We start from the raw sequence: 72,089 nt of genomic DNA on the forward strand, positions 1-72,089 counted from the left end.
CTCAGTGGTGAACTGGATTCCAATTTAGATCCAGAGCGGAGTGTGCAAATTAGCCATGTTTTTTAATTAAGCGCATCTCTCGGCATTAGCACGAGCGCCATTGTTCGGCGTAGTGCAGGTGTAAATTTATTCTCTCTGGAAGCCCGGCGATGTCCATCCTGCGGACGCAGCCTAATCAGAGCCCAGCGGGGGGACGACACACCGCCAGCCTCTGCTGAGAAATGATTCCTCATTTGAGGATCTGCTTTATAACAGTTCCATTAAAAGTTGCCACCGTGCAGATGAAGATGAGGAGCGATCGCACCCGCTGGACGGCTGACAGACAGACGCTCCACTCCAGTATCTGTTAGTTGGCAGATGAGTCCTCCAGGTGAGCCGCTGTTTGTGTGTTTGGTGTGTGTGACCGCACTCTGAGGCCATGCACACACTAATAATCCCATGTCTCTGTGTTGATATTGCTAAATAATACAGTGAGGATCCAAATACGTCTCGAGTCCAAAGTGCAACACTCGAAACAAGGAGCACAGACACCCCAGATAGCATACGAATTTGGGCCACCTTAGGTAGTTATGCGGCACTAGTGGTCTTCCTTCAGCCCGGACAAAATTAATGTGAGCCTGAAGTGGCCCGCCTGTACAATGCCAAAAGGGGGCCAAAATTTAAGGCAAAGATATTAGTAAGATTTGGCACTTATGGCAAAATGTAATCTGAATGTGGCCCAGATTTAAAAATGTGATAAGTGGGCCATGTGAGTTTGGCCAGTCTTGACCCACATTTAAAATACACTAAAGTCATTTTTGAGTAAAGAAAAAAAATTCTACCAATCAGGTCACTTTGAGAAAAAGCGTGCCCATAGTGTGCATAAAGCGCATCACTCCATGGGTTTATCAATTTCATTGCAATCGTGACACACCAACCTATCTGGCCCAGTTCAGGCCCAGTTATGAGTTATTAACTTGGCTGAGACTTGGCTCAGATATGCTCTGTGTTTGGCCCTTGTCTGGAAGCCAGATTTGGTCCAGTCATGTACCGTAATTCACTGCGGCATGTGGGCCAAGCAAAACCTGATTGTGTGGGCCAGAGCTGGGCCAGAGAAATTTTGCTATGTGGGTAGTGTTGTTAATTTTTACTGTCACAAAGTGGGACATTTTATAGAACAGTTCAGTAAAAAAGCAGTGAAAGCGATGATGAAGTTAGTGACTGCCTGTATTTTCTCAAACATCACACTGCAATCTACATGAATATAACCAACCGTCTTAAAAAATTGTGCTTTACAAAAACAAAGCACACACACACGCATTGCATATTTGTCAACCACCCATATATTTTCCATTGCACACCCAGAAAAAAAAGCATTTCCATTTCATGCTCCACCAAAAAAAGCAATGATGAACACGTGCGTGTTTGTGTGGGATCGCATTATTGGGTCTTCAACCACACCATCAGGTCTCAGAGATACGGTCAGCTCGGCTCTAAACTCTCCCATAATGCCTGCGCGCCGTCAGAGAGCTCAACCATCTCCTGTGATCATTTGCATCTGAAGAAATTCACATACGTGTCGATCAGCGCATTGGCCGTGTAATCTATAACCGGCATGCGAGCGGCTTAACAATGCGCCGTATGTTCTACACAGGCCTATATTTTATCCTGAAACCCATTTACATCCTGTTAACCATTTCTCAGGGCAGATTAGCGGCTGGTAGAAGGCAGAGCGTTTCCCCAGAGAGAGAGGCTTTGCTGCTGATAAGGCCGGTTATAGGAAAGCGGGATTAGTACATCTGACCAGGGCAAAACCGCCTCTGATTATTCCTGAAAAACGGCTCTATCCTGTCAGAAGCCGCTTGATTAAACACACGGCGAGGACAGTGAGGCACCGCCACGGGAGATAACTGCCATTATTTATGCGGGAGGATGGGATTGGGAGGGTACAGTAGCGGCGGAACCCAGGGGGTTCGATTCCGATCACATGGACGGATGCTTTATCTCCACGTTTCGCCGAGCTCTATCTCTGCGTTTCACCGCCGATGTGGAAACCGATGGATGCACGGATACGAGTGTTATCTTCCGCTGGAACATCTGATGGTTGTGCAGACATGAAGACGACACAATCCCCAGCTCACTGATGCCATGAACACAAATTTAAATGCAAACGCATCCAAAAAAAAAAACATGGTGCAAATGATTGGTTCTCCATGCGCAGACAATTAAAGTTTGTCTGAGGCACGGGAGGATCTAATCAGCAAACATTTACTCATTATAGATTGAAATCCTTTTTATATTCAGGAGCCGGTTAATTAATTAGTTGCGCTAATGACCCGTTAATGGCTGCGGATGAGGGATTCTAACGAGGCACCTCAATTAAATATTATCTAACTGGCTAATCGATGTTTTTAATTAATTATTCACATGATATTTTGCCGGGGAATCACTTCCCCCCCCACCGTGCAGCCAAATAAAGGGCGGGATGTGTCTGCACGTGTTCATTGAATTCAGTGACGTGCCTTTTTGTGTGGTTTGTGCCGCTCATTTAGAGTATTGCTCACAATAGCCCTAACTGAGAATAGCTGATCTTAACATAGCTGCGGTCTGTCATGTTCCTGCTGGGAAACTGGAAGACCTCCATCATCAGGCCACTTTATGCTGCCGGATGGAGAACCCCCACGGGGCTGAGGTGTGTGTCTGTGGCAGATGGTGGTAATGTGGAAGGCCAGGCCAAGCCCTTCATGTCTTAACACCTCCATCCCTCAGAGAGGGCACATCCTCTATTGGACTCTACTTGAGCTCCCTGTCAATGACTGATCTCTATTAGAACAATTCCTGAAATACTCCTAACCAAAATGATTTCTTCTTGTCAACATGTAGTCATTCATGTTTTTTTATTAATACAAAAACATATTAAATTGATTTAGGAATTATCAGACACACAGAACATCTGAGCAACTGCATGACGTTCTGATACTGCTTAACACTCCTTAGCGTCCCCCTAGAACACGCTATCGACCACTTTGCAAAACTATTAACTGGCTAAAACATGTCATGTCATGCTGACCACCATTCATAAACAAAACACTACTCCAGAATTCAATCAGAACAGCCACTTGCTACACCCACAACAGCTTAACAATCACTTAACAACATCTTATGCACACGCAAATCACATTGACAGCACTTAGCTACACATTATATACAGCTTAACAGCCGTTTTACTACATTCTAGCTACACCCAAAACACCCTAACAACAATACAAATGCCTTCTAGCTACACCTAGAACACCCTAACACATAAACACAGCCACCTAACTAACCATAAGTACACCCAAAACACCGTAACAGCCAACAATTACATCCCACCTACACCCAGAACACCCTAAGAGCCACATGCCAACACACAGAACACAACAATGCCCCAGCTAGAACACCCTAACAGCCACTGATTACATCCTCACTACACCCAAAACACACCCTAGCAGCCACCGATTACATCTTTGCTACACCCAAAACACCCTTACAGCTACTGACTATATCCTCACTACACCAAAACACACCCTAAACAGCCACTGACTACATGCTCGCTACACCCAAAACACCCTAAAAGCCACTGACTACATCCTGGCTACGCCCATAACACCTAATGGCCACTGATTATACCCTTGCTACACCCAAAACACCCTTGCAGCCACTGACAACAACTTTGCTACACCCAAAACACACCCTAACAGCCACTGACTTCATCCTCACTACACCCAAAACACACCCTAGCAGCCACCGATTACATCCTTGCTACACCCAAAACACCCTTACAGCTACAGACTACATCCTTCCTACACCCAAAACACCCTAACAGCCACTGACTACATCCTCACTACACCCAAAACACCCTTACAGCTACAGACTACATGCTCGCTACACCCAAAACACCCTAACAGCCACTGACTACATCCTCACTACATTAAAACACACCCTAAACAGACACTGACTACATGCGCGCTACACCCAAAACACACCCTAACGGCCACTGACTACATGCTTGCTACACCCAAAACACTCTTACAGCTACTGACTATATCCTCACTACACCAAAACACACCCTAACAGCCACTGACTACATGCTCGCTACACCCAAAACACCCTTACAGCTACAGACTACATGCTCGCTACACCCAAAACACCCTAACGGCCACTGACTACATCATTGCTACACCCAAAACACCCGTACAGCTACTGACTACATGATCGCTACACCCAAAACACCCTAACAGCCACTGACTACATCCTCACTACATAAAAACACACCCTAAACAGACACTGACTACATACTCGCTACACCCAAAACACACCCTAACGGCCACTGACTACATCATCACTACACCCAAAACACCCTAACAGCCACTGACTACATGCTCGCTACACCCAAAACACACCCTAACGGCCACTGAATACATCCTTGCTACAGCCAAAACACCCTTACAGCTACTGACTACATGCTCGCTACACCCAAAACACCCTAACGGCCACTGACTATGTCCTTGCTACACCCAAAACACCCGTACAGCTACTGACTACATGCTCACTACACCCAAAACACACCCTAGCAGCCACCGATTACATCCTCGCTACACCCAAAACACCCTAACAGCCACTGACTACATCCTCACTACATTAAAACACACCCTAAACAGACATTGACTACATGCTCACTACACCCAAAACACACCCTAGCAGCCACCGATTACATCCTCGCTACACCCAAAACACCCTAACAGCCACTGACTACATGCTCGCTACACCCAAAACACACCCTAACGCCACTGAATACATCCTTGCTACAGCCAAAACACCCTTACAGCTACTGACTACATGCTCGCTACGCCCAAAACACCCTAACGGCCACTGACTACATCCTGGCTACGCCCATAACACCTAATGGCCACTGATTATACCCTTGCTACACCCAAAATACCCTTGCAGCCACTGACAACAACTTTGCTACACCCAAAACACACCCTAACAGCCACTGACTTCATCCTCACTACACCCAAAACACACCCTAGCAGCCACCGATTACATCCTTGCTACACCCAAAACACCCTTACAGCTACTGACTATATCCTCACTACACCAAAACACACCCTAACAGCCACTGACTACATCCTCACTACACCCAAAACACACCCTAGCAGCCACTGACTACATCATTGCTACACCCAAAACACCCTAACAGCCACTGACTACATCCTCACTACATTAAAACACACCCTAAACAGACACTGACTTAAATGCTCGCTACACCCAAAACACACCCTAACGGCCACTGACTACATCCTCACTACACCCAAAACACCCTAAACAGCCACTGACTACATCCTCACTACACCCAAAACACCCTAACTGCCACTGACTACATCCTCACTACATTAAAACACACCCTAAACAGACACTGACTACATCCTCACTACACCCAAAACACCCTAACTGCCACTGACTACATCCTCACTACATTAAAACACACCCTAAACAGCCACTGACTACATGCTCGCTACACCCAAAACACCCTAACGGCCACTGACTATATCCTTGCTACACCCAAAACACCCGTACAGCTACTGACTACATGCTCACTACACCCAAAACACACCCTAGCAGCCACCGATTACATCCTCGCTACACCCATAACACCCTAAGAGCCACTGACTACATCCTCACTACACCAAAACACACCCTAAACAGCCACTGACTACATGCTCGCTACACCCAAAACACACCCTTAACGGCCACTGACTACATCATTGCTACACCCAAAACACCCGTACAGCTACTGACTACATGCTCGCTTAACCCAAATCTCCCAGTGTCACCAGAATCCTACAACCAACACCTGATGTACACTTTAGAATAAACGTCTCTTTACAACACTTTAGATATACCCAGAACACCCCAAATGCTTAATAACCAATCCCTACATCCTATCTACACCCAAAACACCCTAAAAGACTGAGCTTCTTTCAGAACACTGTAAGAGCCACTGGCTTCAGCTATGAAGTACATCCTATCTGTACCCAAAGGTCCCTAACAACCACTTATAACAGACAGAACACACACTAACCTGCACACAGGCCAGGAAGCAGAACTCCTACATTAAAGACAGTTTTTGTAGTCGTGATTGTGATCAGCACTGACTAATGAAAGCATCTGTGATTGACATTGTTAATGATTACGAGAGCCAGATGAAAACATTCTCAGAGAGATCACATTATTCCCAGCGCTCAGCAAAGTGCATGCTGGGAAGTCGAGGAGCGCTCCGGGATCATGATTTCAGCACTTGTTGTCCCGCACAGGCGAATCCACAGGCTTCATGTGAATGAAGCAAGGGCAAGGGGGGGAAGTTCTCCGAATCAGCAAAGCAGGGTTATTCCAGATGACTTTTTTGTTCATAAATCCATTTTAAACAGTTACACCCCCCCACAAGCTAATAGGATCATGCTGGAGGTAATCTCTGCAAATCTGACAGAAGAAAAGAAGTGCTGGCCTTCATCTCCTTCCCCACGATAAGTGAACAAAATCATGAGTTTTTTCTGTGGGAGAGAAGAGGACGAGGAACATGCAGACAAACACTGGAGATAATCAAACAGTGAGTCTTGGCGTAATCTCTCGTGTTTCACATCCACAAACACGCATTAATAAAACACATGCCAGAAAAAAAGGGCTTATTAAAACAGTCATTTTGTGAGAATGCCGCACGTCTCCTGTGTTTGCGGCGCTCTGTGACCTGTGCTGTGGTTTGGGATTCACTGTTTATTGAAGCGCATGAATAAAGCACTTTTGTCTAAAGTGAAATATGGCTAAATTGCGGCATGTTTGGAGTGAGGCGCGGTACCGGCGGCTGTCATTCACGCGCAGTGTTCGCCTCAGTGGGAGCCAAGCGGCCGGCAAACCCCTCATTGTCAAATCACCGCTTGACAGCGTGTTCAGAGTGAAATGACCGCTGTTTATCCACCCAAACAAACAAATAGCCTATATTTCTTCACACTCATCAAATGGAGGGTGAACGATTGAACCTCCTGATAATGGAAAGAAGGGACGCTAGTCAAGAAATGTAAGGGGAATTTTCACAAAAGGCTGATCCAGACTGCCCAGGAGAGAAACACAAGTAATGGTCTACTCTCAGAACAAACAAACAGATCAAATGGAAGCATATTTAGGACATGGAATAAAAACGACACATCACAAGTCAGACTCCTTTCCTCACAAATTCACATTCACAAACTAGGAATTCTCCCAATTGCGACCTATTCGGACAGTATTTGGACCAGCGATCTAGGGCTTGTATATCACTGTAAAATCATGCATCACCCAAACCACAATACTGTCACTACAACTCCCATCATCACCTGCACTCACACACCAGACCCAGATCCCCCTTGACTGCCAACACAACTAAAGCATTTGAGGATTATTACCCAGACTATAACCACAGCACACACACATATGTTGGCTTGTAAGCTGTAAGTTAGCAATTTTTAGAGTTATCCTTGCCTTGTCTAGCCATATTTTGACCTTTTTTTTGGTCATGTTGTTTTGCAGGCTGTCTTGACCATTCACCTGTTATTTTGACCATTCTTTGGATCACCTATATTTCAAGAGTTCACCCTTAGCTGATGATTGATTATAAATTATGTGTGGCATGCTGTTCCAGGAGAGAGCCCTGAGCTCATATGATCCTCGAGCCTGGGGCTCCCTCCCGTTTGCTAGGCAAGAGGGGAGTCTGAGGAGGAAAGGAGGAGGAGTAGGGGGGAAGGGGATTCTTCAAAACCAAGATGGCTGTTATATGGAACTGAGGGTATTTATTGTGGCTTAGGAATCGTCTGATAAATGCATCATAATTGAACAATGTGGGATCGGCAGCAAGCAATCATAAGCGCGTGATCCTCTCGAAAGTATTTCTAAAACAATTATAGTCTCGTGACCTGGATGTTTCGAAACACTTTAGTCACGTGACCTGGGTGGTTTGAAACACTTTAGTCACGTGACCTGGGTGGTTTGAAACACTTTAGTCACGTGACCTGGATGTTTCGAAACACTTTAGTCACGTGACCTGGGTGGTTTGAAACACTTTAGTCACGTGACCTGGGTGGTTTGAAACACTTTAGTCACGTGACCTGGGTGGTTTGAAACACTTTAGTCACGTGACCTGGGTGGTTTGAAACACTTTAGTCACGTGACCTGGGTGGTTTGAAACACTTTAGTCACGTGACCTGGGTGGTTTGAAACACTTTAGTCACGTGACCTGGGTGGTTTGAAACACTTTAGTCACGTGACCTGGGTGGTTTGAAACACTTTAGTCACGTGACCTGGGTGGTTTGAAACACTTTAGTCACGTGACCTGGGTGGTTTGAAACACTTTAGTCACGTGACCTGGGTGGTTTGAAACACTTTAGTCACGTGACCTGGATGTTTCGAAACACTTTAGTCACGTGACCTGGGTGGTTTGAAACACTTTAGTCACGTGACCTGGGTGGTTTGAAACACTTTAGTCACGTGACCTGGGTGGTTTGAAACACTTTAGTCACGTGACCTGGGTGGTTTGAAACACTTTAGTCACGTGACCTGGGTGGTTTGAAACACTTTAGTCACGTGACCTGGGTGGTTTGAAACACTTTAGTCACGTGACCTGGGTGGTTTGAAACACTTTAGTCACGTGACCTGGGTGGTTTGAAACACTTTAGTCACGTGACCTGGGTGGTTTGAAACACTTTAGTCACGTGACCTGGGTGGTTTGAAACACTTTAGTCACGTGACCTGGGTGGTTTGAAACACTTTAGTCACGTGACCTGGGTGGTTTGAAACACTTTAGTCACGTGACCTGGGTGGTTTGAAACACTTTAGTCACGTGACCTGGGTGGTTTGAAACACTTTAGTCACGTGACCTGGGTGGTTTGAAACACTTTAGTGACGTGACCTGGGTGGTTTGAAACACTTTAGTCACGTGACCTGGGTGGTTTGAAACACTTTAGTCACGTGACCTGGGTGGTTTGAAACACTTTAGTGACGTGACCTGGGTGGTTTGAAACACTTTAGTCACGTGACCTGGGTGGTTTGAAACACTTTAGTCATGTGACCTGGATGTTTCGAAACACTTTAGTCACGTGACCTGGGTGGTTTGAAACACTTTAGTCACGTGACCTGGGTGGTTTGAAACACTTTAGTCACATGACCTGTGTGTTTTGAAACACTTTAGTCACATGACCTGGGTGTTTTGAAACACTTTAGTCACGTGACCTGGATATTTCGAAACACTTTAGTCACGTGACCTGGATATTTTGAAAAAACTTTTGTCACATGACCTGGGTGGTTTGAAACACTTTAGTCACGTGACCTGGGTGGTTTGAAACACTTTAGTCACGTGACCTGGGTGGTTTGAAACACTTTAGTCACGTGACCTGGGTGGTTTGAAACACTTTAGTCACGTGACCTGGGTGGTTTGAAACACTTTAGTCACGTGACCTGGGTGGTTTGAAACACTTTAGTCACGTGACCTGGGTGGTTTGAAACACTTTAGTCATGTGACCTGGATGTTTCGAAACACTTTAGTCACGTGACCTGGGTGGTTTGAAACACTTTAGTCACGTGACCTGGGTGGTTTGAAACACTTTAGTCACATGACCTGTGTGTTTTGAAACACTTTAGTCACATGACCTGGGTGTTTTGAAACACTTTAGTCACGTGACCTGGATATTTCGAAACACTTTAGTCACGTGACCTGGATATTTTGAAAAAACTTTTGTCACATGACCTGGGTGGTTTGAAACACTTTAGTCATGTGACCTGGGTGGTTTGAAACACTTTAGTCACATGACCTGGGTGGTTTGAAACACTTTAGTCACATGACCTGTTGTTTCGAAACACTTTAGTCACATGACCTGTTGTTTCGAAACACTTTAGTCTTGAGACCTGGATGTTTCTAAACACTTTAGTCACGTGACTTGTATGTTTTAAATCATCTTTGTCATGTGACCTGTGTGCTTTAAATCACCTTAGTCACTTAACCTGGTGTTGTGAAACACTTTAGTCACATGACCTGTGTGCTTCGAAACACTTTAGTCACGTGACCTGTGTGCTTCAAATCACCTTAATCATGTAACCTGGTGTTTCAAAACACTTTAGTCATGTGACCTGGGTGTTTCAGATCATGCTTCGGTGCAGTTTTTTAAAACACTTGCTCTTCGGGATCATGACACTGTGTCGAAACGTCAGTTTCATGTCAGCCATTCCTACCTATATGCTCCAGTCTGTCGCTGTTTGACCTTTGCCAGCCTGATGATTGTTAATAAACTGCACTTGGATCCTCAACCCCGCTGTCCCCAACTCATTACTTTTTCAGAAGCACGTAACAGATTTTTAAAATAATTTACAGATGGGATTGAGTTTATAACCATTCAAATCCATAATGTCTCATTTTTTAATATTCAACACATGAATTGCCATCTGAAAGTTTATGTTCATGTACTCTGTTTATCATTGACTAGCCGAAATCGCATATTTCCATACTATATATTACGTTAAAGACAGTATACAAACCGAGTATATGTTTAAATTCAGAGTATTCGAAAAACAGTAGGTGAGAAGTACCTGGATGACCTACTACTTCCGGCAAGATACTGTAGTGTGCATCTAATGGATGCTACGCTATCCCATAATGCTCCATGAGAGAATTCATAAATGGAGTGAAGTGACACAAATGACATAGTAGGTCCAGGGCCAGCAAGCTGAACTGCCGCTCTAGGCAAAGGATGGTCACGCCGCCCTCAACCCTAAAGTGAAAGCGGGGTGGGGGCGCCTAGACGTGGATATATTTGAGGGTGCGGGTGGTGAGGTTAATGTCGCGGACGCTGCCCACTCTTTTCTGACGCCCTAGACGCGGATATATTTGAGGGTGCGGGTGGTGAGGGTATAGTGTCGGGGACGCCGCCCTCTCTTTTCTGACGCCCTAGACGCGGATATATTTGAGGGCGCGGGTGGTGAGGGTATAGTGTCGGGGACGCCGCCCTCTCTTTTCTGACGCCCTAGACGCGAATATATTTGAGGGTGCGGGTGGTGAGGGTATAGTGTAGGGGACGCCGCCCTCTCTTTTCTGACGCCCTAGACGCGGATATATTTGAGGGTGCGGGTGGTGAGGGTATAGTGTCGGGGACGCCGCCCTCTCTTTTCTGACGCCCTAGACGCGGATATATTTGAGGGTGCGGGTGGTGAGGGTATAGTGTCGGGGACGCCGCCCTCTCTTTTCTGACGCCCTAGACGCGGATATATTTGAGGGTGCGGGTGGTGAGGGTATAGTGTCGGGGACGCCGCCCTCTCTTTTCTGACGCCCTAGACGCGGATATATTTGAGTTCCATTCATACTACACACATTCATACTATATAGAACACACTTTTCGGTCATGTAGTAAACTAATATTTAAATGTAGTACATACCAGAGTAGTAGGTAATTCGGGACTCAGGCTAGCTGTCAAAAAGATGCCTTTTTTGTGTTGCGTTGTGGTTCGATGTAGCTGTCTGTTGTCAACATGACAACCACAACAGAGCTTGATCATTGTTGGAGCTAAATTTTGCAGAAAAGTGGATCTTGTAAACCAAATATGAGGATCCCACTCTTAGATATTATGATCTGATTGAGCATGTGAATGATCATGTGAGACATGCACTTCCAGTTTCATAGTACTGCAGTCTCAGATGCAAATTAATCTTCATCCCAAAGCACGTGTTGACTCACTGAGGATCTGTGGAGATTTTACATGGAAAACAATGACGTTTTTTTCAGTTGATACAATTTCTGAGTGTACACTATAGATATTTTTTCACCACAGTGTGAAAATATGGTGATTATTAACTTGAGTTAGTGCTGAAAACAGTCTGAACTGAGAGATAAAATGTTGTAATCACTTTTATCCGTGGCAGAAACCAGCCCTCATTGAAAATACATTTGGTCCTGATAATGTCAGACTGCCTTTAGGTTATTCACATCACTGCTGTAAACGATTTCACGAGGAGATTCTCAACTGCAGCTCATCAAACATCCATCTGATCTTCTCTGAAACTAAGCGCAGTTCTGTGTTCTCTTTTCGACACATTTCTTCTGAGCTTAAGGAAAAAATAAGCTTCATTTTCTGCGGTCGTGGTTTCACCTGCAGCAGGTACAGACTGTCAGGATGGATCAGACGCTCGGGCTCTTCTGAGACATCCATCCTGCAGTATCGGTACAGTGACGGCTTACATTTCCAGAGCAGACGACACTCCAGTCACTTCAAGACCTTCTTTCAAGAGCTCCTGGAGCGGCTGACAGCAGCGCCGCCGCAGCCATAACAAACAGCATCAGACAGCTCTGGGTATTCCTGCCTTTGAATGCAAAATTCAAATGCATGGTGCACATCTGAAGCTGCGGACACTCGCATTTCTCCTTTGTGTTTGTTTTGCTTTTTAGTGAAGGAAAGTAGGTCTGTGTTTCAAACCGCTTCCGCGTCAGCTTTTGTTTGTCTACCAAAATAGTTTGTTTTGGAAAACGTTTTCAAAAGATAATGTCGATAGATCGGATGTGTTTCTATCAACTGACTCTTTCCTCAGCTTGTGTGTCGCATTTAATATGATTAAACTCAAATAAAATGGGAAAACCAGCAACTATCAAGAATGCATGATTATAAACTGCCATATCTGTGCAATCAAAACATTGCCATTATAATGGAAGTCAATAAGGCAAAAGCAGCTACCATTAAAACGAAAGGGTTGTAAATTTTGTGTAGAATTTTTAAAAAACTTTTAAAAACCAAAAATTATTCCATCTGCTGGAACACAGAGAAATTTGCGGACAAATTAAGACTTAAAATCACCCCAGAGTGGAACCATCCCCAACAGCTCTCGAGTGTTAAATCACTTTTGAAGAAAATAAGATTGATTGGAGCTCCCCATTCACACGCGGCTTCAGCGTCAACGCTTGACAAAGGGCGTGTCTGAAGTTGGGGCTGACGTGATCATCATAGCAGCGTCAGCCAATGAAATTAGTCAGCAATCGGCTAGTGTCTGAGCTGGTGTATTTGCATACAGCGATCTGATAGGCTGATGCTTCCGTCGTTGCTTGAAAAGTTGAGAAAGTCCAAACTTCTGCAACAAGCAATGCCTCTGAAGCGGCGCTGACGGATCCACGATGCAGTTCGTCAACACCTGACGCCATCCATTCAAAGTGAACTGGAAGCGTTGAAGCTGACACCCCGTGTGAATGGGGCGTAAGACAATTAAAATATAAGTAATTATACGAAATGTGATTCATGTTGTCATATGAGTGAAAAATGCCCTATATTGCGTTTTACAATGCAATTTGTGAATAATTGTTATAGTATGTGCACTAACATAAAAACGTTTACTGCAGTAAACAGATTTGGTTAGAAAGTTTACAACCATTTTGAAATGACTCAATATACAGTGAAAATTAAAGGTTTGTTTTGTTTAAACTGGCCCAGCCAGGATTCAAACCAGTGATCTTCTTGCTGTGAGGCAGTCGTGCTACCCACTACGCAACCCTTGTTCCTTTTCATATTGAGGATATTAACAGGCACATATCCGCTTAAGTCGTGACGTGCTGGTGACATATGTAACATTGTTTCCAGGCCGCTACTCATTTGAATTGAGAAAATATTAGTTTATGGCCACTTTTTAGTCATATCACACAGTAAAGTAATCTATATATAAAATTGTGGTGTACACATCGGTTTCTGGACTTGCTGCATCACAAATATCAACATTTTTACTTTTTATAAAAAATGTATCACTTTCTGGCCATCGGATATTAGGCATGGACATATATATATATATATATATATATATATATATATATATATATATATATATTGCGATTGTGATTTTCGAAAGTATTATAATGGCTTTGTAAATATTTATTATTACTATTTGATGAGTCTCCCCATACAGTTTGACATGGCGCTTGGACCCGAAAGCTGCTTCTGGTGATGTCACATTTAACAAGCGGATAATAGAAGAGTGAAAGATTATTGTCACACACTTCATACCACAACACCAAATAAATTCTAGAAACAGCTTAACTTTGTCTATTATTTGTAAATGCATCTGACCAGTGAATCCAGCTCGTGTAATCTATTGTGTAATCTCGCAGTCAGTAAAACAACACTAATTATTTCCCCCAGCCTTCGATAGTAAAACTATACCTGAAGCACTTTTATTTTTAAACATCAATTTGATAGCCTGTCTTGCATTACTTCCATGTAAAGTTTAACCAAACTGTACAGTACTTTAGAATACTACAAGTCCCAATGAAACTGTATATCTAGCACGTTTCAGTTGTGTAGCAAGCAGAACCTGTCAAGCTAGGATGCCTCACTCGCTCACACTTTGTCCTAAAGCCAACACAATCTCACAACAGTTTGTAACTTTTTGATTTAGTGGCTAATTCGTATGAATTCGTACAATCTAATTCGTACAATTTGGTACGATTTGCTCATCCCCAATGATGGTTGGGGTTAGAGGTGGGGTTGGGTGCCACGCCTCCTTTTTAAAATCGTACAATTTTGTACGACTCGAACTTGATTTTGATTGGCTGTCAGTCTTAGCTATAATAACCCATTCTGAAAGGGATCACAACGATATCGTTTCTCTACATCTTTATAGTTGCGCTCTGAACTCTACTGTTGATTTACATTAATTATAACAATGTCCTCATCGTTATTGTGCTTACTGTCAACGTCCTTTAAAAGCTGATCATCACTGTATGTAATAATACAGTTCACCCGCATCAAATACAAGACGATTTACTTCAAGTATTTAGAATTAAAATGGATTTCATCCACGACTTCCACTCACTCTTGATCTGGATATGCAGCGAATCAGTGATTTACTCATCTGGCAGTTTAAGTCCCCTGCGAAGGCCACTTGACTTGTCATTCAGGCCTCTTTACGGACTCGTCTTGTGTTTTGCTGGTCTCTTGACATGGCATCTGACGACTCTTATTTGAGGCGATGCACCCACTGCTTCTCGGCTAGAAGCAGACACTTATGTTGACATCTAATTTGGCGGAGGTGCTTGTGAAACCCCTGGAAGCCTGACCCGTGGTTTGTGTTGCGCTCCGAGGGCAGGGTTCATGAGCGAGGGGGTTTGTTTGTGTGCTTACTTAAAGCCTCTTCATAAGAGACTCCAGCTTCAGACAATAAAAAAACCAGCCGGAGGAGAAAGAGGAGGGGGAGACCAGGAGAAAACGCCAACCTCAGGGTGATTACTGGATCAGCGTGCTTTTGTACAATTACCATCACTTTGAATTTTAAATGGCGGCTTAAAGGCCAGTCGAGCAGCTTGGAAAATTAGGCTGGAGTCTAATTAGTGCACTCCAAGATGACGAGCGCTGCGCTTTCAGCCGAGCCAAGCTGCAGTCAAGCAGGAGAGAGCCTTCCCTTGGATTTCAGCTGTCAGCGGATATTTCTATATATAATAAAGGAGATATATCCAACTGCAGACCCAAACGCGTTTAAAGTACACATGAAATTAACACTAACCTCGTTATTGTGTTAGATCACATTGCTAGTTTTGTGCTGAACAATTCATCTGTGCATGTCATTAAGAACAAAATCCCTTTAGTTTTAATTGAGATCTGAAAATAAAATTCCAGTTCAGTTCTCAGATTAGGTCTGTCTGAGGTATTGGGCGTGGCTAAAATACTTAACCACGCCTCATCAACTGCCAATGCTATGGTGGCATAAATGGTGAGGAGGAGGAGGAGTCTGTTTTAATAACCCTCCCCAACAAGGCCGGAGCAAGCTGAACTGCCGTTCTAGGCAGAGGACGATCACGCCGGCCTCAACCCCAATGTGAAAACGAAAGTGACCGGTAATGAAAATGAAGTCAGGTTTTGCGGACCTCTATTCTGCCGCCCTATGTGCGGATATAACTGAGGATGCGCGGGTGCTAAAGGACGGAGGGAGGTGTCGCAGACACCGCGCTCTCTATTCTGCCGCCCTATGCGCGTATAACTGAGGACACGCGGGTGCTGATGGAGGTGTCGCTGACGCCGCCCTCTCTATTCTTGCTTCTATGCGCGAATATATCTGAGGACGTGGATGGTGAGGGAGGTGCCACGGACATAAATGAAGACGCGGGTGGTAAGGGAGGTGTCGCGGATGCTGCCCTCTCTATACTGCCGCCCTAGGCGGCTGCCTAGGTAGCCTGTATGGATGCGCCGGCCCTGCTCCCCAAAACCTTTCCTCATCTTTCTGAATGAATTTCTTAACTTACTACGTCCAATCAGCTCGCAGTGGAAAAACAAGCCACGCCCACTGTTTTCTCATTTAATATTCCATTGCTCTAGGTCCTGCGTCACTGTACTGCATGTGTTTGGACTGTGGGGGAAACCGGAGCACCCGGAGGAAACCCACGCCAACGCAGGGAGAACATGCAAACTCCACACAGAAATGGCATTGGGTTCAGACGTCAACCTGATTCTCATTTCTGAACTACTTTGGGATACAACGTCAATATGACGTCATGTTGACGTCGTGTGCCTGCAGGGAAGGGACTAAGCTGAAAGATTATAAATGAATAAGCACCACATTCTCACTAGTGAAGGGCGAAACGAGGCTTCACAAAACACTAAAACAGTCGAAGCAAACTTCGAAACGTTTGGACTCTACAGTGACATCTAGTGGTCATATTTTAAGTGCTGCTCTTAAACAACTTCAACCATGAAACAGTTACGCAAATTGAGGACTTTTCGCCATGTTGATTTGACAAGACAAGTGATTTAGTGGAGTGGTTAGTGTTCTTGACTGGTATGCAGATGTATTGGGTTCGAATCTGCAACTATTATTATTAGTCATTTAACATTTGTTCATTTATGGCTTCGTGTTGTGTGTTTTGCTTTAAAAAGTCTGAGATCCAAATTAACTCTTTGTTTCCAACCTTGTGAGCCAAACGCAGATTCGATAGGTCTCAGAACTTGTGTAGTTGCTCATCGAATTAATTTAGTCAGTGACCTGGGTGTTTCGAAACATCTGCGATTTCAAGAGTTCACACTTAGCTGACAATCTATCAAAAGTTTGTTTGGCATGCCGTCCCGGGAGAGAGCCCCGAGCTCAAGGGATCCTCGAGCCTGGGACTTCCACCCGTTCGCAGAGCGAGAGGGCAGCTTGAGCTCGGTGGATCTTGGTGGATCTCGGCTGCGGTAGCTAAGGGAACATGTGAGAAAAGAGGCTAGACAAGTGCTTGATCGCTATGTTCTTTGGATGGTGGGAGGAAACCAGAAAACCCAGAGAAAACCCAAGCGGACACGGGCAGAATATACAAACTCCTCACAGAAACGCCTACCGGCCTGGCGGGACCAGGGCCGGGAGTGTTCTTGCTGTGGGGCTCACAGTGCTAACCACTGGGCCGCCAGGCCGCCCGATCAATGGTAAAGGAGGGGAATTGGGGAGGAAGGGAAGGTTTCTTCCAAATGAAGATAAAGTGAACTGAAAACTGTGGTTATTTATAGTAGCTTAGGGCTCGTATGATTGGAAGATAATGATTAGCTAATACGAGACCGGCCGTGATTAATCATAAGCACGCAGGATCTCAACTCTGTTTTGCTTCAGCAGTTCCTAATTCTCACTATTTGGACTCAGTGTTGTATCCCTGTGAAATGTGCAACCCCTAGCATCCCCTTGCTCCTGCTCTTGCCCTTGGTGTTTTGATTACTGAACTGTGTTCTGTAGGTTTTTTTAGTGTTTGCTGCCTGCTGTGACTTTTGCCTGTTCTTTGGATTACATTTGAGGATTACGCCGTTTTGCTCCTGTTTGTATTTTGGAATAACGCTGCTCGTGGAACTTTTATCAGCGTGTACGCACCGCTCATTACAGCGGGCCTGCAGCTGGATATTATTGCCTGAAAGAGCACTCAGAGCCCCGCATGCAGGCCCGCTCTCCGGCAGCGCATGATTTAATTCAATTTCAGCTCGGCAACAATCAGCCGGGCTTTAATGAAGCTGAATGATCTGTTTGCAGCGGCTGACGCTCCATTGTTCTGAGCGCTTCAGTCGATCGCTGCTGCACCATGAGCTGTCAATGAAGCGCTCGGGAACCTGTTTATAATTGCCTGGAAACTGTCAGGACGGAGACGGTTCTGATCTACACTCGCTCGCAGCACCAGATTATGAAAATCTGGGGTATGTAGGTTCAAAAGCATGATTTACTTTCCAATTGTCAAACTGTTTTATTATTATACTATATTTTAAGACCTGGTAATGATTAAATTTAGTTTAAACAATTAGCATCTGTATGTCATTATTTTTTCCCATATTGATGAGAGGGGAAGTAGAGGAGAAGTCCTGCATGTAAATGTATATAACACAACAAGCTCAAAATCTAATAATCAAACATTCAATAATACCTAAATGTCCTGTGCTATCTCATGCCAATTTGTAATGGATGCCTTAATGATGAATGCATGACAGCATACACTTGAGAGGTCATGTAAGACAGTTTGTATACATCATCTTTAATTCTGTTGCTCTTTTACAATGTAGATTGTGTGTCAGCAAGTTCTAGTAAACTGAAGCTGTGTGAGTCCAGTGCTCAGAGCTGAAGTTCAGTTCAGTTCAGTTCAGTGTGGTTTAATCTTCACTGCTGAGAGTCCAAACACTGAAGAGCAAATCCATCCATGAGCAGCTCCACAAGACCCAAACCAAGCCAGCCAGTGGCGACAGTGGAGGAGCAAACTTCACCAACTGACCTGAAGGAAAAAAAAACCTGGATAGAAACCAGGCTCTGTTGGGCTCCACCATTTCTCCTCTGGCCAAACTTCATGTGCAGAGCTGCAGTCTAAGTGCCGGAGGGTGGAGAACGCTGGACGTCCATCATGAAGAAGCTGCAGGTGTGAGTGGGTCATCGGCTGATGTTCAGGCTGGTTCAATGCTGAGAATTGTCTGTCACTGGGGTCTTTCAGGAATCAGTCTCATGCTCTCTGCTCCTCCATGACCACAGCATTTTCTCAGGATACGGCCTGGTCCAGGATTATGGAGACCTCTAGAAGTGCTCTATGGTTGGAATCATTTCTTTACAGGTCTTGGATTAATGGCGCTACAGTTTGTGTGTGTGTGTGTGTGTGTGTGTGTGTGCGCGCACATATATATATATATATATATATATATATATATATATATATATATATATATATATATATATATATATATAGTTTTTTTTTAATAAATTGTGTATTTTTTTGTCATTTAATTTAAGTGTGTATTTCTGTTTTGTTTCTTTTTTTAATTATTTAATTCATGAATTCATTAAAAAGGGTAATAAAGTCTACAATAAAGTACATTTGAATGATTGAATTCTACTTATCCTGCACTTAAAAGGGTTACAGATGTAAACTGCCTATATAATTCATCACATAATATCATAACTTCATCTTCTTACAATTCAAGTATGGCTTTAACGACTACTCAGTACTCATCGATCTACTATGATTTTCAAGTGTTACTTAAAGCTTCTGTGAGATGCTTTGAAATGTGCATTTTTTTTAGTTCAGTGTTTTACTTAATCTCAAAAGAAAAAAATAAGAGGGGCATTATTTAGCTCCTCCCCTCTCAAAAAATAGCCAATAGCGTTTTGTTTTGATTACAACTCTGCCAGTAAGAGTGGTTGAGCCTAAACACATCAAATGATATGCAAAGGGGGCGGGGCGGGGAATGCCAGACACTAGTGAGCATTTGATTGGTTGGTTATTGGATAAGTTTTGGTTGATTATTAGTTTAGTTTTGGTCAGCCATCGGCCTAGTTTTGGTTTGTTATTGGTCTAGTTTTGGTTGTCCATTGGGTTATTTGGCTAGTTTTGGTTGGTTGTTGGTTTAATTTTGGGCTAGTTTTGATTGGCCAGTAGGTTAGTTTTTGGTTGGTTATTGGGCTAGTTTTGGTTGGTTGTTGGTTTAGTTTTGGGCTAGTTTTGGTTGGTTGTTGGTTTAGTTTTGGGCTAGTTTTGGTTGGCCAGTAGGTTAGTTTTTGGTTGGTTATTGGGCTAGTTTTGGTGGCCATTGGGTTAGTTTTGGTTTGTTATTGGGCTAGTTTTGGTTGTCCATTGGGTTATTGGGCTAGTTTTGGTTGGTTGTTGGTTTAGTTTTGGGCTAGTTTTGGTTGGTTGTTGATTTAGTTTTGGGCTAGTTTTGATTGGCCAGTAGGTTAGTTTTTGGTTGGTTATTGGGCTAGTTTTGGTGGCCATTGGGTTAGTTTTGGTTTGTTATTGGGCTAGTTTTCATTGGCTATTGGTTTAGCTTTAGGCTAGTTTTGGTTTTCCATTGGGCTAGTTTTGGTTGGTTGTTGGTTTAGTTTTGGGCTTGTTTTGGTTGGTCATTGGGCTAGTTTTTTTTTTTTTGGTTATTTGACTAGTTATGGTTGGCCATTGGGTTATTGAGCTAGTTTTGGTTAGTTATCGGGCTAGATTTAATTGGTCATTGGGCTGGATTTGGTTGGTTGCTGGTTTAGTTTTGGGCTAGTTTTGATTGGACATTGGACTAGTTTTGGTTTGTTTTTTGACTAGTTATGGTTGGCAATTGAGTTAGTTTTGGACGGTTATTGTGCTAGTTTTGCTTGGTCACTGGACTAGGTTAGATTGGTCATTTGGGTTATGGGTTTAGCTTTGGGCTAGTTTTGGTTGGTTATTGGTCTAGGTTAGATTGATCATCTGGCTAGATTTGGTTGGTTATTTGTTTAGTTTTGGTCAGCTGTACAGTACGTGCTCACAGGGTGTGTGTTTGTGTCTGTGCACATGAGTGGGTTAAAAGCTGAGGACCAATATCGAGAGGGGTTGAGCTCAAACACATCAAATGAAAAGTGAAGGGGGCGGGGCATGTCAGACATTAGAGAGCATTTGATTGGTCAGAAGATTTGATGAGAAACTGAAGTATGCGATGACAGCAAAAAATACAAATAAATTTAGGCGAATCTGATGAACTGCAAACCATGGATGTTCATATCAAGTTTATATCTTCTAAATGTGAATTTTGTTAATGTTTTGGAGCACACTAGCTTATAGATATCCTCATTACTAACTCATTTCAATCACATCATCTTCCTGCATTGAATAAACGACCTGCTTTTTTATGACTTTGTGTTTCTGTGCCGTGTTTTCCTTTAGAGGATAATTCAGAGGAGCTGCCATTGTTCTTTCTATCTTTGTTCTGCTGCACTTGAACAGTGGCAGCGTTCAGCCGAGACCCTCAGCTCTCAATTATGCGGCTGTTCGACATGAAACTCCAAACTCAGTCAAGCGGAAAACACAAAGATGAAGATGAGCCGCATTAATTCAGCCTCTCCTTCAGTTTAATTGACAAGCTCTCGGCGTCTCAGGTCCGATCGGCCATCACGCGCTCATCTCGTCATGTGCTCATCTGCATGCTTTAATAAGCCAACCGGAGCGGCTCACAGATTATCACAAATTCAATAAACGTGGTTGAAATAAATGTATGAGCGTCTGGAGCACACTCGGGTTATCAGCGTCCTCCTCTCGTCGTCTCACTGTCAGCCGAATGCGAGTTTCCACAATCAAGAGACATTTTCTGAGTATGCCAAAAGTAGAAATTCACAATCACAGCCAATCAGAGTTCAGAACAGGTCACCTGTTTAATACACAGTAATGTAGAGCGGGGTTTTGGACCAATCCGGTTTCATGATGTTTGTGCAGAAACACATATCTCCATACACTACTACTATCTTTTCAATGAAGGAGCCACATATGGTGCATACAGTGATGTCATTTAGGAGTTTTTCAAATGAATGGTGACGTTTTCATTTTTGATATTATTGGGCTCGGTGGGGTTGGTTATTGGGCTACTTTGATTGGCCAATAGGCTAGCGTTGGTGGGTCATTGGGTTAGTTTAGGTTGGTTATTGGTATTGTTTTGGGCCAGTTTGGATTGCCCATTGGGTTAGTTTTGGTTGGTTATTGGCTAGTTTTGGTTAATTGTTGGTTTTGTTTTGGGGTAGTTTTAGTTACGCATTTGGGCTAGTTCTGGTTGTTTAGTGGTTTACTTTTGGGCTAGTTTTGATTGGTTATTGGGTTAGTTTTGGTTAATTAAATTTTTTTTGGACTAGTTTTGGTTGGTTATTGGCTTACTTTTGGGCTAATTTTAATTGGTCATTGGGCAAGTTTTGGTTGGTTATTGGTTTAGTTTTGGTTGGCCAATGGACTAGTGTTAGTGGGTCTTTGGGTGAGTTTAGGTTGGTTATTGGTATTGTTTTGGGCCAGTTTGGATTGCCCATTGGGCTAGTTTTGGTTAATTTTTGGTTTTGTTTTTGTCTAGTTTTGGTTGAGCATTTGGGCTAGTTTTTGTTGTTTATTAGTTTACTTTTGGGCTAGTTTTGATTGGTTATTGGGTTAGTTTTGCTTGGTTATTAGTTTAGGTTTGGTTGGCCATTGGGCTAATTTCGGTTAGTAATGGGTTTAGTTTTGAGATAGTTTTGATTGGACATCGAGCTAGTTTTAGGTTTGTTATTAGTTTAGTTTAGATTTTTTATTAGGCTAGTTTTGGTTGGTTAATGGTTTAGTTTTGATTGGTCATTGGGCTAGTTTTGGTTGATTATTAGGCTAGTTTTGGTTGGTTATTGGTTTAGTTTTGGTCAGCCATTGGGTTAGTGTAACTGACTGATAATCAGTTTGTTTCTAATTTAATGATTTCACACACTTCATTAAAAAACTTTTAATTTAAAATGACAAAGTACAGTTGTATGGGGTTGAAACTTTTATTATGAAAACCATACAGAGTAACCAGGAAGACAAAATGGCTGCACCTCATGGCAAGTAAAGTAGAATTTATGTTTCCCTGCTTCAGTTATATTCATCTGGATTTAAGAAGCATAAGAAGTGCTATAAGAAGTTCCTCTTTTTGTATTAAGCAACCAATAAAGTAAGTTCACTCATATTATATGTGTTGTTTGTGAATTGTGGTGTTATATAGTAGATTACATGTATGTGACAGCGCATGTAAAAAGATTTTTTTACGTTTTTAAAGTTTTTCTCTGTTTTAAGGATTTACAAATATAATGTATGTTTTTAAGTATTTTTGGTCTTTGTGTTCTGATTGACTTTTGTGTGTATTCAGTTCTCACAGCATTTCAAATTGGGGTGTCATATTCATGGTGAACCAGTTAATATAACGCCAGTCATCAGAGAATCTTTTGTGCTCGTGAAATTACTGGTGGGAGCAACAGTTAGTTTTAATTGGTTATTGGGCTAGTTTTGGTTTGTTATTGAGTTAGTTTTGGTTGATTTATTGGTTTAGTTTTAGGTTAGTTTGGATTGGCCATTGGTCATTGGGCTAGTTTTGGTTGGATATTTGGCCAGTTATGGTTGGTCATTAGATTAGTTTGGTTGGTTATTGTATTAGTTTTGCTTGGTCATTGGGGTAGGTTATATTGGTAATTTTAATTGTTTTGGTTGTTTATTGGTTTGGTTTTGGGCTAGTTTTGGTTGATTGTTTGCCTAGTTATGGTTGGCCATTGGGTTATTGATTTAGTTTTGGTTGGTTATTGGGCTAGATTTGATTGGTCATTGTCTAGTTTTGGTTGGTTATTGGTTTAGTTTTGGGTTAGTTTTGATTTGTCATTGGGCTAGTTTTGGTTGGTTATTATGTTAGTTTTGGTTGGTTATTGGTTTAGTTTTGGTTGGTTATTGGTTTAGTTTTGGTTGGTTATTATGTTAGTTTTGGTTGGTTGTTGGGCTAGTTTTGGTTGGTTATTATGTTAGTTTTGGTTGGTTATTGGGCTAGTTTTGGTTGGTTGTTATGTTAGTTTTGGTTGGTTATTGGTTTAGTTTTGGTTGGTTATTATGTTAGTTTTGGTTGGTTATTGGTTTAGTTTTGGTTGGTTGTTATGTTAGTTTTGGTTGGTTATTGGTTTAGTTTTGGTTGGTTGTTATGTTAGTTTTGGTTGGTTATTGGTTTAGTTTTGGTTGGTTATTATGTTAGTTTTGGTTGGTTATTGGTTTAGTTTTGGTTGGTTGTTATGTTAGTTTTGGTTGGTTATTGGTTTAGTTTTGGTTGGTTATTATGTTAGTTGTGGTTGGTTATTGGATTAGTTTTGGTTGGTTGTTATGTTAGTTTTGGTTGGTTATTGGTTTAGTTTTGGTTGGTTATTATGTTAGTTTTGGTTGGTTATTGGTTTAGTTTTGGTTGGTTGTTATGTTAGTTTTGGTTGGTTATTGGTTTAGTTTTGGTTGGTTGTTATGTTAGTTTTGGTTGGTTATTGGTTTAGTTTTGGTTGGTTATTATGTTAGTTGTGGTTGGTTATTGGATTAGTTTTGGTTGGTTATTATGTTAGTTTTGGTCGGTTATTAGGCTAGTTTTGGTTGGTTATTATGTTAGTTTTGGTTGGTTATTGGGCTAGTTTTGGTTGGTTATTGGGCTAGTTTTGATTGGTGATCTGACTAGTTTTGGTTTTTATTGGTTTAGTTTTGGCCAGCCATACAGTACATTCTCACAGGGTGTGTGTTTGTGCACATGAGTGAGTCAAAAGCTGAGGATTAATATCGAGTATGTGTAAAACCAACAAAATCAACAGTACTCACTTCACTTATCAGTGTTGATCTGGTAGACTACAGACTGAACGTATAACACACTTCAACACACAGGAGCTCAGAGCTTCCCCTGAATCATACTAAATAAAAAGAGCACAATAAAAAATAAACAGCTAACAAAGGCAATGAAAGGTTTTGCGTCATATATTAAAGTGTTGTGTAAATGTACCCTCAGTGTCTGTAGAAAATAAAGTGAACTACATGAAAATAAGTCAGCAGTGATTACAAGACGTGCAGCTGTGCTGTGTTGTTTCACACTCCGTCAGATGAGGTGCGTGTGAGGATATTGGCACTGAAGATGCTCTGACCGGATTTAACAAATTAGCCAGAGGAAAGCAGCCACTCTCACGCCACACAAGTGTCCGTGACACGAGGAGCTCCCCTTTGACCTTCAGCCTTCCTCACCTTCCCATGATCCTCGGCGTGTGGACGGAGGTCATGTGATGCGTGTCACGGCCAAGGCAGATGGGATTTACTCAACGCTTAAATCAAACAAAACCCACACGGTGACCATCATCAGATGTGTGAGAATGAGCAGAGAAAATCAGCAACGACACACGGCAGATCAGACATTTTACTCCTATTATTGATGCATGAATGAATAGCTTATTATTATTATTATTATTATTATTATTATTATTATTGCTTGATTATTATCATCGTAAAAGTGAATGTTAATACCTAAAATATCCAGGGTATTAATTTAGTATCAATTCTTGTTATTGACTTAGTACCTGTCTATTAATAAGCTGTTTAACCATTTATGAATATTTATCAAGTACATTTTCTCTATGATCTTATTCTACATACCTAAACCTACAATATTAGCTATTCATAAGCAGCTAATATTGAGTTTATAAAGGGGAAAAGTCAAACTTAATGCTTCATTAACAGAAAGAATTGTCCCGTTTAAATACAATGTGGTCTACATTATCTATAATACACTGTAAAAATGTACGTAAATGATCAGTTTACCCTATTTTGGGATTTATTTTTAATTTTTCCCCATTTATTTCTGCTTTTAAATTGCATTATGGGATCTTGATTTTTCCTCTGACAACTTTTAACCTTGAAAAGTTGTGTAAAGCGAACACTTGTAACAGTCTGCAGTGCTATATTGTGTGTGTTGGTGTTGTACATTACCCAACAGAAACCTTGTAATAAACTGCAGCACATGTTCTGTTGTTTTACACACTTATTTCTCTAGATAATACTTCTTATACATGATATTATTACTAAAACGTCAGTAAAAATCACTTTTTAAACTGTAGAGTTGAATTTTCAACATCAAAAGTGGACAGAGCAGAGATCAACAACCCATAATGCAACTCACCGCGGGAAATAACACATGAATAATTCATATTGATATTTTATACATGATATTTTTTACACTATAGTACATGATTTCTTTCTTAATAACATCTCACAAGCCGTAACAGCAGTGTTGGCATTCACAGAATATTCCAGTGTGTATTTTAGTCTGAGAAAGGGCCGTCAGGCGAAGGAAACGAGACTAAGAAAAGTTCACAATAGTGGCATTTAAAGTGAAACAAATGAGAGGCCGCGCACACAATAGCTGACGTGTAAAAGCGCTTCAGACAGACAGACGCAGGCGGAATTAGAGAATGCTTTTAAATAATGACTTTTAGAGGAGGTTGTTAAGGAGAAAAGGCAGCATGGAGAAGAAAACGAGAGTTATTATTACAATCAGTGAGCGGAATAATGGCCGACAGAAGCGTTTGCCACCGTCGACTCCAGACACGAGCAGCGTTTAATCAGCTCAACCCGTCCAGAATCTGCCAGTGACCCGCAACAGATCCCACATCGCATAAAGCAAGACCACACTGCAAAACATGCTTCTCTTTCTTGGAGTTTTTCCTCGTTGCTAGTCCAAATATCTAAAAATAAATATGTAATTAAAAAGCATTTTAGAGAAGCAACAAATATTGTCTTGCCTTCAGAAATCATGAGTCAAAATTAGGTGAGTTTTTAATTTAAATAGATTATTGTGCTTGTTTTGAGGAAAAAGAAAATCTCTTAATTTGGGCTTATTATCTCTAAGAAAAGGCAGTATTTTTTGCTTTTCTAGAAAATACTTCTTGATTTAAAAATGTTTGTCTCATGTTTTAATTTTGGTATTATTGGGCTAAGTTTGATTGGGCTAGTTTTGGTTGCATATTAATATAGTTTGGGCTAGTTCAGGTTGGTTATTAGTTTAGTTTTGATTGGCCATTGGTTTAGTTTGGACTGGTCATTAGGCTAGTTTTGGTGGGTTAATGATTTAGTTTTAATTTTGGGCTAGATATAATTAGTCATTATACTAGTTTTGGTTGGTTATTGGTTTGGTTTTAGGATAGTTTTGATTGGTTATTGGGCTAGTCATTGTGGTAGTTTTGTTTGGTCATTAATATAGTTTTGGTTGGTTTTGGTTTAGTTTTGGGCTAGCTTTGGTTGGTTATTTGGCTAGTTTTAGTTAGTTATTGGGCTAATTTTGGTTGGTTGTTGGGATAGTCATGGTTGGCCATTGGTATAGTTTCGATTGGTTATTGGGCTAGTTTTGATTAGTTATTGGGCTAGTTTTGGTTGGCTATTGGGCTAGTTTTGGTTGGCTATTGGGCTAGTTTTGATTGGTTATTGGGCTAGTTTTGGTTGGCTATTGGGCTAGTTTTGATTGGTTATTGGGCTAGTTTTGGTTGGCTATTGGGCTAGTTTTGGTTGGCTATTGGGCTAGTTTTGATTGGTTATTGGGCTAGTTTTGGTTGGCTATTTGGCTAGTTTTGGTTGGCTATTGGGCTAGTTTTGGTTGGCTATTGGGCTAGTTTTGGTTGGCTATTGGGCTAGTTTTGGTTGGCTATTGGGCTAGTTTTGATTGGTTATTGGGCTAGTTTTGGTTGGCTATTTGGCTAGTTTTGGTTGGCTATTGGGCTAGTTTTGGTTGGCTATTGGGCTAGTTTTGGTTGGTTATTTGGTTAGTCATGGTTGGCCATTGACCCATGATGAATAAAGGGACTAAGCTGAAAATGAATGACTCATTATTTACTTTCCTTCGAGTGGTTATACATATTTGTTTTCTTCTGTTGACCACTAAAGAAGATATGTTGGAGATATTTTTGGGTAACCATTGATTCACATAGCAGGAATAACAAGTACTATGGAAGTTAATGGTAACCAGTTTTCAGCATCCTTCAAAATATGTGTGTGTGTGTGAGTGAGAAACAGAGTGAGTGTGCTCGTATGATGATGATGATGATGATGATGATGATGATGGTGTGTGTGTGTGTGTGTGTGTGTGTGTGTGTGTGTGTGTGTGTGTGTGTGAGAGAGAGAGAGAGAGAGAGAGAGAGAGATTAAGTCTGCTTGTGTGTCATGATGAAGAAGTGTGTGTGTTCCTGTGGTTCTGATGAAACACTGTTATCATGTAAATATGGCTGCACTTTTGACTCAGGAAGCAGCTTTCTGAACATCTGACTCACACACACCTGATTTACAGTAAATCAGCAGGAGGCGTGTGTGTGTGTTTCTGGCTTCCCTTCAGTCTCTGTCCTTGCACAACACATGCACACAAAATAATATGCACACACAAACTCTCTCTCACACACACACACACACACACACACACACACTACATTTTACAGTTTCTAGATTCTACAGTTGCTATGGTAACAACAACTAACAGTAATTGATCTGTTGTGGACGTTCTACAGTTGCTATGGTGACACAACAACTATAGTGAGAAACTGTTGTGATTCTGCTGTTGCTATGGTAACAAAAAAACTATAGTGAGTGATCTGTTGTGCTGATTCTACAGTTGCTATGGTAACACAACAACTATAGTAACATAAACAAATGTGTGTGTGTGTGTGTGCGTGTGTGTGTGTGCGTGTGTGTGTGTGCGTGTGTGTGTGTGTGTGTGTGTGTGTGTGTATATATACATTTATATTTATCTTTTTTAACATTATATCAAAATAATTTGGAACATTTATGGATTTATTTTATGGATAATTTATCATTTGTATCAAGTTTTCATTCACATGTGATCAACCAATAGCAAACTACAACCATTCGATCAATCGTTCGTAAACGAAATCAAAACGTTTCACGAGGACTTTAATGTAGAAATCTAATGTCACATGACCTTTAAAGACCAGATTTTAACGTAGAAAACATTCAAACAAATAAGTTACAAACAAAGACTTCTGCAGGTCTGGAGTCCACTGACAGCCATATAACATGCCGAGAGAAGAAAAGAGAAGCGTTTTATAAAGCCGAAGGGATCGTCGAGCGAGACACAATGGCTCATTCTGAGGAAATAATCTCATATGAGCCCGATCATTTATTTCAACTGTCCTAAATGATGTGATTACATTAATACTGGACACATTAATTACCATGAGGATTCTCCTTTTACACATGCGGCATCAGAATTTGGGCTGTAATTAGTGATTTCTCTAATGAGATTTCAATAATTGAGTGTGTGAAATATTTAAATGTGTGAAGAGCTCATTTAACCCACACACACTGGTGTAAATTGATGTATATGTGTGTTTTAAACACCCAATGAACTGAATCCTGAACAAAACAGGGTGCAGAATTAAAAAAAAAGTAGATTTATTAAGACAAATAAAGTGCATTTTTGTTTCTTAACATGTAAAAAGCTAAAAAAAAAGGTTATTGGTTTGGTTAGTTTTGTTTACTTAATGCTTTAGTTTTGGTTGGTCATTGGACTAGTTTTGGTTGGTTAATGGTTTAGTTTTGGTTGGTTAATGGTTTAGTTTTGGTTGGTTAATGGTTTAGTTTTGGTTGGTCATTGGACTAGTTTTGGTTGGTCATTGGACTAGTTTTGGTTGGTTAATAGTTTAGTTTTGGTTGGTCATTGGACTAGTTTTGGTTGGTTAATAGTTTAGTTTTGGTTGGTCATTGGACTAGTTTTGGTTGGTCATTGGACTAGTTTTGGTTGGTTAATAGTTTAGTTTTGGTTGGTCATTGGGCTAGTTTTGGTTGGTTAATGGTTTAGTTTTAGTTGGTCATTGGACTAGTTTTGGTTGGTTAATGGTTTAGTTTTGGTTGGTTAATGGTTTAGTTTTGGTTGGTCATTGGACTAGTTTTGGTTGGTTAATGGTTTAGTTTTGGGCCAGTTTTGGTTGGTCATTGGGCTAGTTTTGGTTGGTTAATAGTTTAGTTTTGGTTGGTCATTGGGCTAGTTTTGGCTGGTTAATGGTTTAGTTTTGGGCCAGTTTTGGTTCGTCATTAGGCTAGTTTTGGTTGGTTAATGGTTTAGTTTTGGTTGTTCATTGGGCTAGTTTTGGTTGGTTAATGGTTTAGTTTTGGGCTAGTTTTGGTTGGTCATTAAGCTAGTTTTGGTTGGTAAATGGTTTAGTTTTGGTTGGTCATTGGGCTACTTTTGGCTGGTTAATGGTTTAGTTTTGGTTGGTCATTGGACTAGTTTTGGTTGGTTAATGGTTTAGTTTTGGTTGGTCATTGGGGTAGTTTTGGCTGGTTAATGGTTTAGTTTTGGTTGGTTAATGGTTTAGTTTTGGTTGGTTAATGGTTTAGTTTTGGTTGGTCATTGGACTAGTTTTGGTTGGTTAATGGTTTAGTTTTGGGCCAGTTTTGGTTGGTCATTGGGCTAGTTTTGGTTGGTTAATGGTTTAGTTTTGGTTGGTCATTGGACTAGTTTTGGTTGGTTAATGGTTTAGTTTTGGTTGGTCATTGGGGTAGTTTTGGCTGGTTAATGGTTTAGTTTTGGTTGGTTAATGGTTTAGTTTTGGTTGGTCATTGGGCTAGTTTTGGCTGGTTAATGGTTTAGTTTTGGGCCAGTTTTGGTTCGTCATTAGGCTAGTTTTGGTTGGTTAATGGTTTAGTTTTGGTTGTTCATTGGGCTAGTTTTGGTTGGTTAATGGTTTAGTTTTGGGCTAGTTTTGGTTGGTCATTAAGCTAGTTTTGGTTGGTAAATGGTTTAGTTTTGGTTGGTCATTGGGCTACTTTTGGCTGGTTAATGGTTTAGTTTTGGTTGGTTAATGGTTTAGTTTTGGTTGGTTAATGGTTTAGTTTTGGTTGGTCATTGGACTAGTTTTGGTTGGTTAATGGTTTAGTTTTGGTTGGTCATTGGGGTAGTTTTGGCTGGTTAATGGTTTAGTTTTGGTTGGTTAATGGTTTAGTTTTGGTTGGTTAATGGTTTAGTTTTGGTTGGTCATTGGACTAGTTTTGGTTGGTTAATGGTTTAGTTTTGGGCCAGTTTTGGTTGGTCATTGGGCTAGTTTTGGTTGGTTAATGGTTTAGTTTTGGTTGGTCATTGGACTAGTTTTGGTTGGTTAATGGTTTAGTTTTGGTTGGTCATTGGGGTAGTTTTGGCTGGTTAATGGTTTAGTTTTGGTTGGTTAATGGTTTAGTTTTGGTTGGTCATTGGACTAGTTTTGGTTGGTTAATGGTTTAGTTTTGGTTGGTCATTGGGGTAGTTTTGGCTGGTTAATGGTTTAGTTTTGGTTGGTTAATGGTTTAGTTTTGGTTGGTTAATGGTTTAGTTTTGGTTGGTCATTGGACTAGTTTTGGTTGGTTAATGGTTTAGTTTTGGGCCAGTTTTGGTTGGTCATTGGGCTAGTTTTGGTTGGTTAATGGTTTAGTTTTGGTTGGTCATTGGACTAGTTTTGGTTGGTTAATGGTTAAGTTTTGGTTGGTCATTGGGGTAGTTTTGGCTGGTTAATAGTTTAGTTTTGGTTGGTTAATGGTTTAGTTTTGGTTGGTCATTGGACTAGTTTTGGTTGGTTAATGGTTTAGTTTTGGGCTAGTTTTGGTTGGTCATTAAGCTAGTTTTGGTTGGTAAATGGTTTAGTTTTGGGCCACAACAATCTGCCAAAGTGGTAAGCAGAATGATCTATATCTAAGAAAAGGCAAGACTGTTTTTCTTCCCCCATGGTCAGATATTCAGCTTGATTTAAAGAGAAACTCCCTTAACTTTGACTCATTATTTCTGAAAACAAGACAATATATTTTATTTGTCAGGAAAATGCTTCTTGATTTAAGACTCCAAACTCGGTCCTGCCAGGTCGGTGTCCTGAAGAGTTTAGCTCCAGCCCTCATCAAACACACCTGAACCAGCAAATCAAGCTTTTACTAGATATACTAGAAACTTCATGGCAGATGTGTTAAAGCTAAATTTAGCTGGAAACCAGCCCTCTAGCACACCCCTGATTTATTTGGAGATATTTTTAAAATGTTTTGAGATATTTGGACTACAGACAAGACAAAAACTCTTGTTAATATAAGCACTTTTTAGTCAAAGTGTTAGGAATTTAATATAACGTTCATAAAATTAATAAAGTTCTTTAATTAATCTCTCATAGCATTCACAATTCAAAATGCTTGTATATTTTAAATGTAATAACCAGACCTGTTTTGTGTCAAGAATCAGTGAATTAAGTTGTTCTTGTTATTTTCATTGTCACATTATTGCTGTTTTTTATTCCCACTCTTGAAAAATCTAATTATTTTTTATTCCCCCAGAGGAGCGCCGGATCTCCTGCTGTTTGTATGCATGTTAGTCATTATTTCCAGCACTTTTAAATGTCAGCGAGCAGTGTGTTGAGGCTGAGAGCTGGTCATCTATTAAACATCTCCTATGTCTCTCTTACTGACAGATTTCAGGACAGCACATGCTGAGCTCAGCCCATTATTAGCAGCAGAAGCTGGAGAACGGCGAGCTCCAGACACTCTCCGATGGAAACGTTCCCACTTTATCAGCCAGTGTAATTGCTGTCTTGTTTGGTTAAGAGATTAGGAGGTTGAGTCTCTTTGTGTGGTCGTGCTGATTGTGCAAACAGAGGACAGAAATGCTCAGAAAACACACTCGACTGACTGCAGACCGATGAAGCTGCACAGCGAGACCCTAAAACTAAAACTAGCGGGAGCGGATCATGAACACGATAAAGAGTTCAGATGCAGAAGCCTTTACAGTGCCGGCTGCGTTTGTCTTCTGAAATCAGCATTTTACAAAACCTCTTATATAGTTATGTTGATAATTTTACTGCAAACAACGAGTTTCTGTCTTATCTAGTCAAATAAATGAAACTCTCAAATCAAGAAACATTTCCATACAAACAAAAAATATTCTCTTCTCTTGTCTTCTCCTCTTCTCTTGTTCTCGTTTCTTCTTCTCTTCTCGCTTCTCTTCTCGTCTCTCTTCTCGCTTCTCTTCTTCTCTTCTCTTCTTGCTTCTCTTCTCTTCTCCTCGCCTCTTCTTGTCTCTCTTCTCGCTTCTCTTCTTCTCTTCTCTTCTTGCTTCTCTTCTCTTCTCCTCGTCTCTTCTTGTCTCTCTTCTCTTCTCTTGTTCTTGTTTCTTCTTCTCTTCTCTTGTCTTCTCTTCTCTTTTCCTCTCTTCTCTTCTTCTTCTTCTCTTTTCTTCTCCTCTTCTCGTCTCGTCTCTTCTCTTCCTCTTCTCTTCTCTTCTTTTCGTCTCTTCTCGTTTCTTCTCTTCTTCTCTTCTCGTTTCTTCTCTTCTTCTCCTCTGTTCTACTCTTCTTCTCTTTTCCTCGTCTCTTCTCTTCTCATCTCTTCTCTTCTCATTTCTTCTCTTCTCGTCTCGTCTCTTCTTGTTTCGTCTCGTCTCGTCTCTTCTCGTCTCTTCTCTTGTCGTCTCGTCTCTTCTCGTTTCTTCTCGTCTCGTCTCTTTTCTTCTCTTCTCCTCTCAGCTCGTCTCTTCTCTTCTCGTTTCTTCTTGTCTCTTCTCGTCTCGGCTCTTCTCTTCTCGTCTCTCGCTTCTCTTCTCGTCTCTCTTCTCGCTTCTCTTCTCCTCTTCTCGTCTCGTCTCGTCTCTTCTCCTCTTCTCGTCTCTTCTCTTCTCGTCTTGTCTCTTCTCGTCTCTTCTCGTCTCTTCTTTACTCGTCTCTTTTCGTCTCGTCTCGTTTCTTCTCCTCTTCTCTTCTCACTCTCTTCTCGCTTCTTTTCTCATCTCTTCTCGTTTCTTCTCTTCTCCTCTTCTCTTCTCGTCTCTCTTCTCCTCTTCTCTTCTCGTCTCTCTTCTCCTCTTCTCTTCTCGTCTCTCTTCTCCTCTTCTCGTCTCTTCTCTTCTCGTCTTATCTCTTCTCGTCTCTTCTCGTCTCTTCTTGACTCGTCTCTTTTCATCTCGTCTCGTTTCTTCTCCTCTTCTCGTCTCGTCTCTTTTTCTCTTCTCGTCTCTTGTCTCGTCTTGTCTCTTCTCTTCTACTCTTCTCTTCTCGTCTCTCTTCTCTTTCTTCTCTTCTCTTTCTTCTCTTCTCTTTTCTTCTCTTGTCATTTCTTCTCTTCTCTTCTCATCTCTCCTCTTCTCCTCTACTCTCCTACTCCTCTTTTCTCTTTTTTCTCTACTCCTCCTGTCTTTACCTCATCTCCTTCTTTTCTCATCTCCTGTTCTCCTCTTCTCCTTCTCCTCTTTTTCCTCTGCTCCTCTTTTCATCTCCTCTCCTCCTCCACTCCTCCTCTCCTCCTCCACTCCTCCTCTCCCTCTTCTTTTAACCCTCTTGTCGGGGCGTCTCCAGTCTCCGTGTCAGAGCTGCAGGATCATGTCTGATATTGTCAGATGGCCTGGAAAATTAAAAACCCAATTAAAGGAGCGGTGTGGGGGTCAGCTCCTCTGCATATCAAAAGAGCTCCTCTTTCCATTCACTGAAGAATCACATTGGTTAACAGCTCACTTTTACCGCGCCGCACTTACAGAGTAATAAGCGCCTTCCAGACCCGACCCGCCGCAACGCTTCTCCTCCAGCAACGGGTCATTATCAGACTGTCATTTCAGCTCCGCAGACCCGCACAAAGCTCTCGCAGACCCAGAATTAATTCGGAAATCTCATGACACGGGAAATGGCGTAGAAGAAGCGGGAATGGGAGGCCTTATTTGTTCTAACGGCACAATAATACTGTTAATAGCCACTCGCTTGAGAAACGCCACGTTTGTTTGGCCGGCCTGAAGAACGTGCTCTTGCTTTTGCCGCGTTAAGCACGATTCATTAATTCTGGTGTGGAAAGATGGAGAGGAACGGCTTAATGGAAATCATCTGACTGTGGAGCATTAATATTCAGTCTAATGTAGCTGATAACGGGTCATGAAGAGCAGACGGCAGGACAGAAGCACATCCAGCTCCACTGACCCGTCATTTCTGGACACACTGAGAGACAAAACAAGAATATTAACAGAAAAGATTAGATAGTAACACTTTGTGTAGGTATAATAGGAAATATAAAGTAGATGTATGCTCTTCACAAAATAAATAATATATTCTTAATCTCTCCTGTAATGGCATTTTTCTAACGACAATAATTTGTCAGAAAACACGAGGCCATAATTTTAGTCTTAATAAGCAATAAGGCACAAGACGTGTGTGCCCCGACATGTTGCTATTTTCAGACCAGCACAACCTTAATTTTCCCGTTTTACACCACATTGTTTAAACCCCAAGTGCTATTTTGGGATTTCCGCCTGGATTTTGCCTAGCTAAATTTAAAAGCTTCCCAAATCCGCATGCAGACGTGTAAATGCAAAAATTTGGTATCATTTTAAAGAAAACCCTTTGAATTTTCAATAAACACTTTTAAAAGTGTTTAAAATATCTGTATATGCTGTCTTTGTTACAATAAACACCTAAATAAGAGGCGCTTTTTGTATTTGTTTTATAAACTCAGATTTGAAAGTGTACCTTTAAGGTTCTGTGTGGTCTAGCGTGCTGTAAGTAATTTTGGTGGTTCCTGTCTAGGTGTTAATATGGACCATTTACGTACAAATATGTACCTTTTGAAAAGGTACCACCAAAGTGACAGCTCGCATACCTTTATTTCTGAGAGTGTAAAAAACACTGAACAAAAATATCCATTCATTTGCCTTTCGGCTTAGTCCCTTTATTCATCAGGGGTCGCCACAGCAGAATGAACCGCCAACTATTCCAGTATATATTTTACACAGCGGATGCCCTTCCAGCTGCAACCCAGTACTGGAAAACACCCATACACACTCATTCACACACAAAAACTACGGCCAATTTAGTAGATCAGTTCCCCTATAGCGTATGTGTTTGGACTGTGGGGGAAACCGGAGCACCCGGAGGAAACCCACACCAACACGGGGAGAACATGCAAACTCCACACCGAAACACCGACTGACCCAGCCAGGACTCAAACTAGTGACCTTCTTGTTGTCAGGTGACAATGCTAACCACTAAACCACCATGCCACCCTAAACAAAAAATATGAAACCTAAAAATACACTTAAAAACTATCTTCAGTCATTCTGCATCTACGGCATAACCATAACACACACACACACACACACACACACACACACACACAGTGGAACACATGCTTTCTCTTGTTGCGTGTTGAACGTGCTGAACCCGCTCTCAATCTCACATAAGTGGCCTTTTCATCTTTTCATCCGAAGATTTGTTTTTTCTCTCTCTCCCCTCCTTTTTAGCCTCTTTTCCCTTTTTATTCAAGCAATTGACAAGTCAGGTCTTTTAGCCTCATCTCATTTACATTTAATGGCATGATAATACACATTAGCAGACTATTTTAAATAATTACATCCTCACCAGCCTCTCCCCCCACTCAACCTCTTTTCTCCAAATGTGCTTCTGTCCCCCCCGAAACTTTCATATTTCAGAGTGCAATAATAGCAAGTGCTTCTGTCACGGAAACAATATCTAATACGTGAGCAGAAAAGGAAAGCAATTTTGAAGCGGTGACTGGGGGTGAATAGGACATTAAGTCTTTCTCTGTGCTGCTGTTGGGTATTTTCTCTGTCAGCCGGCTGTGAATGCGGAGTTAAAGACGGCCATTGAGAGGCAGCGGTGACAGCTCACCTGTCAGAGCCGCGCACACGCACACGCACTCGCTCCATTCACTGACACTGGGAAATATCGCAACTGGAAAATCAGCCAGAGCCAAATGGGTTCAAGAGATTTAACAAGCCACGAGATGGAGAGAGACAGACAGACTGATAGACAGACAGACAGACAGACAGACAGACAGACAGACAGACAGACAGACAGACAGACAGACAGTCATTCAGACAGACAGACACACACACAGACGGACAGACAGCGAGAGAGAGAGAAAGAGAGACAGACAGACAGACAGACACAGACAGTCATTTAGACAGACAGACAGACACATCAGACAGACAGACGGACAGACACACAGAGAGAGAGAGAGACAGACATTCAGGGAGACAGACAGAGAGACAGACAGACAGACAGACAGACAGACAGACATTCAGACACACAGACAGACATTCAGAGAGACAGACAGACAGACAGTCATTCAGACAGACAGACAGACAGACAGACAGACAGACACACACACACACAGATGAACAGACACACAGAGAGAGAGAGAGAGAGAGAGAGACAGACAGACAGACAGACAGACGGACAGACAGACATTCAGACAGACAGACAGAGAGACAGACAGACAGATAGACAGACAGACACACAGACGGACGGACAGATTCTCGCTTTAATCACTTACACTGAGAAATATGCGGCTGAAAAAGCAGCCAGAGCCAGACAGCTTCAAGAGATTCAAGCCATGAGACAGAGATAAAGAGAGACAGACAGACAGACAGACAGACAGACAGACAGACAGACAGACAGACAGACAGACAGACAGACAGACAGATAGACAGAACGGAAGAGAAACAGGCAGACAGAGATGACAGATATATAAACAGTTGGAGAGAAACACATACAGTCAGAAAGAGAGAGAGACATTTGACACAGTATTGGATTACCCCAACCCAGCATTTTTAAAAACAAATAAAAACACACTTTTCTGGCATTCATTACAGGACAAAATATACAGGCTATATATATATATATATATATATATACTCACTGGCCACTTTATTAGGTACACATGTCCAACTGCTCGTTAACGCAAATTTCTAATCAGCCAATCACATGACAGGAGCTCACTGCATTTGGGCATGTAGACATGGTCAAGACGATCTGCTGCAGGTCAAAGTGAGCATCAGAATGGGGATGAAAGGGGATTTAAGAGACTTTGAACATGGCATGGTTGTTGCTGCCAGACGGGCTGATCTGCACAACCATCTCTAGGCTTTACAGAGAATGCTCCGACACAGAGGAAATATCCAGTGAGCGGCAGTTCTGTGGGCGCAAATGCCTTGTTGATGAGGTCAGAGGAGAATGGCCAGACTGGTTCCAGCTGATAGAAAGGCAACAGTAACTCAAATAAGCACTCGTTACAACCGAGCTCTGCAGAAGAGCATCTCTGAACACACAACACGTCCAACCTTGAGGCGGATGGGCTACAGCAGCAGAAGAGCACACCGGGTGCCGCTCCTGTCAGCTAAGAACAGGAAACTGAGGCTACAATTCACACAGACTCACCAAAACTGGACAATAGAAGATTGGAGAAACGTTGCTGCTCTGATGAGTCTCCATTTCTGCTGACACATTCGGATGCTCGGCTCACAATTTGGCCTCAACAACATGAAAGCATGGATCATCCTGCCTTGTATCAGCGGTTCAGGCTGGTGGTGGTGGTGTAATGGTGTGGGGGGGATTTTCTTTGGGTCCATTAGTACCAATTGAGCATCAACGCCACAGCCTACCTGAGTATTGCTGCTGACCATGTCCATCCCTTTATGAGCACAGTGTCTCCATCTTCTGATGGCTACTTCCAGCAGGATAACGCAGCATGTCATAAAGCTCAATCATCTCAGACTGGTGAACATGACGATGAGTTCACTGTACTCAAATGGCCTCCACAGTCACCAGAGCTCAATCCAATAGAGCAGCTTTGAGAAGAAACGGGAGATTCCAGCAACTGTGTGATGCTATCATGTCAATGTGGAGCAAAATCTCTGAGGAATATTTCCAGTTGCTTGTTGAATCTCTGCCATAAAGGATTAAAGCAGTTCTGAAGGCAAATGGGGGTCCAACCTGTTACTAGGGAGGTATACCTAATAAAGTGGCCAATGAGTGTATATTACAGGCTGTAAACTGACATTTTACCATGTTGTCATAAAAACAACACTACAGTACTTTTGTTTTATGCACTCAAAGAAAATCCTGGATGGTTGTAACCCAGTGGTTGGGTTAAAAATGTCATTTAAATTTAAGTGATGACATGAACACATGCTTTGGTTTGTCCATATTCGACAATAAGGCATATTCGCTAAAAATCTGTTTATATCAAATACAAAAAGCAGCACTCGTTACAGGCTGCGGCACTGTGTAGGGTTGTGTTGGCTTGTAATTATGTCAGATTTCTATGATTGTAATGCTGTAGTAGGCACGTGAGGCGGGTGACATGTTTAAAATAAGCTGCTGCAGAAATCTTTCATTACGGTGAGCTGCAGAACACGAGTGTATAATGAGAAAGCAGCGGTCCTGACAGGACACTGATGACATTGATTGACGTGTGATGACAGCAGCCGAGCACAAAGACCAGCACACTCACATCTGCAGGAAAAAACACAGCAGGTGTGTGTGTGTGTGTGTGTGTGTGTGTGTGTGTGTGTGTGTGTGTGTGTGTGTGTACAGTAGGGTTTTTTTTCCGTCACTCATGTTTCAGAATTGCTCATGTGGAAGAATAATGTCTGCGAATGTCTTCTGCCGGCTGCACTGTACTGGTCAAACAAATTCAATTACTGCTGCAGGACGGGAGTAATTTCATGTAAATTAGCATGTTAATGTTGTGCGTGGCGCCGCTGCAGGCTGTGGACACTTCATTGTTGTGTTCAGTCGTTCATCTGGGAGGAACATGTATTTGTCTGCCTTATTTTTAATTGTAAAAGCCTGTAAACATGCTACAGTAAAAATCTGTAACCTGGTTAACAGTATGTGTCCTTATACAGTTAATAACTCTATTTCCAGATACTTTAAAAACTTTTGTAAATTAATAAAATACGGTAGTTTACCATAAAAAAACATTATATGTATGTGTGTGTGTGTGTGTGTGTGTGTATATATATATATACACACACACACACACACACACACACACACACACACACACACACACATACATATAATATTTTTTTATGGTAAACTACCGTATTTTATTATATATATATGTATTTTATATATATATATATATATATATATATATATATATATATATATATATATATATATATATATATATACTTTATTTTAAACAGTATAAAACTGTATAAAAATGCCTCAGTAAAGATCTGTAACCTGTTTAACAATACGTTTCCGTAATATATACGCTTAATCACTGTAAATTGTCTTTCCCAGAATTCATAAGACTGCTGTATGATACTATAAATTGGTAAAATACGGTAGTTTACTGTAAAATTAAAATAAATAAATCTTTACTGTAGCATTTTTTTTTTACAGATTGTACAGTTTTAAATAAAGTAGAATTAGATTTCTTCTTTATTTTCTGTATAAAATGCTTCAGTAAATATCTGTACCACAGTACATTTCCTTGATATATACGGTTAATAACTGTACATTGGGTTTTTAGAATATAAAACACTGGTGAAAGATAGTATAAACAATTAAAATACAGTAGTTTTACCATATTTTTTACATCATGGTTTCTACCTTATTTTTAACAGTAAAAAAAAAAGATACTAGAGTAAAAATCTGTAAAATGGTTAACAGTACATTTCCTTATTATATACAGTTAATTACCGTACATCAACTTCCCAGAATATAAAACACTGGTGTGTGATGCTATAAATTAATGAAATACTGTAGTTTACCATAACAATGTTACAATATTTTATGGTTTCTACCTTATTTTTCATTGTAAAAACTGTATAAAATGCAACAGTAAAAATCTGTAACATGGTTAACAGTAAATTTCCTTAATATATACGGTTAATAACTGTAAATAATTTTTCCCAGAATTCAAAACACTGGTGTTTGATAATATAAACAAATGAAATATGGTAGTTAACCATTTTGTTTTTATTTATGGTTTCTACCTTATTTTTAACAGTAAAAACTGTAGGAATACTGCTGTATGAATCAGTACGCTGGTTAACAGTATGTGTCCTTAATTTATACAGTTAATAACTGTAAATTGATTTCCCAGAATTAAAACTCTGGTGATTCATACTATAAATTAATAAAATACAGTAGTTTACTATATATATATAGTGTGTGTGTGTGTGTGTGTGTGTGTGTGTGTGTGTGTGTGTGTGTGTGTATATATATATATATATATATATATATATATATATATATATATATATATATATATATATATATATTTATACACACACACACACACACACATATTCTATCTTAATTTTAAATGGTTAAGAAAACTGTAAAATGCCTTGTTTAACAGTTCTTTTCTCTAATATATACAGTTAATAACCATAAACTGACTTTCCCAGAATTCAAAACACTGATGTATGATAGTATAAATTAATAAAATATGGTAGTTTACAGCAAAATTATATATTACAGTTCAATTTTATTTGCAATGGGGAAAAAATCCTGTAAAAATGCTCCAGTAAAGATCTGTAACTTGGTTGACGTTATGTTTCCTTAATATAGACTGTTAATACCTGTAAATAGTCTTTCCCAGTATTTAAAACACTGGTGTATGATGCTATAAATTGATGAAATACTGTAGTTTACTATAAAAAAGTTGACATATTTTATAGTTTCTACCTCATTTTTTACTGTAAAAAAACTGTAAAAATTCAACAGTAAAGATCTGAAACCTGGTTAACAGCACAGTGTCCTTGATATATACAGTTAATAACTGTAAATTGTCTTTCCCCCGAATACAAATCACTAAAAAACTCTAAAACTACTGCAGTAAAAACTCTTTGTCAACTGTAATGCATACATTTCTGTATTATTATTTAGTTAATAAAAATAAATCGAGTTTCCAGAATTTAAAACACTGCTGTATGATGCTATAAATTAATCAAATACTGAAATACTGTAGTTTACCACAACAATGTAAAAATATTTTATGATTTCTTCCTTATTTTTGAAATCTTAACAAATTGTACTTAAAATCAATGAAATAAAATAAAAAAGAGATATATATATAGTTTCTATCTTATTTTCTAATGTTAAAAAAACTGTAAAAATTGCGGTAACCTGACCTGGATAACAGTGGTGACGCGGTGGCGCAATAAGTAGTGCTGTCGCTTCACAGCAAGAAGGTTGCTGGTTTGAGTCTCGGCTGGGTCAGTTGGTGTTTCTGTGTGGAGTTTGCATGTTCTCCCCTTGTTGGCGTGGGTTTCCTCCGCGTGCTCCGGTTTCCCCCACAGTCCAAACACATGCGCTATAGGGGAACTGATCAACTACATTGTTCATAGTGTGTGTGTGGAATGAGTGTGTATGGGTGTTTCCCAAAGATGGGTTGCAAATCGAAGGGCATCCACTGCGTAAAAACATATGCTGGATAAGTTGGCGGTTCATTCCACTGGTGACCCCTGATTAATAAAGGGACTAAGCTGAAATAAAAAAGGAATGAATGAATGGAGAACAGTACGTTTCCTTAATATATACAGTACAGTTAATGACCATTAAGTGACTTTCCCAGAATTCAAAGCTCTGCTGTATGATACTATAACTGAGTAAAATGCAGTAGTTTACCATAAAGATTAAACTGTTTAAATGCAGCTCAACATGTAGTCTGTATTCTCTGGGATATGGATGAAACATTGGTTTTGCTCGTTCATGCTGAGCACTGCATGTGACTTTTCTGTTCTCTGAGTTTTCCACGGTATTCATGACACTTTCCTCCCCTCACCGCGGTCATGATTTATGCGCAGACGAGCGTCTGAAATTTACAGCAGGTTTTTGCAGCAGTAATCAGCAGGATGAAGAAGTGTATCTGTGTCTTTCATTAAGCGTCTGATGGAGATGTCCAGAGCGCAGCAGAAATTAATGCGCCGGGGTTAAACGCTGGAACTAACTCCTGTTTCAACAAAAGGCCAGTCATTACAGCAGCCATAAAACCCAGCACATCCATCCTGATTCCACGCCGCTGAAACTTTCGGCTTTTTCCTCTTCGTTTTGTCTTCTTCTCTTTATCGTGTGCATGTCCGGCTATAAGCTCGGTCAAGAAATGAAAACTAATGACGTCCATATGGGCGTTTAATGAATGGCTTCTGCTATGACTGACTATACAAGAAGATATTTTAATCTCTGTCTTGTCTCCAGTCCAAATATCTAAAATAAGCTAAATCAAGAATCATTTTCTGGACTAGCAAAAAACAGTAGGACTCCATGTTAAACCCATGTCTTATTCTTAGTGAAAGGAGTTCAGTTTGGCTTGCTTAACTCCCGTTTCTCTGTGCTTTAAAGAACAGATGACACAGCTCCATCACCGGTGTAACAATGGTCGGGGTGAAAACAGAGTTTAGAGTACAAATGCAGTTTATTTACGACTTGGTCAGACAGGCAATGGTCAAAACAGGAGCAAACGGTATGATAGGGGTAGTCCAATAGCGTAGTCGTGGTCACTGGCAAAGAGGTCAGGGCAGGCCGCAAACAAACATACACCCAAAGCACTTCTCCCTACTCCACCACCTGTGTGCAGCATCCACTTGGATGATTCGATGGCAGCCATAGGACAATGGTAGTAGTGCGCTAACTAGTGATGCAACGATTAAGAGATTTCACTATTAACTGTACTTTAATTCATCACGGTTAATTAATCGTGAAGCTTCTCAACACCGTGCTTCTGCATGGAACAAAACTGCTGCAACTTAAAGTGATGCCAACTGAGTGCTAGTTTGAAGTATGTGCACTGGATTAACTATGGCTGAGGCTATTGACTAAGGGCCAGTCGCATATCGCATCTTTTGCACACGCAAGTTCTTATTTCCAATGGAGGCGCGTGGCTTGCATATATGGAGCGACGGACCCGTGCTTTCCAGATGCACCTACTAGTTGAAAGAATGCTGTGAGCGCCCTACACTGAGAAACAAAATACAAAATACAGGTTCAGCAGCCTTTGAATACATTTCTTCCTTTTTAAAGGGAAATGCTTAACTATTAACTTAGATTCACATTAAACTAATACTACTTATTTATTTATTCATTTATTGATTGATTTTATCAATTTTAATATTATTTATTTATGATTTTAATTAATTTTATTTTTTGTTTATTTATTAATTTATTTTAAAATAATTTATTTAAATTTTATATTTGTATTTAACTTTTTTTATTTATTTTAATTTATTTATTGTAATTTATTTTTAATTTATTTACATTTAATTAGTTTATTTTGATTTGCTGAAATTTCTATTAATTTATTAAAAATTTGTTTATTTATTGTCATTTATTTTATGTATTTAAAATTAATTAATACATTTTTATTATTTTAAATTGATTTATTTATTTACATTTAATTTAATTTATTATTTTTTTATTGACATTTATTTTCAGTGTAAAATTATTTCTTATGTTTAAATGGCAAAACTTTTCATTCACTTTCTAGTCGGCTTAGTCCCTTTATTAATCCAGGGTCGCCACAGCGGAATGAACCGCTGTGGAAATCCCACGCCAACACGAGGAGAACATGCAAACTCCACACAGAAACACCAACTGAGCCAAGGTTCGAACCAGCGACCTTCTTGTTGTGAGGCGACAGCACTACCTACTGCGCCACTGAGCAGCAATAAACAACACTTTAAAATATAAAGAGTTTTCATGTGATTTTCTAAACTAGCAGTGTTTTGAAATTAACGAATGCATAATAATCGTGAAAACCATGATTTTTCTTCAGACTATAATCGCACAACCAAAATCTATGATCGTTACATCCCTAGTGCTAACCAAACACCAACAATAGGGCCAATTCAATGGATGGGGATGATTGGGAGACCATGATGGATTATGGCCAGGACACTGGGGTTACACCGCTACTCTTTACCAGAAGTGCCATGGGATTATTAATGAGCACAGAGAGTCAGGACCTCACTTTAACATTTTATCCAGGAGACGGTGCTCACTGGCAGTATAGTGTCCCCTTCACTTTACTGGGACACTACGACTCTCATAGACTGCAGATTAAGCCCTCACTAACACCACTTTCAACAGCAACCTAGCTGTGATCTCCCATCCAAATACTGACCAGGCTCAGCCCTGCTTAGCTTCAGTCAGTGACCAGTTTTAGGCTGCAGGGTGAAATGGCTGTGGCTGTCACAGCATAAACAATTAAACAAGGCTAGGATCAAAAGGCACGGCAAGGCTAGACAGAAATATCGATTGGTAATTTTACAGGTAAACAAGACTCAGAAGTGTGTTTGTGAAAATGAGAGGTGTCTTTACAGTCCAGGTAATCATGGATTGTGAGTTACAGCTGTGTGTGCAAGTGCAACCAAACAAGTAGTGTGTGTTAATTGGAGGATGGTGGTATTTTATTGTACAGACTGACGCTCCACTCTCACTCTCTTTCATGGCATTCAAATGAAGCGCGACTTTGCAGAGATCCAGAAGTCCACAGGTTTGAGGGAGTGATTTTGCAGCCGTGTTTGTCCCCTAATTAGCGGTCTCCCCTTGAGCTGCAGCGGGGCCTGTATGAGTGTGTTTTCTGCAGTAATAATGGCTGCAGTACCTGCGGGTGAGACCCGCTGCTGTTCCTCATCCTGTCAGGAAAACTGTGGCGCGCCAGAGCTTAATGATGCTGAAAACAAGACTGTGTGTATGCGTGTGTGTGATATTGAGTGTGTGTGCATGCGAGTGTGTGTGTGTGTCTGTGTGTGAGTGTGTTGGGTGAGTAAGCATCAGATCAGACTGAAGTAAGTACACCAGACATTGGCATCACCAATGCTTCATATTTATTCACAAAACACGTTATACAACATGAAACACACACACAAACACACACACTCAAAACAGTTTAGTGTTGATTCAGTTCAGATCAATAACATTAAAATTGTTTTTACATTTTTTTTATTTATTCCCACCATTTTTATATATATATATATATATATATATATATATATATATATATATATATATATATATATATATATATATATATATATTTTTTTTTTTTTTATAGGTGGACATAGATAAAACATTTTTTTTATAAAAATATATAAAAAAATATATACATATATATATATATATATATATATATATATATATATATATATATATATATATATATATTTATATATTTATATATATATATATATATTTATATATATATTTTTTTAATAAAAAAACCACGTCATATATATATAATAGGTGGACATGGATAAAAAAAAAAAAATATATATATATATATATATATATATATATATATATATATATATATATATATATATATATATATATATATATATATTTTATTATAGGTGGACATAGATAAAACATTTTTTTATAAAAATATATAAAAAAAAAAAAAAATATATATATATATATATATATATATATATATATATATATATATATATATATATATATATATATATATATATATATATATATATATTTTTTTTTTTTTATAAAAAAACCACGTCATATATATATAATAGGTGGACATGGATTAAAAAAAAAAATATATATATATATATATATATATATATATATATATATATATATATATATATATATATATATATATATTATATTATAGGTGGACATAGATTTTATATATATATATATGTATATATATATATATATATATTATTTTTTTTTATTTATTTATTATAGCTGGACATAGATAAAACATTTTTTTATAAAAATATATATAAATATATATATATATATATATATATATATATATATATATATATATATATATATATATTTATATTTATATATATATATATATATATATACACATATTATAGGTGGACATAGCTAAAAATATATATATATATATATATTTATTTATTTATTTATTGTTTACCAAAAAGCTTCTTCAAAGTGCTATTGAAATCACTTTAGTTTTGTATCTTAATAATAAAAAAGAAAACAAACCAAGAGCAACTAAACAGTGCCGTGTTTTCCTGCAGAGCTGGAGAAATGGTGGCGTTTGTGGCAGTGCATCATGGGAATATGGCGGACAGAAGGAAGCAGACACAGATGTGTGGAGAAGCCTGAGGCGTCTGATGAAGAGAAGATCAGTCTGTCTGTGGTCCCCCGGCGCGGGACGTCCCGAACGCTCACTGTCTGAGGGAAAACTCTGCGCTCGCGGGGAGAAGAAGAACTGAGAGAAACAACGGCCATCATTTATCCACAGCTCAGGGAATCATGTCAGCATCACCGTTTATACAGCTGAAGACTAAATCATTCCCCTCCTGTGAAATCTCAACTCCTCAGAGGGAAGGTTTTTTATTTATGTAGTTATTTTTGAGTACAATTCACAATGAACAACATTAAATACCACACAAGAGCATACAGACATCTACATATCTAAATAATCTTCTTTTAGATCATTTACCCGGCAGATTATTTTGCTTGTTTTAAGAAAAAACTCTCTTCATTTTGACTCATTATTTCTGAAAACATGAGAAAATGCTTGTTTATTTAACAACTTTTAGATATTTGGACTCAAAACAAGACAAAAATGATGCATTTGAATGTTTTTACAGCGTGTAACTAGCGAGCATCTGGCTGCCACCCAAGCCAGCGGTGTCAGTGGAGAACAATAGCGTTCATTAGCATCATTAATCAGCTGCGATCCGTCATTAAGACCCTCAGCAGCAGCGTCATCTGCAGTCAGAGATTCTCCTCCACGGCGCAGCAGATGTGCAGATCTTTATTGCAGGAGCAGCAGGAACCTGCACATCTCTTCATCTGCTGCTCTTCATCTCATCTGTCCACACACACACTCTCTCTTAATCGTTACAAGAGAACAGAGCTGATCCAGCACACACACACACACACACACACATCTAACTTCTGCTTCAACACATCACTGAGAAGACTGAAACCACATCAGTACTGTATATACTGTGTACAGACCTGGAGCCTGCCAGATCTTCAGCTGATGGAGACTCAATCACTAGTAAAAGACCCCTGTGCCCGTATTCACAAACATCTTAAAGTTGGAAGTTAAAATTGTCCTCTTTACCTCTTATTTTTTATTCTTTGGGAACCAGCTGGATCATTGAAAGATGGGTGTGGCTAACAGAATCGGGGAAGATTTGAATGCCAGTTTGTACTAGGCTGTGGAGCATTCTACTGTCCACTGGAGTGACCGTCGGCACCTTCTGCTGCAGGATGCTTTCAGATGCCTGACGATGAAACAAGGAGCTAAACTCTACAGTCAGAATCTCATTATTCATTTTAAACACTTCCTCCCGTGAAGGCAGTGCAGAAAGGAGACAGTGATAACTCCACCCTAAAGGACTGATAGCCCCACCCTAAATGACTGATTACTCCACCCTAAATGACTAATAACCCCGCCCTAAATGACTGATAGCCCCACCCTAAATGACCAATAACCCCGCCCTAAATGACTGATAGCCCCGCCCTAAAGGACTGATAACTTCACCCTTAATGATTAATAACCTCTCTTAAAAGGACCGATAGTCCCGCCCCAAAAAAACAGTGACCCCGCCCTAAAGGACTAATAATTTTACCCTAAAAAACAGAAAGCCACAGCGGATGGATAGTCCTGTCCCAAATGACTAATAAGCATGCCCTAAATTACTGAGAATCCTACCCTAAAGGAATGATAACTCCACCCTTAATGACTAATAACCACGCCCTAAATTACTGAGAGTCCTACTCTAATGGACTGATAACTCCACCCTTAATGACTAATAACCACGCCCTAAATTACTGAGAGTCCTACTCTAATGGACTGATAACTCCACCCTAAATGACTAATAACCACGCCCTAAATGACAGATGGTGCTGCCTTAAAGGACTGATAACTCCACCTTAAAGGACAGATTACTCTCCCCTAATTTACTAATAACCCCACTCTAAAGGACTGATAGCCCCGCCTAAAAGGATTGATACTCTACCCCAAATGACTAAAAATCCCACCCTAAATGACTAATTGTCTACCCTAAAGGACTAATAACCCCACCCTAAAGCCCTAATACACCCACCCTAAAGGACTGATAGCCCCGCCCTAAATGACTAATAACCCCGCTTTAAAGGACTGATAACTCCACTCTGAACAATTAATAACCCCTCCCTAAAGGACTGATAACTTCACCCTAAATGACTAATAACCCTGCCCTAAATGATTAATAGTCCCATTCTAAAGGACTGATAACTTAATGATTAATAACCCTGCTCAAAAGGACCGATAGTCCCGCCCTAAAATACCAATAGCCCTGCCCTAAAGGACTTGTAATTTCACCCTAAAAAACAGATAGCCCAGCTCTAATGGACAGATAGTCCTGGCCCAAATGACTAATAACCACACCCTAAATGACAGTCCCACCTTAAAAGACTGATAACTCCACCTCAAATGACTAATAACCCTGCCCCAAATGACTGATAGTCCACCCTAAAGCCCTAATAAGCCCACCCTAAAGGACTGATAACTCCACCCTAAATGAGTAACAACCCTGCTCTATATGATTAATAGTCCCGTTCTAAAGGACTGATAACTCCACCTTTAATGATTAATAAGCCTGCTGATAGTCCCACCCCAAAAGACCAATAACCCCCCCTAAAAGACTAATAATTCCACCCTAAAAAACAGATAGCCCCGCTTTAATGGACTGATAGTCTCACCCCAAATGACTAATAACCACACCCTAAATGACTGATAACTCCACTCTAAAATAATTCATTCATTCATTCATTTTCTTGTCGGCTCAGTCCCTTTATTAATCCGGGGTCACCACAGCGGAATGAACCGGCAACTTATCCAGCACGTTTTTACGCAGCAGATGCTCTTCCAGCCGCAACCCATCTTTGGGAAACATCCACAGACACACACACACACACACACACACACACACACACACACACATACATACATACACTACGGACAATTTAGCCTACCCAATTCCCCTTTAGTCCCCTATGTCTTTGGACTGTGGGGGAAACCGGAGCACCCAGAGGAAACCCACATGAACGCAGGGAGAACATGCAAACTCCACACAGAAACACCAACTGAGCCGAGGTTCGACCCAGCGACCTTCTTGCTGTGAGGCGACAGCACTACCTACTGCGCCACTTCGTCGCACCCTAAAGTAATAATAATTAATAGTAACCACACCCTAAATAAAGTGAGTTTTTCAGAAGAACTCACCTAATTTTAGCATATTATTTCTGAAATCAAGACGATGTGTTTTTGCTCATCTAGAAAATGCTTCATGATTTGAGAGTTTTTAGATTTTTGGACTAGAAACAAGACAAAAGCTTGATGTCAGAAAAGCGTTATCTTGCAGTGTGATAGGCCCACTGACTTCGAGTGTTTACTAGTTTTGCCCTGCAATTACATCATCCCTTCAGCGCTCTATATTTATTAATGCAGTTTTGGTAATCTGACATCATATCATTTACGCTGTGCTCTGGTCTTCAGCACTGTGGTCAGTTAGCGGACCGTTAATCAGCCGCTGCCATGACATCATGCAAACAGTTTTGCAAACAGAACCATTCAGCAAGGACCATTTTTTTCTGAAGATCGCAAATAACCCAGCGCTAGTCTGTTTTTAATGGAATTTATAGCTTCGTTCATTACCCTTTTTGTATTAGTAATTATTTCTAAAATACCAAAGAGCCATCTTTTCTGTCCTCGTCGTTTAGCGCTGCTGATTTATGCCGCTGATTGGGCTCTGATGCCGTCTCGGCGAGGTGTGACATTTCAAAATATTTATAGCTCTGGCACATTAAGGCCTTCCCTCTGAAGGTGACCCAACACTCCTCCTCCAGTCGCTTAATTAATGGCATCCGGCGCTCTTCTTCTGCTGGATTTATCCACCCTGTGCTGTCGGACAGACCGGAAACACACCAGACACTGGAAAACACATCATAGGCTGCATTTACACTGCCTGACCCAGTTACGCTTTTATTCCCTCACAGATATGGCCAATTTATACTCACTTGACACTTTATTAGGTACACCTGTCCTACTGCTTGTTAAAGCAAATGTCTAATCAGCCAATCACATGGCAGCAGCTCACTGCACTTAGGCATGTAGACATGATCAAGACGATCTGCGGCAGTTCAGAGTGAGCATCAGAATGAGGAAGAAAGGGGATTTAAGAGACTTTGAACATGAGTATTTCAGAAACTGCTGATCTACTGGGATTTTCACGCACAACCTTCTCTAGGCTTTACAGAGAATGCTCCGACAAAGAGGAAATATCCAGTGAGCGGCAGTTCTGTGGGCGCAAATGCCTTAATGATGAGGCTAGAGGTCAGAGGAGAATGGCCAGACTGGTTCCAGCTGATAGAAAGGCAACAGTAACTCAAATAAGCACTCGCTACAACCGAGCTCTGCAGAAGAGCATCTCTGAACACACAACACGGCCAACCTTGAGGCGGATGGGCTACAGCAGCAGAAGAGCACACCGGGTGCCGCTCCTGTCAGCTAAGAACAGGAAACTGAGGCTACAATTCACACAGACTCACCAAAACTGGACAATAGAAGATTGGAGAAACGTTGCTGCTCTGATGAGTCTCCATTTCTGCTGACACATTCGGATGCTCGGCTCACAATTTGGCCTCAGCAACATGAAAGCATGGATCATCCTGCCTTGTATCAGCGGTTCAGGCTGGTGGTGGTGGTGTAATGGTGTGGGGGAGATTTTCTTTGGGTCCATTAGTACCAATTGAGCATCAACGCCACCGCCTACCTGAGTATTGCTGCTGACCATGTCCATCCCTTTATGAGCACAGTGTCTCCATCTTCTGATGGCTACTTCCAGCAGGATAACGCAGCATGTCATAAAGCTCAATCATCTCAGACTGCTGAACATGACGATGAGTTCACTGTACTCAAATGGCCTCCACAGTCACCAGAGCTCAATCCAATAGAGCAGCTTTGGGATGTGGTGGAACGGGAGATTGGCATCATGGATGTGCAGCCGACGATGGCTACAATAAGTACTAACAAATTAATTTGTCAAAATAATATTAATGAAACCCTGTGAACAGATTATGACTCTTCTATTATCACAGCTGTCAGTCAACGCCCACTCTTTTTTTTCTCTCTGGGTCATGCGGTGTAAATGCAGACGTCAGATACCAGTCACTTTTAAAAGAAGATGTACAAAATCAGATACAGTCTGAATTAAGCATCAAGATCTGCAGTCTTAAACAAGCGGCCAGATCCTCAGCAGTGCGAAACCGGAGAAGAATCCACACCAAAGCACTGAATCTTTAATATTTTATTGATCCGATCTAAACCTTCTGCCCAAAGTGGCAATTAAAATTCAATTAAACTGACTGAAAGCATCATATTAAATCCCAGCTCTTTACGAGCTCCCCGCTAATGCTTCAGGACAAATCTCAAATATAATCACACTCTTTTCAAATTATATGATCTGGCTGGCTCGCTATAAAAGTGACACGTTTAGGTACACTTCCAATAACTCTTTAACCACGACTCTCTAATGAATACTATTTTATAGCCTTTAAATCAGTTATTATTGGGCATTTTAATAAAGCTAAGCGACTGCTATTGTTTTACACACTAAAAGAGAAATTATTTTAATTTTGCGCCTCCGTTCTGCCCAGTTCCCCTTTCGAAGTCGGATTGAAGAATTGTTTTGCTCCGCAGTATTAATATGCTTCCTTCAGAATTACTGGAGTCGAGGAATAATTGATGACTCTGTTCGTCACTGGAGCTGTAAAATTTAGAGTGTCGTTTGTCATCTGAAGCTCAAGGATGTGGTAAAAATTTCGTAAACAGCCGTACAGCTATAGGTGATTGGAGAAGTTTGAACTGAGTGCTGTTTCCCTCACCAAACTGCCAAAGATGAATAAGGGGTTTCTAGGTGGTTGTTAGAGTATTCTGAATGGTTGCCAGGGTATTTCTAGTGATTTCTGAATAGTTGTCAGGGTGTTGCTAGGTTGTTGTTAGTGTTTTGAGTGGTTTTCAGGGTGTTTCTAGGGGGTTTTTAGTATTCTGAGTGGTTGTCAGGGTGTTTCTAGGTGGTTGTTAGTGTTCTGAGTGGTCTTCAGGGTGTTTCTAGGTGGTTGTTAGTGTTTTTAGTGGTTGTCAGGGTGTTTTTAGTGGTTGTCAGGGTGTTTCTAGGTGGTTGTTAGTGTTCTGAATGGTTGTCAGGGTGTTTCTAGGTGGTTGTTAGTGTTTTGAGTGGTTGTCAGGGTGTTGATAGGTGGTTGTTAGTATTCTGAGTGGTCGTCAGGGTGTTTCTAGGTGGTTGTTAGAGTTTTTAGTGGTTGTCAGGGTGTTTTTAGTGGTTGTCAGGGTGTTTCTATGTGGTTGTTAGTGTTCTGAATGGTCATCAGGGTGTTTCTAGGTGGTTGTTAGTGTTTTGAGTGGTTGTCAGGGTGTTGATAGGTGGTTGTTAGTGTTCTGAGTGGTCTTCAGGGTGTTTCTAGGTGGTTGTTAGAGTTTTTAGTGGTTGTCAGGGTGTTTTTAGTGGTTGTCAGGGTGTTTCTATGTGGTTGTTAGTGTTCTGAATGGTCATCAGGGTGTTTCTAGGTGATTGTTAGTGTTTTGAATGGTCGTCAGGGTGTTTCTAGGTGGTTGTTAGTGTTCTGAGTGGTTGTCAGGGTGTTTCTAGGTGGTTTTTAGTATTCTGAGAAGTCTTCATGGTGTTTCTAGGTGGTTGTTAGTGTTTTTAGTGGTTGCCAGGGTGTTTCTAAGTGGTTGTTAGTTTTCTGAGTGGTCGTCAGGGTGTTTCTAGGTGGTTGTTAGTGTTCTGAGTGGTCGTCAGGGTGTTTCTAGGTGGTTGTTAGTGTTCTGAGTGGTTGTCAGGGTGTTTCTAGGTGGTTGTTAGTGTTCTGAGTGGTTGTCAGGGTGTTTCTAGGTGGTTGTTAGTATTCTGAGAAGTCGTCAGGGTGTTTCTAGGTGGCTCTTAATGCTCTGCATGTTTGTCAGGGTGTTGTTAGGTGTTTTTAGTGTTCTGAGGGGTTGTCAGGGTGTTTCCTGTGACTTCTGAGTGGCTATCAGGGTGTTGCTATGTGGTTGTTTCTGTTCTGAGTGGTTGTCAGGGTGTTTCTAGTGAGTTCTGAGAGGTTGTCAGGGTGTTTTAGTGAGTTTTGAATGGTACTCATGATGTTACTAGAGCGTTATTAGTGTTTTGAGTGGTTGTCAGGGTGTTGCTAGGTGATTGTTAGTGTTCTGGGTGGTTGTCAGGGTGTTTCTAGTGAGTTCTGAGTGGTTGTCAGAGTGTTTTAGTGAGAATGGTACTCAGGGTGTTGCTAGGGCGTTGTTAGTGTTTTGAGTGGTTGTCATGGTGTTTCTAGATGATTGTTAGTGTTCCTGGTGGTTGCCAGGGTGTTTCTAGTAAGTTCTGAGTGGTTGTCAGCGAGTTTATAGGTGGTTCTTAGGGTTCTGAGTGGTTGTCAGGGTGTTTCTTGTGAGTTCTGAGTGGTTGTCAGGGTGTTTCTTGTGTGATCTGGGTGGTTGCCAAGGTGTTGCTAGATGGTTTTTAGTGTTCTGGGTGATTGTCAGAGTGTTGCTATGTGGTCAATAGAGTGTTCTGAGTGGTTGTCAGGGTGTTTCTATATATCAGAGTGGTTGTCAAGGTGTTGCTACAGTAGGTGATTGTTAGAGTGTTCTGAACGGTTGTCAAGGTATTGCTAGGTGGTTGATTGAGTGTTCTAAATGGTTGTCATGGTGTTTTTTTAGAGTGTTATGGGTGGTTGTCAGGGTGTTTCAAGAGCATTCAGGGTGGTTGTCCGGTGTTCTAAATGTTTATCAGGGTGTTATTATGTGTTTGTTAAATGGTTGTCAGAGTGTTGCTAGCTGGTTGTTAGGGCATTCTAAATGGTCGTTGAGGTGTTTCTTCAGTATTTTTATCCAGTTTGCAGTTCAGTAGTCCTGCCGTAGGTTGGTGTCTCAGTGATCTGTAGATGTGTCTCTTGTTCGTCCAGCGGGTCTGTAGGTTTTCTCCATCTGCAGTGTTCTGCACTTAGTGTCATAAATGGCTGTAATTAAATGCACTTATTGGAGAATCTGGAGAACTTTGAGAGGAAATAGCTGCAGGACTGCTTGAAGAGAACAATTGTTTGGGAGGCCATTATTCATTGAGACACTGTAAGTGCTGTAGACGTGTGAATGAAACACATGGCCTGCAGCTCTCTCTCTCTCTCTCTCTCTCTCTCTGCCTAAATGAGATGCATGGCTCTTCTCCTTTTAATTCAGGTTGAGTACATGCCTCAGTCATCTTGTCTTTTATTGACTCAATCTCGGGAAGCAACGTCGCTTTCCATAACCCGCACATCAGGCCAGTCCTCGATACCCCACTCGGTAATTTAAAGCCCTTATAGAATTGCAATTTCAGGCCTGGCTGCTTGTTTTTCTAAAATGTACTCAAGGAATTAGTTACTCCAGCCACAAATCAGACAAATTTATGCGTGGTTGTAATGCGGTTTACGGCCTCATGGTACATTGCTTCAAAAACAGCAGATGTGAAATTGTGACAAATATAACGAGGGCTTATTTTCCTGATACGGAGGAGTCTCGGGGCGTGTTTACTCCTCATATACAGTACATTTAATGTGATAGTCGGGGCTGTTGATTAATGCTCCGCTCGCTTTTCATTACAGATAAGAGTAGCGCTGCGGTCAAGAGATAGAACGGGTGCTGTAAATCTGCTTAAATGAGCAGTAAAATGAACAGCCACATGCATTAGCATTGCATTTTAAGACTTGGTTCTGGGGTCACGAGTCTGCAGACACCTGAGCAACAGGACATCCCACATCATGACATTTATGTGCTTTCAATGCATACTTTTACACTGCCTTCACTAAAAAAGATGCATTTTGGGGCTGTAGTGTGCAGGGATTCAAGCAAAAGCTGTGTTAAAATGCTGGGTCCACACAATCAGTGTATGTTGGGACAACTTGAAGACATTGAGTTAACTTAATAGGATGGGGGGGGGGGTCTCCACATCCACCACTAGTGTGAACACCGCACACCACCGCAGCTGATTGGTAGAGAGAAGACGGAGTGAACAAGCCAATTGTGATATGAGGATGGATATGAGGCCATGATGGATAGAGGCCAGTGGGCAAATGTGGATGCCAGGGTTAAACCCCTACTCTTTTTCAAAGAACATCCTGGGATTTGTAATGACCACAGAAAGTCAGGAACTTGGTTTAATGTCTGAAAGACGGCACCCACTGAGTATAGAGTCCCCAATCAATATACTGGGGCATTAGGACCCACACAGACCACAGGTTGAGCGCCCCCTGCTGGCCTCACTAACACCACTTCAAGTAGCAACCTAGCTTTCCATTGTGGTCTCCCATCCAGGTATAGCAAACATTATTTTTAAGTGTAAGTCATGTCTTATATATATATATATATATATATATATATATATATATATATATATATATATATATATATATATATATATATATTACCTGTTTATTAATTTGCATAAAGCACATATTCTGCATGGCCATCACTAACCCAACAACTACCTAAATAACTATTAATAAGAGGCAAATTAGGAGTATATTGAGGCAAAAGTCATAGTTAATAGATAGTAAATAACCTGAATTGTATCATAAAATAAAGTATGACCAAAACAGTGGGTCATCGCAACCCAAACCATATTGATATTTGATATATGGCAATAAATCCACGTTAAGTTCATGTTTGGATTTCACATATACAACATATGACTTATATGCGATGTTTAGGAATTTTGTTTTTCAACCATTGGAATTGCAAATCTGTTTAATAATGTTTTTAATGACTAATGTTTTTTAACGGATAAACCTTTAAGAATATATATTAAATTAAGGATCACAATTTGTAAATTTCTGAAAACAGGAAAACATAATTTTTACTTAAATCTAAGAAGATATTTGAACTAGAAACAAGACTAAAAACTCGTAGAAAGCCACGCATGAGCCATTTCAGGCTAGTTTTTACACATGCCTTTTTTCACAACATAGTTTAGTCTTAAACAACAAGGAAGAAAGAAAACAAACAACTGCAGAAAAGCAGGTATGCTAGAATATTTTTTCCTAAATAAACAGAAGCATGACAGCAAATTTCTGCAATGCAAAAAAATAAAATGCTTTACTTACTCAAGCTTTTTTGTCTTGTTTCTAGAAATAATGCAACCCAGGCTTATTATTGATATGTACCCATGTATACATTTCTGGAGAGCACCAAATACCTCCCAGGAGCTATGCTTTTTTGCAGTTTTGGTTTTTCGCGAATCCACCAGAGGGCGCTGTGTACGCTTTTTCAGATCTCAATTTCTCTTGCGAGTGCCATTCGTTCCTGCTTTTCTCACGTAAATCCACCAGAGGCTGCTGTCGACTGACAAACTTATCAACTGACTGATCGACTGACCCACCCTCCCCTTCCCTAAACCAAACCAACAGTGTTTTCAAAAGCAATCCACAAAAAGGAAAGCCCTGATTTTTACCACGTTTTTAGGTTTTACCAGATTCTCACCCTGTTATTGATGGTAAGGTCTAGATAGGATGCATGGCCCGCTGGAAGTGCGATATGCACATCAATATAGCAGCTTTTTTTATGACTCTCTATAACATAATTTATATTTTTACAGTACTGTGACCGTTGGGTTTAGGGTGGGAATTTATTGGGTAATTTAATCAACCCAGGCTTATTCTGTAAAACGTAGTCCTGTGGACGTTTCTGGAGACTGCGAACTACCTCCTGGGTGGTATGTATTTTTGCAGTTTTTGTTGTCAAGAATCCGCGAGAGGACGCTGTGTGCGCTTTATCGTATCTTTAATGTCTCTCGCGAGTGCTATTTGCACCCTCGCTGTTCTCGCGTAAACCCACCAGAGGCCACTGTCGACCGTCTGTCTGTCTGACTGAATGAATGATTAACTGGCCGACCGGCCAATCGACTGACTCACCCTCCTCCTTCCCTAAACCCAACCAATTGTACTGATTGACCCGCCCACCCGCTTACTTCCCAAAACCCAACCAATGTCCAGAAAAAGGAAAGCCCTTGTCTGATTTTTACCACATTTCACTCGTTGGTTTAATTTTTTTGGATTCGGTTTTTGTCTTACCTGATTTCTGGAACCACTCTTCCCCGGACTCGAACCTGGTCATGGTCAATGTCTTGTTCAACTTCTCTCTGCGTCTTAAGTCCGCCGTACACAATGTCGTACAATTTTCACAAATGAAACTGGACAAACTGGTTGCAACGCAAAAGCCTTCCACAGTGTCACACCGCCCTGTAGCGTTCACTTAAAAAACTAAATGCAGCCATACGTACCTTCGGCTATAAAATTTGCAGTCTCCAGAATGTCCACGGGACTACGTTTTCAGAATGAGCCTGTGTTGAATTTAATAGACAGCATAAATAATTCTCAGTATGAGTGCTGTTTTTACCCTACTGTGATGGTTGGGTTAGGGTTGGGGTAGACCATAATAAAATACAAGTTATGGGAAATTTTATAAGTTATATAAATAACTTCTGGCCACAACCATATCTGATCTTGCAAAAACTATTATTTACGTGTTTATTATATTTTTATACCTGCTTTCTGGAAGCGTTCTACACCAGACTTGAACCCCGTCATCGCTCCACGTCACAAGTCCACCGGTGTACATGGTGAGCGGCTGGACAAACTGGTAAAAGCTGGAAAGACGTCCATACGGAGGTAAGCGGTCAGCTGGTAAGCACGAAAAGAAACGGCGTTAGTTTTAAAGACGAAATGCAGCCATATGTACCCAGGTGTAAAAAAAAAATAAATAATTAAATGCAATTAAAATACACTTAAATACCCGCAAATACATTTTTAGTACATTGTTATTATTTGTGTTAAATAAAAGTTTGATGGTTTTACACTATAAATGTACTAATTAAAAGTATGTTTATACTTCAGTAGGACTTTAGTTCACTTGACAAAAGTATACTAAATACCAGTAATACGTATTTACCTTTTTAGTGTTCTACAATAAAGTACACTAGAGAAAAAAACATCCAGAAGAGTTTTATTAGTGTGTTTTTCAAAAGTGTGCTTTAAATACTTTAAACATTAGTTGATGTTAGTACACTGTTTACATATTAATCCTAAGTTTAAAATAGGTTAATATATTAAAAATCTATTAGTAATATATCGTAGTAGAAGTACATTTTCCCAAAATATTTTTAATACAGTATTTAGCACACTTTGCTTTTTTTTTTACAATTTGTGTATTCTTTTAATATATTACTATTATACTTTGAATTAGTCATAAATATATTTAAATGTTTAAAAGTAGGGTTCAAGTGTATTTCTAGTTGTAAGTAAATATATATATTTTAAAATACAGATTTAGTATGTTGAAAGGACATTTTAGTTCAATTTTAGGGTGTCTCAAAATAGCACAGTTGAGTGCACTTAGATGGTGTTAAGTTTATCTTAACATATACTTAATACTATCTTTTAGTGCATTGAGTACAAAATTAGTGTGTGAAAATAGAGCACTTTTAGTACATTATTGAAATGTGTACTAAGTATACTTTAATCAAGTGTATTTTAGTGCACTTTTTTTTTTTTTACCTGGGTACCTCTGGATACATACTTGGCAATCCCCAAAAATGTAAATAGGGGTGCATTTTCAGAATGAGGCTGTGTTGAAATAATGAATCAAAATAAAGTGAGTTTTTCCTTAAAACAAGCTAAATAATCTGCCAATGTGGTGAGCAAAATAATCTAGTTTTTGCCTTGGAAAAATATTATGTAGCTTGTTCTCACTAAATTTAAACAATTCTGAATGTTTTGCTCGCCGTGTAAATGTTTGGATATGTGGACTGGAAACAAGACAAAAATAATTGCTCTGCATCAGACATTTCACCACATCGTTGATTGTAACATGATTTGCACATGAAATCCATCTCCAGAACGTTAGTGGCCATAATTAATGTTCACAAGAAATATACATTTTCCTCAAATCTTCTTCTGCTCGGGGGCCGACGGGTCTGTCCAGCAGGAATGGCTTCAGCTCGGCGAGAACAGAAGTGAAGGATCCATCAGTCGTCATCATTACGAGCTGAGAGATGGGCTAATAGTCCCGACAGAAGGACATATTCCTGATCCATTCTCAGCATGAATCACTCCCAATATTAGGCTGTGACAGGGCCAATCCGGAGGCTCCAGACAGACCATTCCTCATGCCGTACGCAGGCTGTGATGAGCAGGAGCGAACTCGGGTAGTTAGAGGACCCCTGGGCTAAAGCTTTACACTGCAAAAAAAAAAGAGAGATGTGATGAAAAGGGGTGGCACGGTGGTTAGCATGTCACCTCACAGCAAGAAGGTCACTAGTTTGAGTCCTGGCTCAGTTGGTGTTTCTATGTGGAGTTTGCATGGTTTCCCCATGTGGGCGTGGGTTTGGCTCTGGTTTCCCCCACAGTCCAAACACATGCGCTATAGGGGAACTGATCAACTCAACTGGCTGGAGTGTATGTGTGTGGATGAGTGTGTATGGGTGTTTCCCAGTACTGGGTTGCATCAGCTGTGTAAAATCATATGCTTGAATAGTTGGTGGTTCATTCCGCTGTGGTGACCCTTGATGTATAAAGGGAGTAATCGGAAGGAAAATGATTGAACGATCCTCCAGAACACTCATATATACGCGGTATATACATATATAAGTGATGAGTGATAATATCCCTGTGGAAATGTAGGAGTGTGATAATGTTCTTCCGTCTTTATCTGGCACACATACGCGAAGTCATTTCTAGATAGAGTCCTCTCGGCATATGCTGCGATAAAGCCTGCGTGGGAAATTAAAAATAAACACATAGTTTGATTGCTCTTTGTTTTGCGGCTAAGGGGGAACAATTATATCTTCATAGCGGAATGGAGCGTCTCCAAACAGATCGCGGTCCTCACGCTGCTCGGCAGATGGCAGGAGGATGTACAGCTTTCTTACTCACGGAAATGAACAGAGTCTGAACTCTTTATAAACGTCACACGCAATTAGAGTCTGCGCCGAGACAAAGAGGCCATCAAGCGCACGTCTGACAGCAGGACTCCAACTTTCTTCTGCTTAAATTATGCTGCTGCTGTAAATGACTGACGGCGCAGGAAGCTGTGTCTGGATGCGTCTTATTCTCAGGGAAAAGAGCGCGGTTTGGCTTGCTTTAATGCCACTGTTTCTCCGCGCTTTAAAGAGCAGATTATTAAGCACCGTCCCCGGATTGTTGGGTCACTGTTTGAGGATGCTTTTGTCTTGTTTCTAGACCAAATATCTAAAAATACACAAATCAAGAAGCATTTCCAAGCACAAAATAGTGTCTTGATTTCAGAAATGAGTCAAAAATAAGGGAGTTTTTCCCGTAGAAGACTTTCCTCTACATGTGTGGACATACAGTAGAACGAAATGTGGTCTCTCACAGGATTGTGGGGCTACATTAATAAACAATTATTGATATGAGCACAATGCGGGATGTAGAAGAGCTCATTAAAACCTATAGATGATCAACACAATCTCACAACAATTCAAACGTTTTGATATAATTCGTATGAATTCATACAATCTCACTAGAACAACTTAGTAGGATTTGCTCATCCCCAGTGAGGGTTGAGTTTAGGGGTGGCTTTTTATCTTTAATAAATTCGCAAAAATTTCAGAAACTCTTTCGACTGACTGACTGACTGACTGAACAATCAACCGATCCACCCTCCTCCCTCCCTAAACCCAAGCGACAGTGTTTTAAAAGGCAATCCAGAAAAAAAGCCCTCTCCTGATTCTTACCACGTTTTCAGATTTTACCACATTCTCCCCCTGTTATTTACTTGTTTTATTTTTTGCTTTTCGTTTTTGTCTAATCTGCTTTCTGGAACTGTTCTTCACAGGACTTGAACCCAGTCACCGTGGTCAACTTCTCTCTGGGTCTCAAGTCTGTCGAAACACATGGTAAGCCACTGGACAAACTGGTAACATCCGGATAGCCGTCTATACAAAGGTAAGCAGTCAGCTGGTATGCGTGAAAAGGAACGGCGTCATACTGCCCCGTAATGTTTGTTTTAAAGACAAAATGCAGCCACACGTACTTCTGTCTACATAAGAAATAGAGTTGTGTTTTCAGAATGAACCTATGTTGGATTTATTGACAAAGGGGTTGCGGATCCATTCTTCGGCAGATTGTACACTGCAAAAAATACCTTTCTTACTCAGATTTTTTGTCTTGTTTCTAGTCCAACTATCTAAGAACTCTTATATCAAGAAGCATTTTCTAGGCAAGCAAAACATATTGTCTTGTTTTCAGAAATAATATGCCAAAATTAATTGAGTTTTTCCTTAAAACAAGCAAAATAATCTGCCAATGGGGAAAGCAAAATAATCTTGTTTTTCTTTTTGACATAAGATTATTTTGCTTACCCCATTGGCAGATTATTTTGCTTGTTTTAAGGAAAAACTCACTTAATTTTGGCATATTATTTCTGAAAACAAGACAATATGTTTTGCTGTTGAGAAAATTCTGCTTGATTTAAGAGTTTTTAGATATTTGGACTACAAACAAGACAAAAAAATCTAAGTAAGAAAAGTGTTTTTTGCAGTGTAGGTCCTTCACTTGGTATTTTCCCCTTCGCAAACTTTCCAAAGATGTCTGTTTCTTATTTTGCTGCTTGTAGGTTAAATTTTGGCACTCAAGTGACCGAGATGCAACCAAGAGAATGCGGTCATTTTCAAAATAAAAGATGGTTCAGACTCATAATAAACAGAAGAAATAGAAATAATTAGAAAACAGAAATAATTAATTTTAATTTTTTTATTTGCTTGTTTATTTTACAGGGACAATACACTTGACATTGTTATACAAAGATAACCGATGTTGTGTACATAAGGCATATAGCATAAAGCTAATTTGCAGCCCTCGTCCCTGGTTAGGCTTTACATTAAAAAAAATTAAAAATAATAATAAATTAATAATAATAATAAAGAAAACCGGCAAGAATAAAACACAATACAGCAAACATGTACAATATTTACAGAGCCATAAACATAAGATGCAAGTCCATATGGATAAAGAGAAATGAAAATGGGACCAACCTGAAAGAATAATGCTTAATGTTCACATTGCTGTAAAGATTTCAACCATTCTTTCAGCTTTACAGAAAAAACTGGGAGTTCTGATTGTAACTTTAAATGAACAGGCATGGCATTCCATAGATGTGAACCTTTTACTGAAAAGGATGACTGACCCACAGAATTCTTGTGCAGCCCGCAAATGCTCTTCCGACCAATGGTGCATGGTTGGGCACCACTGCACAACACCACATCCATATGTGTGTACCTCACTTTGTCTGGCCAGAAGGAGAGCAACGTTTTTCAGTCACAATTCAGTTTAAGTACCAATTTTTACTATTATTAGTGTCTTATTATCTCTCTATTAATAAAATATTGGCTGTTTGTTATGCAGAAAGCACACATTTACATCACCATATTTTACAACCCTAAACCTATTCAATATCTAATCCTAAAATGATGCATTATTTTACAATAATTCAACAGGCAGGAGTTAATTTTTCCACTTATAGACTGTGTTTGTCTGGTTTCAAGTCAAAATATCTAAAAACTCTTAAATCAAGAAGCATTTTCCAGACAAGCAAAACATAATCAGAAATAATAATAATAATAATTTAAAAACAAGCCAGTTTTTCCTTAAGACAAGCAAAATAATCTTATGTCAAAAGGAAAAGCAAGATTATATTGCTTGCCTCATTTTGCTTGTCTAGAAAATGCTTCTTGATTTAAGAACTTTTAGATATTTGGACTAGAAACAAGACAAAATCTTTAAGTAAGACAAGTATTTTTGGGCAGTGTATTGTTTTCGCTTTAAAGTAAAATTCATTCATTCATTCATTTTCTTGTCGGCTTATTCCCTTTATTAATCCGGGGTCGCCACAACGGAATGAACCGCCAACTTATCCAGCAAGTTTTTTACGCAGCGGATGCCCTTCCAGCCGCAACCCATCTCTGAGAAATAAAGTAAAATTATTTAGCCAAATTATTAAGAACTTTTAGATATCTGGACTAGAATCAAGACAAAACCTCTCATTGTTTTTTGCAATCTAGTAGCTGTTTGAGTTGATCAATCTTGCGTCGTGGAGAACAGTCGAGCGCTCAGTGAATCCTCCACGCTCTTGAGCTGTTATTGAATGTGTTGTGTTTGTCTTCTGCGTGGATATTTCTCATTAAGAGTCTCTCCTTGATCTGAAGCAGACAGACGTGTAGCGGCACAGATCTTTCAGCGAGTGTGAAGCTGTCAGCAATCATCCCTCATCCGTCACAAACACAAACACATGCAAACATCCAGGAGTTTCGGTTTCCGTCGGCTGTAAATACAGCTTCGGTGCTGTCTGTGATCATTACTGCTCATCACCTGCAAAAAAAAATGCAGAGTTCTTGTCTTGTTTCTAGTCCAAATGTGTTGAAACTCTTAAATCAAGAAGCGTTTTCTAGACAACCGAAAAACTGTTTTCAGAAATAATCAGTCAAAAATAATGGAGTTTTTCATTAAATCAAGCTAAATAATCTGACAATGTGGAAAATAATCTTGTTTTCTTTGAAATAACATTATTTTGCCAGATTATTCATTCATTCATTTTCTTGTCGGCTTAGTCCCTTTATAAATCCGGGGTCGCCACAGCAGAATGAACCGCCAACTTATCCAACAAGTTTTTACGCAGCGCATGCCCTTCCAGCAGCAACCCATCTCTGGGAAACACCCACACACACATTCACACACACACTCATACACTACAGACAATTTAGTCTACCCAATTCACCTGTACCGCATGTGTTTGGACTGTTGGGGAAACCGGAGCACCCGGAGGAAACCCACGCGAACGCAGGGAGAACATGCAAACTCCACACAGAAACGCCAACTGAGCCGAGGTTTGACCCAGCGACTACCTACTGCGCCACTGCCTCACCCCTATTTTGCCAGATTAGTAACTGTTTTTGTTTAGATATTTGGACTGAAAACAAGACACTTTTTTTTCCCAAATATTAATTTGCACCCAGTTATAATATTTGGTACAATTCTCACTATTATTAAAGCATTAACTATGCATTTTGCCTCAATAAACACCTGATTGGCTGTTTAATAATAGTTAGTAAGTTGGTTTCATAAGTTGGGTAGGATTTGATTTATTTCCTAAATTTAATTGATTTCTTTTGAACAAAACACACTTATTCAAACCAAGCTCATTAGGGAAATGTACCCCTGTATACATTTCTGGAGAACGCCAAATACATACCAGGAGCTACATTTTTTGCCGTTTCAGTTTTTGTGAATGCGCTGTGAACGCTTTTTCAGATCTCAAATTTCTCTCGCGAGTGGCATGCTGTTCTCAGGTTAATCCACCAGAGGCCGCTGTCGACTGACTGACCAATCACACCATTCCCCCCTTTCCCTAGATCCAACCGACAATTCAGAAAAAGCACTGGTCTAAAAACAGCTACAAATCACGTCAAACATGTCTTATGGCTTACTGCGCTGGGTGTATGACCGGGCCAAATGTCTCTAAGTAAGAAAAGCATTGGGTTTTTTGCACTAAAACAACGCGGTTTCCTCCAGCAGAGCACAGAAAGGCGTCTGAATTTCAGCGTTCATCTGTCAGTGACGGCGGCGTGTGGTATTGTATTATATTCATACATGCACAGATGATGCTGTAACTCTTTGTTTGTTTCACTGTATGTGTGTGTGTGTGTGTGCAGGGCCAGCACCAGCCTGTGCACGGCGTCATCCTGACACGGCTAATGATGTTCAGCAGCGCACTGATGACGGCTGACACCCGGGAATTCTGGGAAAAAAAAAACGGTGAAGAAAAAAGGCGTTCATTAGATGTCAGACAGGTGTGACATGAAGGATCCGCTGGTCAGGAGACGGAGAGTACAAAGACACACACACACTGTGTTCGGGGGAGATGACACAGAAGTCGGAGGCAGAGAAACGGAGGCAGGAGACTGGAAAATAATGGCTAATGGAGGAGTTTAGCCTGAGGCGCTGGGCCTGCTTTGCCTACTTCTGTATAACTAGTATATTTATAATTCAAATACATACCTTTAATAATTAACCAGCACACACTATTAAAGCTGAAGACAAGAGCGCTGGAGAGACCAGACCAGGCCAGACGAGACGAGACGAGACGCCGTGCGGGATCTCACTGAGGAGAGACACCAACAAAAGGGCTACTGACTGTGTGCTGGACTGCTGATACACACACACACACACACACACACACACACGCACACACACACACACACTGAAGACAAAAAAAACACGTCACATCACAACATGTCACACACACATATGCATAAACACACACACACACACACACACACACACACACACTAACAGAAACACATACACATCGATGACAAGAAAAACACATCACATCACACACACACACACACACACTTTAGAAGGAGGGGTCAACATATATGACAAAATACATACAGTACACATTTAAAACACAACACATATACAACAAACATTTAACATACATGCGCACACACGCAATACCACACTCACAAAATCCCCACATATACATAGTAAACACACACACACATATGAAAGATATAACACACACACACACACACACACACACACACAATCAACACATATTTAACATGCACAGTAACCACACACACACACACACACACACATGACAGATATAACACACACAGACACAATCAACACATATTTAACATGCACAGTCAACACACACACACATACACACACACACACACACACACAGACACAATCAACACATATTTAACACACACAGTAAATGCACACACACACATGCACAATCAACACATATTTAACATGCACAGTCAACACACACACACACATACACAATCAACACATATTTAACATGCACAGTCAACACACACACACACACACATACACACACACACATACACAATCAACACACATTAAACATTCACAGTCAACACAAAAACACACACACACACACTATCAAACACACACACATACACAATCAACACATATTTAACATTCGCAGTCAACACACACAAACACACACACACACACACACACACACACACAATCAACACATATATAACATGCATACTGAACACACAATACAAATGACAGATATGACACACACACACACACACACACACACACACAATCAACACATATTTAACATGCATAATAAACACACAACACAGACATGACAGATATCACACACACACACACACAATATACATATATTTGACATGCACATTAAACACAAATGCACACACTCACATTTTTAACATGCATAATATACAACACACACACACACACACACCGGAGCACCCGGAGGAAACCCTCGCCAACACAGGGAGAACATGCAAACTCCACTCAGAAACATCAACTGACCCAGCCAGACGCGAACCGAGTGCTAAACACTGAGCCGCAGTCGGTAAAGAAATATTCAAGTGTATTAAATGTAAACATCACAGGAGATCAGAGGGATTTTCAATAAGTCTGAAAGCTGAATGATATTCATAAATCCAGCCGGCAGTTTATAATCAAACACACTCTCCTGTAAGAGTTTAATTCAGCGCTCTGTGCTTTTGTTAACGCTCTCAATCTACTCGCATCAGGAGATTTTCATTCGCCTTTAAATCAGCTATAAAAATGTGAAACCAATGAACGAACACACACATTTTCATTCATTGATATGGTGTCTTATTTCCAGTACAAATACCTAAACATTCTCTAATCAAGAGGCATTTTCTAGACAAGCACAGTATATTATCAGATGCTTGAAAAAAAGCATGGATCATCCTGCCTTGTATCAGCGGTTCAGGCTGGTGGTGGTGGTGTAATGGTGTGGGGGAGATTTTCTTTGGGTCCATTAGTACCAATTGAGCATCAACGCCACAGCCTACCTGAGTATTGCTGCTGACCATGTCCATCCCTTTATGAGCACAGTGTCTCCATCTTCTGATGGCTACTTCCAGCAGGATAACGCAGCATGTCATAAAGCTCAATCATCTCAGACTGGTGAACATGACGATGAGTTCACTGTACTCAAATGGCCTCCACAGTCACCAGAGCTCAATCCGATAGAGCAGCTTTGGGATGTGGTGGAACGGGAGATTGGCATCATGGATGTGCAGCCGACAAATCTGCAGCAACTGTGTGATGCTATCATGACAATATGGAGCAAAACCTCTGAGGAATATTTCCAGTGACTTGTTGAATCTCTGTCACGAAGGATTAAGGCAGTTCTGAAGGCAAAAGGTGGTCCAACCCGGTACTAGTCAGGTGTACCTAATAAAGTGGCCGGTGAGTGTAAGTAAGTGCTGATTTTTAAAATTCAATACCACATAAGTGCGTTACAATTTGCAAACAAACAAACAAACAAACAAACAAACAAAAAAAACACCATAACTCATAATCAGAAAGTGACCAGGTTTATTAGAGGAAGCTGGAGATTCAAACACACACACACACACAAACATTTGCATATGTGATAATAAGCTTGATCATTTGGTGGAGCCACATGTCAGGATCTTCCTCTTTGATCTTCCTCATACATATTAAAAGTCCTCTGAGACGTCAGGGCCACTCGTGAATTCAGTGTGTGTGTGTGTGTGTGTGTGTGTGCTGTTAAATTGCTAATAGACTTTTAGTTTACTTGCACAATTACAGTACAGTAATCCACAATTATTTAATAGTAGTACAGGGATTAAGACGCCGTATACGCCGCTGCTCTGGGCTGTTTCATGCATTCTTCATTTCTGTGTGTAGTGTTTATGCAGCACACGGAGATCTGCCTGTTTTGCGAGCGACTGAACATTCATAATCATTCTTAAATTCAGCGGCATAACTGAGAATCCGAGATGAGAGTCATCAGTCATGCACTGAACAAATGGAGATTAGTTGACTCCACTTTAAAGAACTGAGTTAACCCATTGCCTTCGAAATGTCTGAAATGAGACACAGCTATAGTCTTTGCTTATTACAGCCTGACAGACTCCTCCTTCTCACCTTTTCTGTTTGTTGTCATAGCGAGGACTATTGGAGGGGCGGGGTTAAGTATGTTAGCCCCGCCCAATATCTCAGACATTCATTCATTCATTCATTTTCTTTTTGGCTTAGTCCCTTTATTAATCAGAGGTCGCCCCAGTGGAGTGAACCACCAACTACTCCAGCATAAGTTTTTTGCAGGGGATGCCCTTCCAGCTGCAACCCATCACTGGGAAACATCCACACATTCTCATTCACACACATGGACAATGTAGCTTACCCAATTCACCTACACCACACTGACTGTGAGAGAATCCGGAGCACCCGGAGGAAACCCACGATCTTCTTGATGAATTGTTCAGCTCAAAACTAGCTAACAAATTCAATTCGGCTAGTTTTGATTTCAAGCGTTCTCCAAATAAGTAGTTTGAACAAGCATGTTTTGTTTGTGTGTGTGTGTTGAAATCTCGCTGTATTTCCCGGTGTTTCTCTGGCGCTTGTGTTCTGAGTATTACCTGTTTGATAATGAAGCATGGAGCCGCAGATATGAATGTCTTTCTAGTGCCGGCGCTCATTTCCCATCAGCACCTGACAGTCTGTCAAGTGTTGAGCCACAGGCCAGAACACAACAAAGAGCCGAGACACGATCCTGCAGAAAACACAACTCTGACAAGTTCTGACGGCTGACTTCTGCCTGTGCGGATTCATATATACAGTACGGTATGTATATATGCAGTATATAGGTCTCCACACACACACACACACACACACACACACACACACACACACACACAGATACTTGTATATGGTTCACAGGACTCTCCATAGGCATAATGCATTTTATACACTGGGAAAAACGCTTTTCTTAGAGTTTTTGTCTCATTTTTAGTCCAAATATCTTACAATTCTTAAATAAAGATGCATTTTTTAGACAAATAGACTCGTATTCAGAAATAATGAGTACATATGATGTGAGTTTTTCCTTAAAACAAGACAAATAGTCTGCCAATGGGGTAAGCAAAATAATCTTGATTTAGACATTATACTAACTTGCTTACCCTAGATTATTTAGCTTGCTTTAAGGAAAAACTCACTTAATTTCTACATATTATTTCTGAAAACAAGACAACATGTTTTGCTTGTCTAGAAAAGGCTTCTTGATTTAGTAATATTTAGATATTTGGACTAGAAACAAGACAAAAACTCTAATGAACGTGCAGATAAATCGCGCTATTCGCAAGTAAATAACAACGTGAACATTTGAGTTTAGTCGCTTCATTCACGCATCAAATCCGCTTCATTCGTGCATCAAATTCACTTCAGAACAGACGTGGATTCGCGTGATGAGCAGGCCTTCTGTCTGTCTGGTGACAGTAGCTTAGTTGCTAAATGGCTAACATTGACTTTATTAGGAAAATAACAGTGTTTATGTGCTTTAGGAAGGCTGAAAAACAGTGTTGATACGTTTAGGGCCGTATCTAGTTAGATCCTTTCAGAGGTGCATCCAGCTCTGAGCTCATCAACTGCCCGAGAAACTTAACCTGGATGACGGGGGCTTTTTTTTAAGACTTGTTGTCGGTGTCGGCTGGAGGATTTTCCCCGGGACACCAACAACAGGTTCTACATCACAATCACGCCCCCACAAGAGCAAGCTCCTGATTGGTTAACGCTGTGCGAATGTCCTCTGAAGTTCAGATTTTTGAACACGAGCGATTTGCATCGCGCTATTTGCGCAATTTGCGGCACACCATTCACTAGTATCACACCATTCGCATCGTGCCATTCGCGCATATCGTGCCGCAAGATGTCTATTCCCGCGTTTGCATTGACTTAACATGTAATCACTCACACTTGACGCATCTGGTGTGAACACAGCATAATTAAGCAAAGCAGTTTTGCAGTATACTGTAAAACACTAAACCCAACCCTCACAGCAAACCTGTGGTAAACGTTGAACGTCAACAACCTCGTTGTGTATGGTTTTTAAGTGTTCTGAATTACATGGACACAAGGTGTGTTCTTGTAAACCACCTTAATAGAGCACTACTAAGTCATACCAGTGTTAGTATACAAACGTGAGTCCCGGTAAACCATATAAACCTGTACGCACACACACAGACTTTATAAGGACTTCTCATGATGTTTGCACTGTACAGATCGTGCATTCTCTTCTCTCCCCCTCACAGCAAACAATCTGCACTTTTACATTTTCACAATATTTATTTCTGTCTGATTTATGAACCCTTTTTCTCACTGAGACAAAAAAATAGTCCCTACATGGTGACAATTTACTGGTATTGCTATGTCCTCACAATGTAAGGAACAGGAACACAAGACACTCGCACACAGTTTTGGTGTGAATTGTGGGGACATTTTGTAGGTTTACATTCTTTTTTTTTGACTGTGCAAACTGTACTTTCTATTCCCCTTCCCCAACACAACCTCCAGGAAAACGTGTGTAGTTTTAATTTCTGAAAACAAATTCTTTATTATTTATAAGCCTTTTTGAAAAATGGGAGATTGGGCAGTGTCCTCATAATTCACCTTCTCCTTTAACACTTATATCAACACAATAATTCTCTATTAGTTCATGTATTTACAAGCATGAACAACTAATAACAAACACATTTCTGACAACCAGACGATGCACACGTGTGCAGTTTGGGAAGTTGAGGTTTTTGCATTATCTGAAAGTCCAGTAAAGTGAACGGTGGCTGAGTGGTCAGCACTGTGGCCACCTGTGGAGTTTGCATGTTCTCCTTGTGTTGGCGTGGGCTTCCTCCGGGTGCTCCGGGTTCCCCCACAATCCAAACACATGCGCTATAGGGGAACTGATTAACTAAAATGGCTGTAGTGTATGACTGCATGTGTACATATGTGAATGAGTGTGTATTGGTGTTTCCCTGTTAGGGAGTTACAGCTGGAAGGGCATCCGCTGTGTACATATGCTGGAATAGTTAGCAGTTCATTCCGCTGTGGCGACCGCTGATGCATAAAAGGACTAAACTGAAGGAAATTGAAATGAAAATAAATGAACGCTGAATTTTATTGATGTTTGGCATGTTAGGATAAGAGATGAGATGCATTTATTTTTCAAAAATACTGAGAAAATCACCTTTAAAATGTCTAAATGAAGTGCTTATGCACATTACTAATCTGTAATTAACATTTGATATATTTACTGTAGGAATGTAACAAGATGTCTTCACTGAACGTGATCTAAATTTAATATTACAATGATTTTTTTAGCATAAAACAAAACAAAAATCAGTTGTTCTTTGACTGATAATGCTGTCTTTGTACTCACATTTGTTACAGTATTTATTCAACATTATATAAAATAAAGGTAGTGGATTTTAGCAATATTTGTAAACTGTGATTAATTAAATAAATGCTGCACAAGTATTGTTTGTTCATAATAAATGTTAGTAAAAATATTACCTCACATTAACTAATAGAACATTCTTGTAAATTG

The 72,089-nt window shown here is 40.3% G+C and overlaps 2 long non-coding RNA genes across 2 annotated transcripts; one reads left to right on the plus strand and one right to left on the minus strand.

Moving 5' to 3' along the window:
* The first annotated feature begins 22,812 nt into the window (after positions 1-22,812).
* LOC147840085 (uncharacterized) lies at positions 22,813-34,865 on the plus strand. Its single transcript, XR_015513944.1, has 3 exons — positions 22,813-22,941; positions 32,109-32,141; positions 32,243-34,865. It is a non-coding gene; the product is annotated as an uncharacterized LOC147840085 (long non-coding RNA).
* A 34,235-nt stretch (positions 34,866-69,100) lies between these two features.
* LOC147833224 (uncharacterized) lies at positions 69,101-71,716 on the minus strand. Its single transcript, XR_015513981.1, has 2 exons — positions 69,720-71,716; positions 69,101-69,596 (listed from the first exon to the last, which is right to left on the minus strand). It is a non-coding gene; the product is annotated as an uncharacterized LOC147833224 (long non-coding RNA).
* Between the last annotated feature and the right edge of the window lie 373 nt (positions 71,717-72,089).

This window comes from Danio rerio, chromosome 17 (genome assembly GCF_052040795.2).
Source record: "Danio rerio strain M-AB ecotype USA chromosome 17, GRCz13ab, whole genome shotgun sequence".
Lineage (NCBI taxonomy): Eukaryota > Metazoa > Chordata > Actinopteri > Cypriniformes > Danionidae > Danio > Danio rerio.